The 60,948-nt window shown below is 36.4% G+C and overlaps 4 protein-coding genes and 2 pseudogenes across 12 annotated transcripts; 2 read left to right on the forward strand and 4 right to left on the reverse strand.

Annotated features, from left to right (window-relative positions):
* Positions 1-2,064: 2,064 nt before the first annotated feature.
* Positions 2,065-3,791, reverse strand: LOC106373672. Its single transcript, XM_013813814.1, has 5 exons — positions 3,372-3,791; positions 2,965-3,251; positions 2,843-2,873; positions 2,767-2,781; positions 2,065-2,679 (listed from the first exon to the last, which is right to left on the reverse strand). Exons 1-5 carry the CDS (start codon positions 3,789-3,791, stop codon positions 2,065-2,067), a joined length of 1,368 nt encoding a protein of 455 aa, XP_013669268.1.
* A 7,283-nt stretch (positions 3,792-11,074) lies between these two features.
* LOC125579934 lies at positions 11,075-12,028 on the reverse strand (annotated as a pseudogene).
* Positions 12,029-34,177: 22,149 nt separating this feature from the next.
* Positions 34,178-38,902, forward strand: LOC106376683 (mechanosensitive ion channel protein 3, chloroplastic-like). Of its 7 annotated transcripts, none has more exons than XM_048745856.1 (14): positions 34,178-34,407; positions 34,540-34,661; positions 34,739-34,798; positions 35,136-35,293; positions 35,512-35,635; positions 35,734-35,831; positions 35,900-36,013; positions 36,278-36,338; positions 36,796-36,945; positions 37,026-37,136; positions 37,290-37,457; positions 37,552-37,665; positions 37,749-37,805; positions 38,071-38,902. In XM_048745856.1, the coding sequence occupies exons 2-14, from the start codon at positions 34,593-34,595 to the stop codon at positions 38,515-38,517; spliced, it is 1,731 nt and encodes a 576-aa protein (XP_048601813.1). In that variant the 5' UTR covers positions 34,178-34,407; positions 34,540-34,592; the 3' UTR covers positions 38,518-38,902. The 7 variants fall into 7 exon arrangements, with proteins under 7 accessions (XP_048601813.1, XP_013672243.1, XP_048601814.1 ...); XM_013816789.3 differs by having other exon boundaries at positions 34,180-34,407; positions 35,509-35,635; positions 35,731-35,831; XM_022694923.2 differs by having other exon boundaries at positions 34,186-34,403; positions 35,362-35,635.
* Positions 38,903-42,677: 3,775 nt separating this feature from the next.
* Positions 42,678-44,218, reverse strand: LOC111207796. The gene is made up of 5 exons (XM_048743845.1): positions 43,885-44,218; positions 43,673-43,761; positions 43,272-43,580; positions 42,971-43,138; positions 42,678-42,893 (listed from the first exon to the last, which is right to left on the reverse strand). The coding sequence occupies exons 1-5, from the start codon at positions 44,216-44,218 to the stop codon at positions 42,678-42,680; spliced, it is 1,116 nt and encodes a 371-aa protein (XP_048599802.1).
* Positions 44,219-46,573: 2,355 nt separating this feature from the next.
* Positions 46,574-53,111, reverse strand: LOC106375155 (annotated as a pseudogene).
* Positions 53,112-57,492: 4,381 nt separating this feature from the next.
* Positions 57,493-59,583, forward strand: LOC106376685 (beta carbonic anhydrase 6, mitochondrial). Of its 3 annotated transcripts, none has more exons than XM_013816792.3 (10): positions 57,493-57,789; positions 57,872-57,939; positions 58,026-58,090; positions 58,235-58,366; positions 58,465-58,513; positions 58,593-58,706; positions 58,802-58,855; positions 58,926-59,014; positions 59,101-59,203; positions 59,294-59,583. In XM_013816792.3, the coding sequence occupies exons 1-10, from the start codon at positions 57,774-57,776 to the stop codon at positions 59,480-59,482; spliced, it is 879 nt and encodes a 292-aa protein (XP_013672246.1). In that variant the 5' UTR covers positions 57,493-57,773; the 3' UTR covers positions 59,483-59,583. The 3 variants fall into 3 exon arrangements, with proteins under 3 accessions (XP_013672246.1, XP_022550642.1, XP_013672245.1); XM_022694921.2 differs by having other exon boundaries at positions 57,549-57,789; positions 59,080-59,203; XM_013816791.3 differs by having other exon boundaries at positions 57,551-57,789; positions 59,086-59,203.
* Positions 59,584-60,948: the final 1,365 nt, after the last annotated feature.

Here is a 60,948-nt window from a genome sequence, read left to right on the forward strand (position 1 = left end):
GCTTATCAAGATGCCATGCAATTTTCATTCCAATGGCTTGGCCAAGTGTGGTAACAGATGTCGTAGGCCTCCAGATAGGTGCTTCTTCATTTGTAACCGACTTAACTAAAATAGCACCAGCATGCATACCAAGTGGAATTCATCCAATTTTGTATGTTGGTTCAGATGAGCAGAATTCTCCTTCTCCGATGACAACATCATCAACTGAACACCAGTCTAAAATCTGAAACCTAGGTCCTTTGCTAAGATCACTGACCTCAGAATTGGAGACACCATCAAGATGATTCTGAGAGAAAAAGAGAAGGAAAAAGTTAAACAGTAATGATTATAACATTAACTTCCTAACTTATAAAGCCAAAATTGATGTTAACTTACACTTTTTGATGCAGTTAATCCACGAACTGCGTCCTGCAAACCACGAACTGTATCCTGCAATTCAGCATGTTTAGCTTCAAGCATCAGTACATGTGAGTCTCTGGCCTGCATGAATGCTATCTTCGTAGCAGTTATTCCTCTGCCCATTCCTCTAATCCTTCCTAGTTTATCTTTTCCTAGGACCTGACTCACAGCATCGTCGTTAACACTCGTACTGGCAGTTGATTCCATTGCACTATCAATCGTTTTGATTTTTTGCTGATTTCAAAGAATAAGACAGTAATAGCATAAGACACTAAAGGTTCAGACAACAAGAAGAATAATTCACTAAAAGATTTAGAATGTTTACAATAGTATCTTCAAGCTCAGGCCTCACAGGTATCCCATCTGAATGTGTATGTCCTGCTATCCGTACCTTACTCCTAGTCACTTTTGTGGGGTCTGAACTGTTTTTCTTCTACAATTGACAAAAGGATATTACATTATTACAAGTTCCCGGAAAGTAGAATTAACAGAATCATACCATTTCATGAGCCAAGCGAACCATTCCCTTGCGACTAGTGGTGTGAGGAATCTGCTTTCTCCTCAATTCCTTGAATTTGTCACTTTGGACCTTCAAATAAAACCAAACAGTAAGATTAGAATTCTCCATATACAAACATCTTTTTAGAAATTTGTTCAACCTAAACAACCTTAAATTCTTTGTCTTTCTTCATCTTCACCCAATTCATCTAAGCTGACGCTGATTGAACATTTCTTGGTTTTAAGCTAATAAGTTGTTCCATACTCCCTACAGCTCGCACATTACTAACAAGGCTGGACTTTGAAGACCTCCATATACACCCCATCTGCTTTAACACGGCTTCCTTTTGCCACTGTTCTGTCAGTTTGAACCTCGCCTACAAAAGTTTCAGAACTTAACACAATGGTATAAGTTATGTAAAGAGTTCTTTTACTATTTTCAGTTGAGAAAAAATACCTGAATTTCCTCCCACATTGTATCCTTTGTCTGTTCATCAATGTGTCTCCAATCTCCAAGAAGGACTGGTACATGCTCTCTCACAAGAGGACCAAGAAATGAAGAAAGTGTTACTAATCCGTCCCCTACATGTTCACCGAGACCTATAAATTCAACTTCAACCTTGTCTTCAATGTTTTTAGCCACTTTAATCATCCTAGTGCGCCCTCTTCGTCTCTTTGTCTTGGTCTCTGGGTGCTCACCTTGGACTGGTTCAGTTGGATGCTGCGTATCATCTGCGTATCCTTTTTCTAGTTCTTCTCCTGCGTCTTCTGGTGATTCTCCTTCGTTTTCTGGATCTTCTCTATCTTTTTCTAGGGGTTCTCCTTCGTTTTCTTGTTCTTCTCCTGCGTCTTCTAGTGATTCTCCTTCGTTTTCTTTCTCTGAATTATGTTCAGTAGGATGTTCTTCCAATGCAGATTCCTGAGTACCAATCTGCATATCAGTTGCTGTTTCTTCTGCTGTTTGACCAGTAAGCCTCCTACGTCTTTTTTGAGTGTTCAATGGCTTAACACTCGCATCTTCGCCTTTTTGGCGCTTACTGCAACGTATAGCTGCATCAGCTCTCGGCTTCATAATGTTTCACCTGAAACTATTGTAAACAATCAGAAACTATAATCCTAACTACCTAATAATTCTAACTACCTAATTAACCTAACGACCTAGCCCAATTATTCAAGTACTAGGACCCCATCACAATCAGCCCTAACGCAGAAACTATCATCATCAGAAGATTCATTCCCCAAATCATCATTGTCTTCGATGGATATTGGCGCAACTACGAACTCTTCTTCGGTTTCTAACTCATGATACCCTCTTGGCGGTGCCCTCATAACAACACTCCAATTTGATGAGTCATTTTCTTTGGAGTAAAACACTTGTTTTACTTGAGAAGGCATAATGTATGGATATTGGAGAAATGCTGCTTGGTTAACGCTGAAGTTCACAAGCATAAAGCCATCTTCTTCCTTGAGAACATTCCCTTTGTTGGCCCACTTACACTTGAATAATGGAACCTGGAACATGTGGTAGTCCAACAATATTATCTCTTGTATCACTCCAAAGTAGGAAACTACATCTGACACGTGATTGGTATCTTTCACACTTGATCTACACATAGAAAAAGCTTCATATGCTACTCCACTGTTCTGAGTCTTCCGCTTTAAGCATTCGGTGTGAAAACGATGTCCATTGATGCTATAGCCATTATAGTTTTGAGCATTATGTCTTGGACCAAATGCTAACCATCTTAGCTTGGTCGAATGCTCTTTTGAATTAATAGGGATCTGATATAAAAAAAAAACATTAGACTAACGTTTTAATTTCAATACTGAGTAAAAGAGAAAGAGATGTATAGAGAACTTTGTAAATACCTTTTCTTTTAGCCACTGTGAAAACCATTCACCATGTAACTTTCCACAAAAGAGTTTGATTCCTTCTGCAACGGACGTCCTTATCTTGTAAATCTTCAAGATGCATTCTGATTTAGAAATCCAAAGAGTTAGAATTATTAACTAACAACCAACAATCATATATTAAATAAGAATTATTAACTAAAAATAATAACTTACTCGACATATGGATTTACAACTGCCGTGTTCATTAACACATATCTGTGAGCAATGTCAAGCTCTTTATCAGATAGTGTAACTTCTGCAGCCTTATGAATTGGGCGCCCTTCAAGTATATGCTCATCCAAATCAACATCTTCATTACGATTTGCAGACTCTAGAACTGGTACAGATGTTTTGAGAAACTCCAAGCAAAAAGCAATACATTCAGCTGCCAAGTAACCCTCTGCCATACATGCTTCTGGCCTTGCGAAGTTCTTAACATACGATTTCAGTGTTTTCATGTACTTAAGTGTCCATCATAAACAAACTTTTTCAGATATTTGCTTATAACAAATATAACAACAAAATAGACAAACCAAAATAACTATGTACCTTTCAAATGGATGCATCCATCTAAAGTGTACCGGGCCACCCAAACGAGCTTCTCTAGCTAGATGTATAGGGAGATGGAACATTATATCAAAATGAGATGGAGAAAAAAACCTCTCCATTTGGCACATTGTCTCCACAAGCTCAGACTCCATTGTTATTAGCTTCTCTGGGTCAATTACACGCTGACATAGTCTACTGAAGAAGTTGCATAATCTAGTAACTGCAGTCCTAGGTCCTTTTGGCAGGAACCCTCTCAATGCAACTGGTAACAAGTTCTGCAGAAGAACATGATGAGCATGAAACTTCAGACCACCAATCAGAGGAGGATCAAGTGAGACACAGTTTGCAATGTTCGCACAGTAGCCATCTGGTCCTTTGAATTCAGATAATCTCTTGCAGAATCTCTTCTTCTCTTCCTTGCTTAGCCAATAAGCAACTGGGGGTAAATACATTTTCTTCCCACGTAGTTGAGTGTGTAAGTTACTTCGAATCCCTATGTCCTCCAAATCTTGTCGTGCTTTCACACCATCTTTGACTTAACATTGTGCATTAAAAGGGAAAGAATGGCATCAAAGACATTCTTTTCTACATGCATTACGTCGATGTTGTGACGCACCAGCATATCCTAACTCAACATAGAGCAACAAAAATTGGTTAGAAAATGATAAGCATTTTAAAATTTCCTTTATACATTTTTATTTTGATAGAGTACTACTAACCTTCCAGTAAGGTAAATCAAATAGAATAGAACGTTTCTTCCACCTCCATTGATCAAAGTCTTCTTCATATCTTCATGGGTAAGCTCCTCAACATCACACAAACCTGATCTTTTCCTTTTACTTTTCTTCTCCAAAGGTTTCCCAAACTCATTCTTATAATCCTTAAACAGCTCAAATATTTCAGCTCCTGTTTGAATTCTATTAGCAGTCCCTTCCTCCATAGTGTTGTCAAACCAAACTCTTCGGCGTCGGTAAGGATGACCAGGCCTGAGTCGTTTCCTATTTCCCAAATAGACGTACTTGCGACTAAACTTCAACCACCTACAAGGTGTATCCTTCCCACATACATTACATCCTTGTTTCCCTTTTACTTTGCAACCTGTCAAGGTCCCAAAAACTGGATAGTCGCTGATAGTCCACAATAGTATAGCCTTAAGTGTGAAATTCTCCTTGGATAATGCGTCATATATCTGGATACCTTCATTCCACAAATCATTCTGATCATCAATCAAAGGAGCAAGATAAACATCGATGTTGTTACTTGGTGCAGTTGGTTCATGTATCAGAAGGGTTACCATTATGTTCTCTGACTTCATACACATCGTGGGAGGCATAGTGTAGTTCACTAACAAGACTGGCCAGGTGCTATACTTGGTATTTTGGATATAAAAAAGGTTCATCCCATCTGTAGATATACCAAGTCTTAGGTTTCTTGGTTCAGGTGCGAAAAGTTGCCATCTAGCATTGACCTGAGCCCATGTCAATGAGTCAACCGGGTGTCTCATTGTTCCATCTTCAGAAGCGTTACTGAAATGCCATTGCAAATTCTTAGACATCATCTCTGATCTAAACATCCTCTTGAATATTTCTTTTATAGGGAAATACCTGAGTATCTTTGCTGGAATCCCATTCTTTGTCTCACCAGAATGCTTATCAACCTCCCATCTTGAAGCCCCACATCTTGGGCAGCTACTCATCTCCTCGTACTCTTTCCGGTAAAGAATGCAGTCATTCTTACACGCATGGATGACATCATATCCAAAACCAAATATCTTCAAGAACTTCTTTACCTCAGATGTTGATGTTGGAAGCACATTACCGTTGGGAAGCATGTCATGAACCATACTTAAAAGCTGATCAAAGTAATTCTCAGAAATCGCACTCTTAACTTTGATGCGGTAGAGACCCATAATTGCTGCAACTTTGGTGTAGTTTTTGCATTCCGGGTATAGAGGAGTCTGCATCCTCTAATTTCTTCTTAAACTGAAGTTCTTCTTCAATTCCAACAACTTCAGGCTGTTCTCCATCCATATTCGAAGATTCTGAATTGTCTTCATTGTCAAAGAAGGCAGATCTAAACAACTCATATGTTTCTAACTCAGGACGTTGATCATCAACTGTTTTCTCAGTCCTCATCTCTCCATGGATACTCCAACAAGCATTTCTCTTGTACTTGTGATCCATTCCTTTAATTACCAAATGATCCAGTACTGTGCTTATGGTTTGATGACACACGTTCCGACAATCGATACAAGGACAGAACATCTGCAGAGGATTCCCCAATCTCTTTGCCGATGCATACACAAAAGCATGTGCACCTTCCTCATACTCAGTGCATGCCCTGTAAATTTATAAAACGATTAACGTTTGATTAGCACAGAAAGTTGTAGTCAAGTTCAAGATTTTGAGAGAATGTTGTAGACAAGTTCATACCTCGGAAGCCAAACCCATGACATCCATTACAAGAACACCGTAACAGCTCCCAGACCAATCAGAAAGTATTGAAATTAGTCACAGAAATAGTGAAACAAAATTAACAAACAATAAGCCACAAATTGAAACAGAAACAAACAATAACCCCCCAATTATAGTTTCTAAACCCTAAATCTACAATGAAATCGATAAGCCAGAGACAAATACAAACCTTCAATCGAACACTTTCTTCGCGTACTTGATAAATCTAGGTTTTGATCTTCGGCGGATTTTGAAATTCTTGTCGATTACAAATAGAGCAGATCGAAATGGATCAAAAGTAGAGAAACAATGAACCAATTAAGAAATCTCTTCTCGTTTTCACCCCAACAATTTTCTCGATAAAGTTCTTGAAACTCGAGAAAGAACAATTTCTCTAAGTGAGATGAGAGGGAGAGTAAAAATTTCACTAAGTGTTAAGCGGGTCAATTTTTTTATTTGCGCTTCCAATTTTTCTACGCGTCACCATTTTTTTTAAAGACGACCTATTCGTAGAGTTTCCCAAAAATGAAACGCTATTAAAAACTTAAACATAACACAACATAAATAAACGCTATAATGCACTGCTATAAATACCTCAATTTCCTGTAGTGAAGTATGATCCACAAGATTAATGAGATTCTCTACAGTAAGTGAATGATTAAGAAGCTGATTTTGAAATTTCGGTAGTGGTGACCTCGGGCGATGAGCAGGAACCCAAGGATCACTCCAAACTGAAATGGACCGATCTGTACCCACTATTTTGATTATCCCTTTAGTAACCAGAGATCGAGCTGAAACCATACTTTCCATCCATAATATGGCAAATATGATTTAATTGGATCCAAAGGATTGGATTCCTATAATATATTCCCTTAAAAACTCTAGCAAATAGAGAATCATGCTTCTCGATTAGGCGCCAAAGTTGCTAAGCCAATAAAGCCATATTAAAATATTATAATATATTAAATATTGTAATATATTAATATATCTAATAATAGACATAACCAGTCGTTTCTATCTAGGCATTCCAGAGAGTCTGGGAGGGTCCAAAATCCAAATTTTTGGTTTTTTTTTAATGAAAGAGTTAATACTAAAGTTAATGGGTGGATGGTTTGGTATCTCATGAAAGGAGGAAAAGAGGTTTTACATAAATCAGTGGCATCTGTAGTGCCTAACCATGTTATGTCATGCTACCGACTACCCAAGACGGTGACAAGAAAGAGGAATAGTGCAATTGCCCACTTTTGGTGGAGTAGTAGTGGAAATGTAAAAGACCTTCATTGGTATTCATGAGATAAAATATTTTATTTTATTATGAATTATTTTATTTTTTTCTACTATGAAATTCATTTTTACTTTAATTTCAAGTGAAAAATGAATACATCAAAATTTAGAGAGTTCATGATACTTACAAAATTGTCTGTGCAATTGTTACACCCCAACCGTCCACGGCTAATGGGCCACCCACGTCTGCTCTCTCGGCATGTGGAGCCCATCCCATCCGATGGTCGGTTCATTAATTTTTTCAAGGCTCTAGAGTCTTGTCTACTGGCCCTGCAATCACCACATGACCTTTCTCCGTGTTTTGGTCTCACTCGCACGGTATCGCGAATCACTTCCCGATAAGTCACCCATCATTTACTACTCCGGCCCAAGCACGCTTAACTCTGAGTTCTAAATGGATGTGTGACAGAAAAGGTAAGTCAACTTTGGTGACATGAGTATCCAAATCAATCATCTTAAGCCTTTTCATATATCAGATTTTGGGATGTTACAATAATATTCATCCATTCAATAACCCATCTCATTAAACTGGGTTACTCTAAAAACCTCTACACTAAACACAATTTCAGATCTCAAGTACTATCCTCTTATTATTGAACTTTTCCTCTTTGTTAAAACTCATTTTCGTTTTCATGTCTCAAACTTAAGTTTCGAACTCTTTAAGGCCTTGATTGGCAGAGCATTAGTAGAAGGAGTAGCAGTAAGCAGTAGAAGCAATATGATTTCTAAATTGTACTGCACTTATATGATGGGTAAAACTGTAACATTTAAAATATAACATTACTAAAATATACATAATAATAATTAAAACAACTAATGAAAAACAAAGAAAAAAATCACGTAAACACTTTCTCAACCACTATAAAATTCATACAAAACAAGGTTAGCTAAAAAATTATTGAGCAGCCCAAATACTTTATGCAATGGAGTTACAGACTCCTGTCATGTAAACATCTACTGTGGATTCATAACGAGTGACTTCAATTTCAGGTACATCTAGTGGATTTGGCGGATTCAATTCTTGTTCTTCCATTCCTTCATCTTCATCAAAATCATCATCTTTTGTGGCTGACTCACATATAAAATTATGAAGCGCCATCGTCGCAACAACAATTTTGAATTGTGATTGTATATTATATTGTGCCCTCTTTTTTTTCAGAAATCGCCATTTTGCCTTCCACACACCAAAGTAAGTCCAATCACCGAACATATAAACAAATTGTGTTTGTTAAACCACTCACTTGCACTATTAGGTGTTCTATCACCCCACCGATGTAGGTGATATCTAGTTCTACGGTATGGTGCTAAATAACATTTTCTGTTTGGATATTCAGAATCAACAACAAAATATTTTCCTTCAGGAGGTGTCAGAAAAATGTGTCATTTGCGCACAATAAGTAAGAACTTTGGTATCATGCGCTCTACTAGGAGTTCCAATGTGTTCATATATGAACTTCATATCCAAATTGCAAATCGCGAGCATGTTCATCGAAGCGAATAGCATTCTCACATTCCAAAATCTCTATTTTGGTCACTTTTAACCCTTACCGACCCATGAGTACCATCATGAGCTCCGATACAACCACAAAAATGAGGCTAATAACTCTTATTAGAAGAAAAAACGATTGTTAGTCTGCTGAAATTCATCATGACCAGGCTTTAAAGTATCCTTGGACAGAAGAAGTACAATATCTAGTACCTCCATAAAATTTCTATTCACAGTTTCTTGGCACGCTGAAAGTTTTTAGCAATTTCTCGTTGTACTTCATCATGTCGAAGTGTTTTGCGAAACATTGCTACTGCTTCTTCTAATGAACACTCACATGACTGCTTAAGTTGATAATTATCCCTCAAAGTAGCACATAAACGTATGAAAGTGTCGTGCTTCATTTGCAATGTTTCATAGGTCTCTATGCCAGAACCATTAATCATTTGCATTGTATGATGCAATCCACGACTTCGGTCTATTCTCATCAATTGTCTATCACCGTATGGATCAAGTTGTTCGCTTTCGACCAATAAATTAATTATTTCAAATACATTTTTGCTAAATTCTATGGCAACTTTCTGCAAAACAAATAATATATATAAGTGAAATTATGATACACGTTAATAAAGGTTGACCACATGTAATCAAGAGAACAATAGAGTTGACTAAACTCACATAAATTAAAACATATTTTTACAAAAGAATAAAGCCATGTAGATAAAAAAACACCAGTCCAAAAAATATAAAATATAAAATTTGACGACAACTGTGGCTCTTTCTAGATATTTTATTTTTTTGTTGCTAATTCGGTAACATCATAAAAATTTGATGACCACTGTCGTTGCTGGCTAAATAGTATAGCTCGCTTTCATGATCTAGCGTTGACATCTTCAGTAATTTCTCGTGCATATAGAAGTATTAAATGGGTTGAAAGAGTCAAATGTTTTTCGACCTGCTGACCAAAACCTCTCTTGATTTTCTAAAGTACATGTGATACGATCCCAATGATCTGAGTTGGGTCTTTTCCGAGAAGATATCGATCTGGAAGGTTTTTCTTCATGTGCTCTTTTGGAACCATGTGGTTTGTGAGTCTTTTGACTATCTGCTTGGAACCATGTGGTTTGTGAGTCTTTTGACTATCTGCTGCTGCATGCCTATTTGCTGGAGGTGATATCTCATCAGCTTCATCTTCTTGGGATTCTATTTTTGAGGAAGTTGGCTCAGTCCTTCTTGATGATGCCAACCTTCACTGACAAAGATTGTAACTTTATGGTTTAAAGAATTAAACAGTGGAATATCACGTAAAGGATGAACACAATTTTTTGTAAATTCTGGACACATCTACAAACAAATTAAAATTATAAATTGAAGAAAAAATTATAAAGTGATAAAAGATTTATTTACACATTAGCTTGTTGAAAAGTATCTTAATCAACTGATCCCACCAATCCGTGCTCATATCAATCTAACCAAATTTAGTGAACTCAACCCTGTCGCATTTTTTGTTACACATTTATATATATATCATACTGCTTTCGTAAATGTTCAAGACAACTTTTAATTTCACCCCAAGGTTAGTCAAAACAAAAATTCTTAGAAAATCATGCTCGAATGTTTTGTCTTCCTATCTCATTAAAACGTTCATTTCCAATATCCTTTATCTTTTTCACCATTAGCTAATACTAACATCTCATGACTCATTTCATGTGTCCAAAACAATTTTGGCTAACAATCAAAAGAAACAAATAAATATATAAAATTATAAACAATACAAACCCAAACAAAGTAATTTTAATTATTGTTTTTATGTATTCATACCTTGATCGTTGGTTGGGTAAGATCTTGCGGACTCGGCATTTTTTTTTATTTTTGATAAAATACACAAATACTAGAATATATAAGTATGCATTTTAAAATATAGAAAAAAAGAAAGAAAAAATGAGGGATTCATTTAGAAAACCATTATACAGAGCCTAGACCATGAAACAACATGTACGTATAGTAACTTTAAAATACAACATGTGTATATTTATACGTTATAAAAGTAATATATGTGCACAACACTAAAATTATAAACATTATTCTACAGTATAAAAAAATTCCACACCTATACAAGTGTTGAAAAACAAAAATTCAAGTGTAGCTTTCAACAAGATAAAAACACACACACCTTGCTTTCAATTGCTGACGGTTTTTTTTTGTGGAAGACAAAACTTTTTTTTTTGAAGTACATGTGATATGATCCCACACATTTTTCACCTCCTACAGAAGTTTTGTTTAATACAATTCAACACCATATCCCACCATTTTAATTCATTTTTAGTTTAATAACTACATATTAATAATAATTTGGATGTAATTAACTTAAATAATTAATTTTTAATTTATATTCATAAATAATTAGTTTAAAAATAATACTAAAATAAATATCATTAAAACAAATTACTTTACGAAAATTCATATTTACACACAACACAAATACATAAAACAACAAATAAAAACATATAACTTAATGGTACAATTGACTCAATTTAAACAAGAAAACTCTTATCACACACAGAAATTTAAAGTTTTTGTAACCTTGGAACATTCCAAATTTTGCCCATATGTGTTTGACGAGATCTGCTTGTAATTCGTGATGTACATTTGAATCACGTAATTCAGATCTAGTACGCACATCATTTGCAAATACGGGTAACACCTCAGTTAAAAATGGATGTGGTGTTTTAGAACTACTTGCCTCAAATTGATCATAATCGGTCAAATTTTGAGTATATGTATCTCGTTCATCCTCAACAATCATATTATGCAATACGATACATGACCACATGATTATAGCCAAATCGGATAAGTCCTACATGCGAACTGGTTCACAAATGATTTTGAATTGAGCGTGTAACACTCCAAATGAACGTTTGATGTCCTTTCGACATTCTTCTTGATGTTTTGCAAATAACTTATATGGGTTCACTTTGAGGAAGTCAGATTGATTTAATGAAAGTTGGATAGAAAGGATAGATACCATCAACAAAATAATATACCTTATCGTACGGGCGTTGATTGACGAAAAAGTTCACTTTTGGTGTATTTCCTTGTTCAACATCATTAAACATCGGCTAATGATCTAGAATGTTTTATCGTTTAGTGTGCATGGACATCCGAAAAATGCATGCCAAATCCATATATCATAAGATGCAACAGCTTCAAGAATAACAATGGTGGTTCCCTTATCTCCCCTTGTAAATTCATCTTCCCACACCATTGGACAATTTTTCTATTCCCAATGCATGCAATCAATACTTTCGATCAGTCCTGAAAACCCTCGCATTTCACTAACATGCAAAGTTATTTGCAAGTCATCTTGAGTTGGAGCTCTGAGATAGACTTGCTCATACAATTGCATGACCCCTTTAAAGAATCGACGCAAACACTTGAACAATGTAGTACTTCCAATTTTGTTATATTCGCGACCGCATCGTCAACAACACCATATCTTAACATTCACATTGAACTAGTGCATTATGCTAGTGGAGATATGTCTTCTTTATTTTCTTCGTAAACTTGTTGGATGAAGTAGTTGTCTCTGCTTGATAGGTCCCCAACGATCTGGAGAAAAACATGTTTTCACATCCGAAATCGCTGACGAAACATTGCTTTATCGTATGTAGGTTGATTGACAAAATAGTCATCGATCATCCTTTGATTTGCTGCTACATGATCTCTCTTGAAATATTTTCTTTTGTTAAGAGATGCATGTTCTTCCTAAATATTTTTTTCTGCGCTCTCTAAATCGGTTTACAATATACCTCTCTTCGATCTCACACTGCTTTTTGCAGGCTTCAATATCAGAATGATCCATTGACTTTTTAGTAAGATGAGATTTGTGTTATTGGTTATGTAGAAAAATGAGTTTTCATTTATAAGAAATTGCATGGTTGAAATTTATGGAATACAAACAAACATTAGAATGACATAAATAATAGATAATGATTGGATACTCTTACAAAATCTGAAAGTCACGAATTAAATACAAACAAAAGTATGAAACTTGAAAAGAACATACACATTATTAAAGTATAAAGAGACATTACTCATTGATTTGCACAAATGGTCACGGATTGGATCAATATACTTATTAAAGTATAAAGAAACAAAATATATGATTAAAGCGAAAAAAACAAAAAAACATATTATTAAAGCATAAAAATCAGACAGACATTATTAACGCATAAAACAAAAAGAAACAAACACATTATTAAACATCTTGGGTCTACTAATTTCCAAATAAATCATGGGTCAACTTCTCTAACAACTCTTTGCTTCGGTCATCGAGATGTTCTTTTCACTTAACTTCAAAACATCTTTATTTTTTTGATTGAGTCCTTTCATTCATTAGTTGGTTCGCTTCCTCTTGCCTTATAGCTATTTTTTCAGTCGTTCCAACTATTGCTCCTTGAATTGTTTGAATTCTTTCAATTCTTCGTCGACCGATTCCAAGGATGCGGCTTTACTTTGTTTTTTTACCTTGTTTAGAAAATCCAGGAAATTCAATTGTTATAACATTTAGAATATTTACATTACCCATGAAAGTAGAATAATAAGTAGGTGGGGGAAATAAATATGGCATCACTGATCCATAGTATGGACAATAGTTTGTAACATATAAAACCATAGAAAAATTTAGTGGAAAACTAAAATTTGGTACATTTTGGGTTTGGTTGAAAGATTGATTTTGAAACTGGTAATTGTTGTGATTTTGATAATTGGAAGGATAATTTGTGGAGTTTTGAGTATTCAAATGATTATTGTTTTGATCCATTTTTGACACAAAAGAGAATAATAGCAATATTATTGTCAAAAACGGATTTTGTTTTCTATGTCCAAACTAAATGAACCAAGTATCTATTTATAGAGTATGAAAAGTGTTCAATTTTGATATAATTTATTTTATAAAATTATACTATTTGATATAAGATAATTGATCTCAAAATTTTGGATGAGATAAATTTTTTATAAAATCTGAACAGCTAATAGTGTGGTGACACTTGCACCAATTGGTTATTTTGTTTTTTAAGCAAAAAACAATTTCGAGAACTTCAATCATTTTGTGTGGCTGAGAATGAGCCAAAACAACTATGTAGATCCCACATTTTTTTTTTCTCAACCGGTTGAATAAATTCAACTAGATTTTATCCGTGTCACTTTTCCTCAATTATTCAACATCCTCAATGTCGCTATTCAACAATTGAAATTATTTTTCAACAAGGCCATTGCTTGTAGTCTAAGTGGTTGATTGGGAATGACTATAGGTGCTTTGCACAACCATTTTTGTTTTAAAAGCATTTTTATAAAGTAATCATGTTTTACCTTTTGAAAAATAAATTTACAGCAAAACAAATTAGAAAAAGAAATATGTTACCTCTCAAAATCAAATTTTCTATATTTCGTTTAATTAGTGCTTTGAAATAAATTCAGAACAAAAAAATTAAAGTCAAAGCAAAAAAATCCACAACCTATTTTCTAAAACAAAAACTAAAGTAACAACACCAACAATCAATCCCTAACTCTCTTTATGAAACTAGGAATAACTAGCATAAACGAAGAAAAAAGAGAGTAAATTTCTCGTAAACTCCTCAGATCTTAATTTCAATTTGGTAAAGAGTGATGTTCCTTTTTGTCGTGTCACTTAAAGTCGATTTTGGGAGGGTCGTGTCTCGTATCTCTATATAATATATAAATATTTTATTCGACGTTAATTGTGGCAAAAAATACAATTAAGAAAAAAAGGACGCGAAAGAAGAAAACAAACCACATTACAAAAATGACTTTTCGATAAGAAGAAATAGAGAAGACAAACTCTTGTGAAAAAAACTTTGAATTCTCGTGAAAAAAAAGCAAACGCGAATTCTTCATATAGTTTCACTTGCATCTGAATTTGACACTTTACCTCGTTGCCAGCGTCATTGTTTAACTTAGTCAACTCGTCTTCGAGAGCTTGAAAACAACATATTCGAACGGGAAAGCTATCATTATGGAGAAGAGAGCATAGGATTTGTAAATGTAGTTAACAATTTTCATATGAAACAAACTGTAATCATTTATTTTCACATTAAATTTTTTGCATACTTAGTATCACCTTCCTTACTCGCCGGTCTCCCTATATGACAAACACACTTTTTGGCATGCCATAGTGTGTGTCCGCCATGTAAAATAGCTAATCGCGTTCTTTTTTGTGGTGCTTCATATCAGTGTAGTAAGGATTCATCATTTTCAAGTGTCTTGAGAGAAGTAGGTGAATCAGAAAAGAGAAGGAGATTCACGATATCGTGCGAGTGAGGCCAAAGCACGGGGAAAGCTCAAGTGATTGCATGATCAGTAAACATGACTTAGGGATGGGTTGCGGGTCAAACTCACCTCGCTTGACCTGCCAACCCGCGGGCTGAGTGATTTTTTTGACTCAAAAAATTTGACCCGCTTGACCAACAAGAAGAAAATATGAAATCCGCACCGCCCCGCCTAAACCCGCGGGTGATCCGCTAGACCCGCGGATAATATCAATAATAATAAAAATTATTAATTTCAAATCACTCGATCCACACCTGCCCCGCGGCGGGTCAAACGGGGCGAAGCCCGCGGATAATGAGTCAAATTCCTAGTACTAACATGACTAATGGTCGGGGAATGGGGACCACTGACCCAGAGAGCAGGCTTGGGAGGCCCATTAGCCGTAACAGTCAGGGAATTATAGTTTCATTAAACCTTGAGAAATAGTAGAGTCTTGGTTCTCAGTTCTTCAGACCTTGCATCTGCACCATTCGGAGGGCTTTAGGCATATCAAATGCAATAATAAACAACCTTAATACCACTTTGGAGGAAAAGCTTCAAGAATGTCTACTGTGAAGTTCATTTATAAGGTTAGCTCATTATTAATATTCTGTTAGGAAATTTTAGAGATTATGGAAGAGTAGAAACATTTTGATATTTCAAAAAAAACAATACTCCTTGGAGAAAGCTAATACAACAGCTCGGGCGCTGATGTAAAAGAATGGGTTGATAATAATTCTCATCAACATAATTCAATATATAATTAAACACATGCGATTGCAGAAAGCCAACAAAAGATTTGGAAAAGACCACTGGATGGATGGATGAAATGCAACGTCGATGGACAATCACTCATAATTTGGAACCAAGTAAAGTGTTGGAGGCGGATTTCACCCGCTCCTTACCTGGTCCAAGAACCCATATCAAATTCCTACAGACCTACTAGAAAAAATAGGCCCAAATTAGTCCAAGACCCATGTCGAGCTCAGTGAAAGGCCCATGCCGAGTTGACATAATCAAAGCATAGTGTAACGGATGTCAAAATAGATAAAGTGAACAACTGCAAGGTTTGATCCCATTCTAGGTACGTAGACAATCCATTCTTGGCACAACTATAATAAAATAAAAATTATGTCTGTTGCAAAAAAAAAGAACTTTAGCTCTAACTAATAAACAAGCTATTTGAACAAACAAGCTTCATACAACCTACGGATCAAGCCATACAAAATCCTATGCTCACCAATCTCCTTAGCTCTCATCACTCACAAATATTGAACATTTACAAGCCCCTTGGCTTAGAGCTCATCAGCTCTTTACATCGGCGCCCTAGGCGACTATTGATCTAATGTGTGCATCGCCCATAGGTGCCTTCGTGATACGATACCTTTGTTATGAGAAGCATCATTTAGACCACTCATTGCACCCCGCGTGAGCTTAAACTAGTAGGACCTTCGTCCGCAAGCACTTGAGATAGACGGACACAACCAAGCATCATAATAACGCTCACGTAGGTATATGATAAGTCGTATCGCTCACAATAGGGTAAGCCAAACCACATTTTTCACCTAACTTAACCCGGAAGTAAGCCATGTCTTCCTGCATTTGGCGTTGTAAATATATATACTTTCGAAAAGACTTGGTAAAAACGTGAAAACCCAAAACATGTAAAAGTAAAAGCATTGAGAAACAATTTATTCGGATAAAAACCCTCATGGGCATGTACTTGGATAAAAATCCTCAGGGCACTTCGAATATACCAAATAAACTAAAAAAAGCCACACAAAGCTTATTCCCAAGCTAAATCTAACGCAGACGAGGTAGCAACAGAAGCGTCTGTGGCAGAGTGATAGGTATCATAAGGCTTACGTGAGGAAGAAGAATAATAGAGTTGAGAAACAGAGTAAGAATGACGTGGCTGGAGACGTTGGATTGCAAGTTAAATGAAGAAGAAAACCTGCGGATGGAGAAAGAGTCTTTGCCATTATGAGTCATCGTCTCTTTACTAATAGTTTGTTGTTCATTCTGTTGAGATTATGTTTTGATGTTGATTGTTTAGACGCTATGAGTCTATCTCTCTCGTTCGCCATGAGAACGATGATTCAAGCTGGATTCGCCATGAGAGTCTAGTTTGTTTCATACTCAAAGTTTTGTTCATTTCTATTGAAATTACAAGTGAAGTTTACAAGAGTTCTTAGAGTTTCGCATATCTAAACTCTATCAGTGGTGCGGTGAAAAGTTCAAAGCAACGCGACGATGTCAACGAATTCGACTCTTGTTCAGCCTCGATTTCAAGATGATTATGACGAATTTGATACACGAGCTAGAGCAGAATTAAATTTTGCGATTGGAGGTTTGACGAGGCTAAACGAGGCGAACGATGCGAAGATGGAAGATATCAAAGCGATCAGTACTCATTTATCTTCAATCGAATCGTCGATGGAGACGATGAGATCTGAATTTCGAGTATCTATGGCGTCGATTAGCTATGACTTCAGATCGTTTATGACGATGGTGGGAAAACAGCCAGCGGCAGAGGTTGAAGCTCATCTAGCTCGATTTTCACAACCAGAATCCTCGCAAGATCAAGATCAGGTACATACTACTCCATTGGAATGAAACCAGGGTTTTCCGCTAGGATATCGATCTGTGAGTATGAATATTGCGAGTAGAGATAAAATGTTGAAGAAGATTGAGCTACCGAATTTTGATGGAAGTTGAGCGTATGAGTGGATTGTTGATGTGGAGAATTATTTTACTCTGGGGCAATACGAAGATAGAGAGAAGATCGATGTATTATCGTTATGCCTACAAGGTCAAATGAAAAGATGGTTTGCGTGGGTGATGAAACGAGGAGGTTCCGTTGGCTGGGATGACTTTAAGGACAGAGTGATGTTGCGTTTTGCTAAGTCAATAGAGGATGAGCCAGCTACGAGATTTTTTGCTCTGCGACAAACAGGTTATGTGACTGATTATGTATCAGAGTTCAAAGATTTATCAGCTCAGGTTCCTGGTTTAGCGGATCATTTATTGGAGATAATTTTTTACTTGGGATTGAATAGAGAGATGAAAGAAGTTATCAGGATGAAAGATCCTCAAGGTCTTCTGAATTGTATTGCAGCAGTTTTGAAGATGGATACAAGTATGTTTTGTGAAGTGGTCAGTTCAGCACCAAAGAAAGGAACGGAGAAACATTATACCAAGAGTTCCAACTATAACAAGGCTCCATATACAAGCACGACGACTGTGATGCATGATACGAATCGAATGGAAGCGAGTGGGAGTAAACAGGTAGTTGTATCAAAGCCGCAGACGCATAGAGCAAGACAACAATACTCTGATGCGGAGTTGGATGCATTGAGAAGAGATAGGTTGTGTTTCAAGTGTAAAGCGCCGTGGTCTCGTACACATGACTGTCCGTTGAAGGAACTATGTATCATCACAGTGGTTAAAGGATTGGAAATGGAAGTGTTGGATCAAGAAGAAGATCAGTTCTGTTTCGCCGAAACCAACGAACAGCAAGAGTTAATGACTCTATCATATAACTATTTTCTTGGGATTGAATCTCCAAAAACAATGAAGATGAGAGGGAGAATCAATCAGAAGGAGATAAGTGTCATGCTTGATAGCGGAGCATCCCACAACTTTATTTCACCATCCATTTTGGAAAAGCTACATTTGAAAGTTTCTGCAGCTTGTAGCTTGGATGTGTTGTTAGGGAATGGAGTTAATGTGGAGGCTTTTGGAGTTTGCCGAGTAGTACAATTCGTTCTCAATAATACAAACTTCACATCTGACTTTATCTCCTCAGAACTGGGAAGTGTGGATGTTATATTAGGTGTGCAATGGCTGGAAACGTTAGGCGGATGTGAAGTTGACTGGAAGCATCAGGAACTCACATTTGTCTATCAAGGGATGAGGGTCACGTTGTTAGGAGATCCGGAGTTGCATAGCATGCCTCTCTCCCTCAGGTCATTGCCTCCTAACTGTAGTGGTGGACACATTGGTAGAGAAGTGCAGTTGTTCACAGCTGCAGCAACATCACCAGTACCAGAAATTGAAGAAAAACTCCAGACATGGTTAAACAGATATGAAGATATTTTTGCAATGCCTGAAGGCTTACCAACTCTCATGGGAAAGGAGTATTCTATCACTTTGGTTCCTGGAGTATCTGAAGTATCTTTTCATCCATATAGATACCCTCACACAAGGAAAGAAGTAATGGAGCAAACAGTCAGTGAGATGTTAACTTCTGGGATTATACGACCAAGTGTAAGCACCTTCTCGAGTCCAGTACTACTAGTCAAAAAGAAGGATGGAGGGTTTCACTTTGTCTGGACTATAGAGCTTTAAATAGATCAGCGGTCCCTGATAAGTATCCAATTCCAGTAATTGACCAGCTTTTGGATGAACTTAATGGTGCAAAGGTGTTTTCAAAACTTGATTTGCGGTCAGGGTATCACCAAATAAGAATGCGTGAAGAAGACATAGAGAAAACAGCTTTCAGAACAGTGGAGGGTCATTACAAATTCTTGGTTATACCATTTGGGCTAACCAATGCTCCTGCCACTTTCCAAGCTCTCATGAATAAAATCTTCAAGCCACTCTTACGAGAGTTTGTTTTGGTCTTCTTTGACGATATTCTTGTGTATAGCAAGACTGTGGAGCTTCATTTTCAGCATTTGGAAAAGGTGTTACATGTCTTAAGAGAACATAAACTCTTCGTGAACCGTAAGAAGTGTACTTTTGGCGTGAAGCAAGTAGAGTATTTGGGTCATATAATCTCTCAAGCGGGTGTGGGAACAGATGGTCAAAAAACCGAAGCTATGAGGAATTGGTCGAGTCCTAAAACAGTCAAGCAGTTGAGAGGATTGATACCACTCAAATTACCCTAAGGAGTGAATTACTCTCTTAAATAAGAGGTTGAATTGTAGTACTTAGGGATCGAATCCACAAGGAGCTAGGGAACCTATTAAATCTAGTTAAATTATTAATTCTAAGTGTTTGTTGTTTTATGGTTTAAATGTAAATAGCAATCCTAATTGAGTAGGTCTACTGCTCGACTAACAAGATGAATGGGGGTGTAACTTATTGGAAAGGTATTAGATGCAGGGTTTCTATTCAGGTGTTGGAGATTATAATCCTATAAATGCCTATCAGTTGCATGCATGATATATTAGAGCTCAATCCCTTGAACACAGTGATCAGCGATGGCAATGTTTCACTGGTTAACTAACTAGATCTTGGATCTCAACTGTCGTCTGTTGATCACAAGAAAGTGTCGATCGATGGTCCTATAGGGATATCGATCAATACACCTTTCACAAATATCGATCGATACACCTTTCACAAATATCGATCGATACACCTTTCACAAATATCGTTCTATTGTCAGAAGACAATATCGATCGATGCTTCTAGTTAAGCCCTAGGCGCAGGTTGATAATGCTCACTAGCTTTCTAGTTCAGCGGTAGCCTTTTTCTAGAAATCCTATATGACAGATTAGTTTCAGGACTGGATGGTCAAGGATGCTTGACTCATGCAGATTCCTAGGTTCAATATTCTAGTTAGCTAAGCTAGAACAAGCATTAAAAACAATCAATCAATGAATACCACAACTTAGCAATCTATAGTTGGGGCTAATCCCTCTAACCTATTTGAACCATGAATCTAACAAGTAAACTACTCAGACATAGCTAAGCAATTCATGACACAAAATATAGAATAAAACTGCATGGAATAGAATAGATGAATCAATGGAGTTCCAATCACAAATCTCTCTATGATCTTCTCTCCTAAGAATACAATGGTGGCTGAAAAACTCTATAGAAAAACTGTGTGTAAAAAAACTCTCTTGCCTCCTAACGCTTCGGCAAGTATATAACTATTAAGTGAATAACTCGTTAGGGGTAATCTTGTAATTTGGTGAAATCTTGGGTTTAAAGTCGGCTGAAACAAAGTCGCGCTTCCACGTCTCGACATCGATCGATGGTACAGGATGTACATCGATCGATCATAATCTTCAATCGTCGAGGCTTCTCTTCGGTAACGATCGACGGCACTGGATGTGCATCGATCGATTGTTTGTTCTTTGTATCGACCTTTATTGGTCAGCTCGGATGAAAACTCTTTTAAGCTCCTAAATGCTCCATAATCATCACTTTACTCCAAGATACTTCTGAAACTGAAAACATACCTAATAGGACATAATATATAGTATATAGATAGTAAAATACTTATATACCATGGGTAAAAATTGGTCAAATCGATGGTATATCAACTGCCCCAGACTTACCCTTTTGCTTGTCCTCAAGCAAAACAAACAGGCAGTCTCTCTGAAAGAGGTTTAAAAACAGCAGGGACTTATAGATATAAAACATAGAAATCATCACCTCTACAATTTCGCAAACCACATCTAAAAAGTCCTAATCACAAAAGCACATTATGCAATATCCTAGCTTAGCAACCAAATTCAACTAGTCTACAACTCAACAAATCCTGTCTGACATTCCCCTCTACTAACCTCATTTCTTAGCATAAATATAAAAGTGCATGCTTTACCTTGGGAGTATCGATCACAGGATGCAAGGGTTTTCAGACAAGTATCTGGAACTGCAGGTAAAAGTTAGTTCCTAATTTTTCTCTCTCTAATTTCTCTCTTGAGTCAAAGTCTGCTTCCATTGCAGGATCAGTGACCAAGATTGGACAGGCTTCCATGAATCAAGTCTTAATGGTGGTTGCCACCAAGTCATGTTCACTTCTTTTTGACCTATATCCAAGAATTTTTTGTGAAGCGAGCCTTGAAGATTGCCGCCTCCAAGTCCCGTTCGAATTCTTTTATTGGAATCTTTATGAAGCAAGCCTTAATAGTTTTAGCCACCAAGCCTTGTTCAGATTCCACCTAACTAAGTCCTAAGTCCTATTTAAATAATAATTTTCGGATTTTTTTTTTATAACTAACTAACTACTCTAGGGTCGAAATAGAAAGAGCAAATGTGATAAATGAAATCTACACAAGGCATTACCTTCCAGACTTGTCTGAAGAATCCGATCTCATGTATACCAAGCCCCAAGATAAGCGATTGTGTCAGGTTTAGTATTGGATGTCAGCTTTGGTTCCTTCAAACAATCAAGGCAAGTGTGTATAGTTGACAGGTTGATCCACTTTAGCATCTTAGTACTGTCTGCAATCAGTAAATCTAGAATGGTGCTAAAGAGTGGTTAGATATCCAAGTATAAATAAGGTCATAGTCCCTTTCACATAGCTAAGCATAATTTATTAAAATCTTTTTTTTTTATAAGAATCAGAATAAACTATATCGGTAAACCTCCCCCCAGACTTAAATTACACTGTCCTAGTGTAACATAGTCAGAGTTACGGTGGAAATAAATCATAAGTACAAATGTAACAAGTTAGGAAGATAAACCTGACTGGAGTGGGAATCGATCGATGCGCATAGGTATGCATCGATCGTCGTGTGTGAGTGTGTGTCGATCGATGTCGACGTCTCGTCCACGGTCGATATGTTGGTAGTCTTCCTACTTGGATCTTGCAATAAATCTGAAAGAATGAAAACGAAAGTAAATACCAGTAACTAAGAAAACCAATTAAAATTACCTAATAGTGGGTTACCTCCCACTCAGCGCTTTGTTATAGTCATATATCTTGACTTTGGAGGTATGTGGCTAGTTGGTGGAAAAACAGTTACTTGTTGGGAAACAAGCATCCACCTCATCTCTGCATATTCTGGACCAAGCTGCAATGAAATTTCTTGTGGCCTCATCGTTTATGGTCCATCTCTCATCCATCTTTTGTACTGCATTTGAGATGTTCTGTAGCCTTTCTAGGATGTCTTCAATGCTGAACTGATACCATCCTATCTTTCTGTAGGCGTATTCTGATAGCTCGTTCAGTTGTTCCTGCATTGACTCCATGTTGTTCGGTATCAGCTGCTCGTCGTCTGGTGTAGACGCGGTATCGATCGATGCCACCAAGTGTCTATCGATCGTTGCTGGTGCTTTACTATCGATCTATTTGGAGTGTGCTCTGTCGATCGATGCTGAAATCTGGTGTTGAGATGCAAGTTGCCTCTAAATGGCTTTGGCTTCCTTTTATAGCCATTTTGCTTAGCTACCTAGTCCATTGAGTTTGACGTCGAATGGAAAATATATGTCATCACATCGCTTCTCAAGTCGTTCCTCCAAGGTGTCTATAGCTATGTAAAGCTTTGATGTGATCTGATCAACTTATGCTGCTGTGTAGGGAAGATGTTCTGTAGGTTTCTTGCTGTCGAGCGATGTCCTGCGGAACCTATCGATCGATATTGAACCTTTTTCCTGAAAATCATGTTGATCATTAAGCTTACCAATGTCCCTCTAGACGTTCATCATTTGTGTAGACAAGGTGTCCAAGTAGCGCATGATAGGTGAGGTGAAACGATCGTGCATATCCTCATAATATTTTAACCTATCCTCCATGGCTGCGAACCTTGAGTCGATCGATGTGATGTTGCAGATATCGATCGATGTGGCTGGTTGTGGAGCATTCATGCGAATGGTGTCCAGCTCTTGCTGTAGCAGATCAATTTTCATGCTCAACCATTCCACGTTGTTGTTGAGAGGGTTGTATACGTCATTAATCCTCGTGTTGATGTATGCGATCTTCCATTCATCCTTCTTCTCTGCCATACTTTCCGGTTCTGCAGGAATCTGGGATGTCTGTGGCTTGACGTCGATCGATGTTGCTTTGTTGGCGTCGATCGATGGTGATGTCGTCAGCTTCCTTCTCAAGGTTGTGCTGGATACTCTCAATCTATGTCTTCATCTCTGCCATACTTCTGAAAAGCTCATTGTAACCTCTGTCCAAAGGTTGATAGGTGTCATCTACCAATGTCTTGAGTTCATCTCCTAGCTTTTCCTGAGCTCCACAAAGACCAGTCACCATCTCATTGATCTCATCCTTGGTGTAGATCTCTGGTGCCAGTTTTGTAGGTGTGAAGGAAGTGGCATATTCTGGAAGACATATGTGACTCTCTTCAAATAGGGATGCTCTCTCCAGAATCTTTCTGATGTTGTCCTTAGTAACAGGGATCATCTCACCAGCTACGCTTCTTGCATATCCAGACTCATCTCTGTAGACACCATATTCGTCCTTCTGTTCTCATCTGAACTTTCTGGCTCCATAGCTGTCATAAGCGCGATGTCCACATTCGTAATGTCTATCGATCGATGGTGAAGGTTCCGTATCGAGCGACGTTGGTATTACCCTGTCGAGCGATGTAGAAGCAACCTTGTCGATCGATGCTTGGCCAACAGGTCTGCACATTTGGTGTGAACCAATTCCTGTTGTGTTGGCCCTTGGATTTTCGTCTGGAACAGCTGGATTGTTGTCTGGAATGCTGTGTTTCTGCATAAACGAGTTGTCTGCTCCATTGACCACTTGAAGAATATCTGCTATGTCCTCTCTGGATACTTGTAGAATCCTTCCATCCATAGCTCTTGCATGGCCATCTGAGTCCCTGAAAATACCAAATTCATCAGGAGTTATAAAATCATCATCAATGCTCATATTCTTTTTAGGAAATAGAGAATTAGGGTTTCTGGATTGAATGCTCTTTCTGGATGTTCCTTCTGATTTATTTGTGGGAGCATTCATCTTTTCTGCTTCTGTTTTGTGAGAAGTATTCTGGGGTGCAAAACTCCTTATATAGGTATTGGTAAACCTATTTGGAATTGGAATATTCCCTTTTTCCTTTTCGAAGGTGGCGGCCTTGATATCGATCGATGCAGAAGATCGTTTTGCTGGATGAGGGTGGGTATCGGCCGATGCTGAGTATACGCTGTCGATCGTTGGTGGAGGCGTGTTGTTGAAGGAGTGAATTGAATATCTTTCATCCTGCATTGCAATCTCTGTAGCTCTTTCCTTCTAGTAATCCTCATCATACTCCTCAGTAGGATCCTCAATGGATGAAAGAATCACAGTCTCCACTGCAAAACTTTCATGGAATCCACTATCTGCCCAACTGCCTATTCAATAGACATCACGTCCTCTATTGTTGGGTTATTGAAAGACAAAGTTTGGATAGTACTGATCTGGTAATGTGGATTGGTCTACCGGTTGCTTCCCGTCGAGCGACGTGGGATAGCGTTCATCGGTCGTCGGTGACTCATTGGAATCGATTGATGTGACAGTGTGAGTGTCGATCGATTCTGAGTACTCGGTTTCGTACTCTGCTCCACAATGGCATGATGCAATGTAGCCAAGATCATTTCCAAGCTCCACGACGTTGACATGTTGTCTCACAACTCGAACTAGGTCATAGTGGACGTCTGGATCTATCAGTGCCAGACACAATCTGTTGGTGTTCATGTCACATACAGCTCCTACTGTAGCTAGGAAAGCTCTTCCAAGCAGAAGTGAAGAGTTCCAGTTAAGCTTGATGTCCAGGACATGAAAATCTACTGGGACAAGGGCATTACCAATCTGTACCTCAAGGTCTCTTATGATGCCTCCTGAGCTCCTTCCTGAAAGATCCACGAAGGTGAATGATTCTGATGAGGGCTCTATTTTCAGACCCAGCTGGTCTGCCATAACCTTAGGTAGTATACTGACTGATGCTCCTGTGTCACAAAGTGCATGGGGAAATTCAATACCCTTTGCCAAACATGGTATTGCCAACTTCCCAGGATCACTCTTCTTCTTCAATGCGATCCTTAGTTTCATCCTTTCCCTGATGTAATGAAACATTCTCCTAATGTCCTCCTCAGTCTCCTTAGTTTCTCTGAAGAACATCCACAACCGGTGTGTGTAGTAAACTTCATCAAAATGTTTCTCCAATGGGATTCTGAGGACTCTCTTAGTGAAACCATCCATCTCCTTCTCATTAGCTTCCATCTTACGGTTCTTAGGAATCTTCTCCTTCCTTTTCCTTAACCTTCTTCCTTCAGTTGCCTCATCGACTTGCATAGGCTCTGGTGTAGTGTCTAAAGGGTTGGTTGTAGGTTCTGGTGGGTTTGCTAAAGGTTTAGGTGGTGGTCTGAGTGCGTTGATTCGGTTACGATCAATAGATGGTAATCACACTCGGTATGTGAGAGGTGCACGTCGATCGATGGGAGGTGAGGGGGTCGATCGATATCGGTCTCTCTTTGTCGATCGATGGCTGGCTCATGGGGTCGATCGATTTTGACGTAGAAAGGGGAGGGTGGGTGAGGATGTTTTTTTGCGAATTCCTCATGAGTCATGATTCGAACTGCGCTACACACCGCAGCCGATTCAACAGATGCCATCGATCAATTTTTAGAGTATTCTATCGATCGATCTTCGTCATGGTCTGTCGATCGATGTGCATCCATTGACATCGGTCGACACCATTGTGATCCGTCGAAGCTCATGGAGCTTTCAACTTCGAAATCTCCTTCTCCAAGCTTCTCATGCTTCACCACCTGCCAGAAATCATCATCTAGGATGTCATTCACGTGGTGCTTTGCTTTCCCAACTCCTACCTCTCTAGCCAAGGCTTCTTGCTTCTTTACAGTGTCTCCAGTCTGAGCCACTTGCATTTCAAGCTTCCTTACTTGAGTCCCTAAGGTCTCAATTCTTGTGTTCAGACTGTTGTAGGCTGAATCTATCTTCCCATTGAAATCCACAGTGAGTTGTTTCTGTCCTTCCAGAACTCTGTCAAGCATTGCTTCAATCTTGCTTTCCTGAGTCTGTGGTGGAGGATTCTGGTAGTATGAGTTTCCATAGCCTCTCCTGTTGTTGCTGAAAGGTTTCTCGAACTGTGAACTCTGGTTACTCCTCTGACCATTGCCATAGAAGTTTATGTTTCCACCCTGGTTTCCAGACCTCTGAAATCTAGTACCTCTAATTTAGTTCACATATTCTTCTCCTTCATTGTTTACAGTCTCTGCTTCTTCAGCTGAGCAGACCTGCTTCCTAAGAAGCTCATGAACTACATCTAACTTTGCTCTAACTTCGTCCATCTGCCCCTTCCTTAGGGATGCAACAGACTTATTCCTTTCAAAGTAAGTGTTCTTGGTGTTGCTGCTGTTTGCTAGATTTTCAGTCAGTCTCATAGCTTCCACCGGATTCCTGGTGTTGAAGTTTCCCTCACTAGCTGTATCAAGAGCCATCTGATACCTCAAGGCGATACCTCTGAAGAAAGTGCTCAGTAGTTGCACTTCATTGGATCCGTGGTGTGGACAGTCTCGCCGGAAGAACTTGAATCTGATCCACGCATCTTTGAATGACTCTCCAGTCTCCTGCGTGAATGTGGCGATTTTTCTCCTCAAGTCTTCAGCGCGTGCCTCATCGAAGAAGTGTCGCAAGAAAGCATTCTTGATGTCGGCCCAGGATATTAGAGATCATGTGGGTAGCTGCTTAAGCCAGTGCATCGCTTCTCCAGTCAGAGTATACTTGAAGAGCTTGCACAATAGGTAGTCCTCAGGGACTCCATCCATACGATAAGCAGCGATAAGATCCCCGAACCTCTCCAGATGGTCCATAGGATGCTCGTGCGGTAACCCAGAGTAGGGTAGCTGCGACACGAGTGTGTAGTACTGAGGCTTCAGCTCGAAGTTCTGCTTCGAATCTCTGGAAGTCGAATAGCTGATATGTTGGCGTAGTACTCGTCTGGACTATTGTAGTCAGCCAGTGCCTTTGGTGGAGCAGCCTCTTCTACAGGTTGAGCAGCTTCTGTAGCATCAGCATCAAGGATTACATTCCCCTGAGCGTCTAGTTTCTGACCTGTTGCATTACGCAGATGACCATCCTGGTCATACAGGTTTCCATTCTCATTCTGTCTGAGAATAACAATTGCGACCATGTTTCGCGACTGAGGATCGATCGATGTAAGCAGTGTAGTATCGATCAACGTCGAACGATGTGGATCGGTCGACGATGAAGGTCATGTATCAGTCGACGGTTGGGTACGAGAATCAGTCGACGTGAAAACTGCTGCGTCGAGCGATGTGGAACGTTGGTCTTTGCGGATCGAACGTTCCAAGTGAGCAGGATCTTCTGAGAATAGCAGGTGTGTTTCCTTGTTGCTTCTGGTACTGCTGGGCATGTACCTGAACGTTTCAGCGGTAACCTCTTTCTAGCAATCCTAGTATGACAGATTAGTTTCAGGACTGCATGGTCAAGGATGCTTGACTCACGCAGATTCTTAGGTTCAATATTCTAGTTAGCTAATCTAGAACAAGCATTAAGAACAATCAATCAATGAATACCACAACTTAGCAATCTATAGTTGGGGCTAATCCATCTAACCTATTTGAACCCTGAATCTAACAAGTAAACTACTCAGACATAGCTAAGCAATTCGTGACACAAAATATAGAATAAAACTGCATGGAATAGAATAGATGAATCAAAGGAGTTCCAATCACAAATCTCTCTATGATCTTCTCTCCTAAGAATACAATGGTGGCTGAAAAACTCTGTAGAAAAATTGTGTATAAAAAAACTCTCTTGCCTCCTAACACTTAGGCAAGTATATAACTATTAGGTGAAAAACTCGTTAGGGGTAATCTTGTAATTTGGTGAAGTCTTGGGTTTAAAGTCGGCTGAAACCAAGTCGCGCTTCCGCGTCTCGACATCGATCGATGGTACATAATGTACATCGATCGATCATAATCTTCAATCGTCGAGGCTTCTCTTCAGTATCGATCGACGGCACTTAATGTGCATCGATCGATTGTTTGTTCTTCGTATCGACCTCTATTGGTCAGCTCGGATGAAATCTCTTTTAAGCTCCTAAATGCTCTATAATCATCACTTTACTCCAAGATACTTCTGAACCTGAAAACATACCTAATAGGACAGAATATATAGTATATAGATAGTAAAATACTCATATACCATGGGTAAAAATGGGTTAAATCCATGGTATATCAAGGATTCTTGGGGTTTACAGGGTATTACAGGAGGTTTGTGAAAGACTGTGGAGTAATTGCGAGACCTTTAACGTCCTTATTGAATAGAGACCAGTTTGAGTGGGCAGATGAGGCTCAAGGTTCATTTGAGGCATTGAAGGCAGCTATGACTACGGCTCATTTTTTAGCGTTACCAAACTTTACAAAAGTCTTTGTGGTGGAGACTGATGCTTCAGGGATTGGCGTAGGAGCAGTGTTAATGCAAGACAAGAAACCTTTAGCATTCTTTAGTCATACATTGACAAAACGGGAAAGACATAAGCCTGCTTATGACAGGGAGTTGATGGCTGTAGTGATGGCAGTGAGGAAGTGGAAACATTATTTGCTTGGACGAAAGTTTCAGGTGCATACGGATCAGAGGAGTATTAAATACTTACTGGAGCAGAAAGAGGTAAACATGGAGTATCAGCGATGGTTAACAAGGTTGCTTGGATTTGATTTTGAGATTTTCTATAAACATGGGTGTGAAAATAAAGCAGCTGATGGTCTATCTCGTTGAATGCACTCGTCGTCATTGTTTGCAGTAACCGTTCCTATAGTGTTACAGTGGGAAGATTTATATAAGGAGATTACAGAGAGTGGACCGATATAGTTAGTGATTCATAAGTTATTGAGTAAAGAGCTAGTATCTACGAAGCTAATAGTGATAGATGGGAAGCTTTGGTCTAAGCAACGGCTAGTCATACCAAAGACTTCGAGGTTTATTCCTTTAATACTAAATGAGTGTCATGACAGTAAATCTGGTGGTCATTCGGGAGTAGTGAAGACATTACAACGAGTTCAGCGTTCATTTACATGGAAGGGTTTGTGGAAGCAGATAAAGGAGTATGTTGCGGAGTGTTCAGTTTGTCAAACTCACAAACACTCGACGTTATCACCTGCAGGATTGTTTCAACCATTACCTATTCCGGCGAGGATTTGGGAAGATATAAACATAGTTTTTTTTAGGGTCTTCTGATGTCAAATGGAGTGAATGTGGTGTTGGTTGTTGTCGACATGTTAAGTAAGTCAGCACACTTTCTTGGCTTGAAACACCATTTACAGCGGCAGATATGGTAAATAAGTTTGTAATGGAGATAGTTCGTTTACACGGTTACCCTCACAGCATTGTATCTGACCGCGATCGTATCTTTTTGAGCCAGTTCTGGAAGGAGTGTTTTAAACTGGCAGGGACACATTTGAAGTTTAGTACTGCCTTTCATCCTTACACCGATGGGCAGTCAGAAGTTTTAAACCGTTGCTTAGAGACGTTCCAGCTTTGTTGGGATATGAAGACAGGTCTACTAACAACTTTGAGTTGGAGGAGTCGTTAAAACAGAGAGATGCAGTATGGAATGTTATAAAGAAAAGTTTGGTCAGGGCGCAGGAGTTGATGAAAGACCAAGCTGATAATCATACGAGAGGTGTTGAGTTATCGGTGGGAGATATGGTGTATTTGAAGCTACGTCCATATTGACAACACTCGGTGGTGAAGAGATTCTGTCAGAAGTTAGCTGCTAAATTCTACGGACCGTATATGGTACTGAACGGATTGGTAAAGCGGCTTACAAGTTGTTGTTACCAGCGGAATCGAAAATTCATCCAGTCGTTCACATATCCCAAATTAAGAAGGCGTTGGGAGAGAGTACTCAAGTGCAACAACTACCACCAGTTTGTTTGGGTGAGGTGGCTGGTGAATTGGTTCCGGACGAGGTGTTAGCGAAACAATATAATATGAAGGGAGAGCTGGAACTTCTTGTTCATTGGAGGGATTCAACAGAGGTGGATGATTCTTGGATGCCTTCGTGAGAGTTTGTAGCATGTTTTCCATCATACAAGCTTGAGGGCAAGCTTGGTTTACATGGGTGAGGTATTGATAGGTATCATAAGGCTTACATGAGGAAGAATAATAATAGAGTTGAGAAATAGAGTAAGGATGACGTGGCAGGAGACGTTGGATTGCAAGTTAAATGAAGAAGGAAACCTGCAGATGGAGAAAGAGTCTTTGCCGTTATGAGTCATCGTCTCTTTACTAATAGTTTGTTGTTCATTCTGTTGAAATTATGCTTTGATGTTGATTGTTTAGACGCTATGAGTCTATCTCTCTCGTTCGCCATGAGAAAGATGATTCAAGCTGGATTCGCCATGAGAGTCTAGTTTGTTTCATACTCAAAGCTTTATTCATTTCTATTGGAATTACAAGTGAAGTTTACAAGAGTTCTTAGAGTTTCGCATATCTAAACTCTATCACAGAGATAGAAGGAAGATTCAAGCCAAACTAGTTGATAACCAGTGGCTCTCTAGCAACCGTTGCGTCCGGCATCTCCATATCAGCAAGAGGGTCCTCAGCTCGATTTTCACTTGGCTGACCAAAGGTCCCCACTTCGCCAAATCCACCCCGGACTTCACCATCATGAGAAGATACCAGCCCGGGAACAAATGTCAGCTGACGGTTACTACAGTTAGAGTCATCAGAAATGGGGGAAACCTTAGATCTCTATCCGGATCGAGACGAATAACTTCCATATCATCCATATCCGCCTGAAAATTCTTATGAGCTTCCACCCATATCTTTCGATCATCCTCAAGACCTATAATCCCCCTCCTCAAGATTGGTCCGAGCGACTGTCTGGGACATCAGCAAGACATTCTGTTGGACACCCTCAGAGTCAGTCGAAGCTTGTGTGATCAAGTCGATACACAATTTATACTTCGCAGCCACCACCTTATGAGCTCCCTTTTCATATTTCTGAACCTCATTAGCCCTTAGCGCAGACAATCTACAAAGCTCCTCTTCATGAGTCTTTTGTGCTAGCCCGAGCTGATTGTCAAGCTTTTCTTTCTCTCGGCATGCATCTTCTAGATTTTTTATGAGGTAACGAAGACCAAGCTCCGAATTCTCGAGCTCCTTGGTCTTCTCATCCTTGGTCTTCTTGATGACCTCCAGTTCCTTGAGCTTAGCCTCCAAAGCAGTGTTTCGAGCACAAGCTTCCTGGTTCCTGGCCTGCTATGCCACATCCTTAAATTGCAGGGCTTCCTTCTCAGCGACGACCACCTTACCCCGATCTTCTCAGATCTTGTATTCATAGAAAGCTCGATTGCTGTTCACCAAGCCCATATGCTTTGACCAAACAAAAAAAAGGCCAGTCACGAAAACACAAAAATGCATCATTGAGACAAAAATAAATAAGTCGGTAAGATAGTTATCAAGGCATTAGATAGGCAGACGCCTCCATAGATCTCATTTCTGGCAAACATCTGTTCCCGAAAACTAAGATCACCAACAAGACATATCTCACGATGGAGGCATACAAAAGTCTTCCCATCATAAGCAAGAGGAGTGCTGCCTATAAACGCGAAAGAGAAAGCATACTCGCCCTTCTTATTTTTAAATATGTGTCTCCTTTCTCTTTTAAGACACAAGCAGAGCTAGTTTTGGCATGTGCTGGATTGCATAACTTTTTACGTAAAGAGTATCGATCAGATATTTTTCCAGAAGAAGTGATCAATGAAAACAGTGAAGAAGAAGAAGAAAATGGAGAAGTAGGCACTGAAGAAGTAGGTATTCTTGAATCTCAACAACGAGAGTATGCTAATAACTGGAGAAACATGATAGCTTCCAATATGTGGACTGATGCAGTAGGAAATGGAAGTAGCGGTGATGGTGAGACAAATTATTTTTGTTTCGCGTTCTTTGTTTTCTTATGATAATAATCAGTCTTGTTTTCATTAAATTTTTTTGATATTTTTGAAACACCATTCTAGTTATTGAATCAAACGTTTGATATCATGTGCGTTTGGTTTCTTCACTATTATTGAATCAAATGGTTGTTTTATCAAATACGAAACAGAAAAATATATAATGAATTACAGATCATGTGAGTTTGGTTTCTTCGTCATTGTTGAGTTTGGTTTGTGTGTTCACGTAGACAAAATATGCAGTACATATAGGTTTTATTATCACACAGATTTCAAAATCTTATGAGTATAGATGATATTTTCAAAGTATATTCTTATGAGTAAAAATACAAAGAATTCAACTTCCAATAAAAATAGAATTTAATAGAGTAGTAAAATCAACAATAACTAAACTTTATGAATAACAAACAGTTTGAATGGAATTTAAAAGTCTTCAAAAGGGGTGTCAATTCGGGCTGGCCCGGCCCGAACCCGCTAAGCCCAAAAATATTTGAGCCCGGCCCGGCCCGGAAATATTTTGGGCCTAGAATTCAAAGCCTCTAGGGCTTTTCGTTTTTTTTTGGACTTTTCGAAAAATAATTTATCATTGTCACTTCCATCGTTTTAATACATGTGAATTTTTATTAAAAAAAAAATAGTTTCATTTTTTGTTTTAAAATATAAAATGAGTATAAACTTTTCTTTTTATCAAAAATGTTTTACTTTTTCGTATGCTTTAAAAACATATTATAAACAAACTAAATTTAATAAGATTTAAATAATCAAATATAAATTTAAGCTAAGTAGGGGTTATTGGTTGTTGTATATTAATGGATTTGAAAATCTGAACTAAATCTAGTGTTATTGGTTCTGTGATTTTCAAATCTGTATTAAAATCATGTGTTATTGGTTTAATGATTCATAAATTATGTATCAAATCAAGTGTTATTCAATCGTACGGATTTACTAATATATTTGATTTTATAATGGATTTGAATGAATTTGTTTGGACATTTTAGTTAAAAATACAAAGACTCAAATCCGAGAGAAAACCTCCGGATTTACATATTTTACTTGGATTTATAAATACTATATGGATTTCTAAATCAATCAAAATATATAAACCAATAACACCTCCTAAACATATAAGAAAACAAATTTATGATAAACATGGTCAAACGTTTCATACTTTGTATATTGAAAAAACATGTTGTACATGAAAGAAGAAAGTACATTTGCAAAATTTAAAATGTGACACTTGTAATGATAAACAATAAAATAATTAACAACTTTTATATTTGCTTTATTAGAGTTTGGATAAAAATATCAAAATAATATGTCAATACTAATAATTGTTTGGATTGCAATAACGATAATATTTAAAATAAAGTATAAAATTTCGTGTTTTCGGACCGGTCTTAGTCCAAACGGGCTTATGCCCAAAATATCCAAAGTCCAAATGGACTTAGCCCGAAAGACTCAATTTTTTTGGGTTTATAAAACTAAGCTCAAGCCCAATAATTTTTAGGGCTCGAAGGGAGGCTACGGATTTCGGCCATAATTGATATGTATATATTCAAACCAATAACAATGCATTTTGGTAAGATTTTTAAAATCCATAAACGATGGATTGTCAAAATTTTATAATTCTTTCAGGGACAATAGGAATTATCCTCTCTTGAAAAAAAAGAAAGTTCATCATCGTTTGCCACAATGGGCGTATATTAGAGAGAGAGATCGAGGTGTCAACTACTGGCGCACGTTAGATAGATGAATGTCTTGTAGTTTTTTATTCAGGAGAAAGTAATAATCAAGACGAAGAAGAAGTTCACCCTATCTCCTATCTCCTATCTCCTATCTCTTTCATCTTCTCCGATCTCGTCGTTTGCTTCCGATCTCTTTGGATTCCTCTTTTCCGTACGTCGTAGGTATCTTCCGCGATATGATTTTGTGTTTCGATTTAGCGAGAAACTAGAAAGATTCCAAGGAGTAATCTGAGATTGGCTTTGATTAGTTCAATAAGTATGCTGCATGAAGTTAGAATTATGCTATTTGTGCAGGTTGCTCGGCTAATTGATTTGTACACATAGGGTCATTGTTATCTTCGCTTGTGATGATGATGCGGACTGTCTCTCTACCACTCTCTCATCATAAGATCCATCAAGCTTCTGGATACCATAATGTGCCTACTTGTGTCAATTATCACTTACTTAATTCCCGCGTTTTGATATCTACTTACAATTTTTCTGTTTCCTGCAGAGTATTGCTTGTAAAAATCGTGTGTATTTAACACAGACACGTCTTTCATCATTTTCCACGGTATCATCTCTGCTCATACCATGCATTGTTTTTATGGTTGGTTCTGTGTCCATCTGTTAGTGCTTTTATTTGATTTTCTTCAACTATTGTTGTAGGTGTTATGAGGAGGAACTTTACCACTTTTTCTTATTAGTAACTTCCGTAGAAATGCTTGTGTGTCTGTTTCTATTGTATTTAACTTTGGTTGTGTCCGATCAATAAGTATAGCTCTCAGTTTAAAATAGATTTTCATCTGAGGGTCCCTTGCCAAGTGTTTTCTATCTATATGGATTCTTTTACTTGTATAACCTTCACGTGGGCTTCTATGAATTCTATGTTTCCTTTCCTCTTGTCTTAGAGACGAGACGTTTGGAGTCTTCAGCTTTTCGAGACCTTGCGTGGGTTCAAAGCCCCTGTATCATCTTGTAGTAATGCATTCGTTTGCCGAGCAGCTCTCTTTCCAGGGGGTGGAAGCCACGGCCCCATTGTTAAATCAACTGCACTAGTACTCACAAGGTTATATGCCTGAACCTTTACTCATTTATACTGTTAAGTGGCGGCTGATGTCGGTCTACTTTCCAAAGTGTGCACACGCATCACATGTTCTTGCTTACAACCCAAAAGATCTCATATTTGAATAAGGGGAGTAGGATATACATTCCGTGTTTGGTCTGTCTTTCAAATACATTTTCTATATAATGCCATCTTACCTCAAATTTCGTCATTGATAGTAGGGCATGTGATGCTTTACATGGAAATCCTCATTTAATGAAACTACTTTCAGCAGTTGCGATTCTTGCATTTGGTACATGGGGAATTAGGCCCCTCATGGGCTTAACCAGAGCTACCTTGTTTGAGGTGAGATGTCTTCTCTTTTATGTATTCCTTCCCTTTTTCGCTTCTTAGAGTACTTGGTATACTTTAATTCTTAGTGGACGCAATTTTGATTCCAGAAGGGAAATGATGCAAATTCACAAAAGAGCAGCACACAATACATTGTTGTGTCATATCTTCAGCCTTTGCTGCTTTGGAGTGGAGCACTCCTTTTCTGCAGGTCGACAATATTTTTGTTTCTTAACTATTATATATTTTTACTAAAGCCAATATGGAATTGTCTTTCAGAACATTGGACCCAGTAGTATTGTCTTCAAGTGCCAGCCAAGCTGTTAAAACTCGCTTTCTTAGCTTTGCGCAGTCCATGTCAACAGTGTTGGCATTTGCCTGCTGTTTATCAAGGTGAGAAGTTTCTGAATACTGCTAGTCTACTTTTATAAGAACACTGCTATGTTGAGCTTCACTATTCAAGTACTTGCTTCAGAATAGATGTCTTCAAAAGACCTAAATGATCTTTATGCAGTTTCAGCATTAGGTTCTTTCAATCAGTTGGAAATAGTGCAGTATATTTTGTTTCGGTCCTTGTATATCTATCATACCTTAGCTTTATTGAGTTTGAAATGTAAATTTAGTTTCTGAGCATGTTATACAATGTCTTTTCTGTAGCCTACTTCAGCAGGTGCAGAAATTTTTTATGGAGACAAATAATCCAGCCGATACCAGAAATGTATGTCTCCCCTATGCTTAAACGGACTTGAACACTTCTTATTTTTTTTGTATCGATGACTTTTTTTCTGTTGATGGTTATTGGCCCTCGTAAGATGCGATATGATACACTTCAGCTGTAGGGCTTAGTTTTCCTTAGTAGCTACCTCTTAGGAAGAGTTAAATATGTTATTGTATCACGTCTAATCTTTCCATTAATGAAAGGGATAAATACTATATATGAACTGTATGTCAGATCGCGATTCTCATGAAAAATAAGCATTTTATCCCTCCGAACTTGTATTTTTTTTTTGTGAATTTGCATTCGTTTATTTTAGGTGTTCTGAAAGAATAAACTCCTTTCACATCGATATTAAAAAACTCAGTTGGCTGATGCACAAGTTGTACTTGAGATTGGATGTCTTTTAGCTAATTTCGTTTATTCGGAAGTACGTTTATCTGTTTTTTTGTTATGCCAGATGGGTTTCAGTTTTGCTGGGAAAGCTGTTTACACTGCTGCGTGGGTCGCTGCTGCTTCATTGTTTATGGAGCTTTTGGGTTTCTCTACCCAAAAATGGCTAACAGCTGGAGGTCTGGGGACAGTACTGCTTACTCTCGCTGGTCGTGAGGCAAGATCCATTTTTGTGCAATACTTTGGCATACTAAATCTAATAACAGTGGGACAATAATACCTTTTGTGGCAGTGCAGATACTTACTAACTTTCTTTCAAGCATTATGATTCATGCTACACGGCCCTTTGTTCTGAATGAGTGGATCCAGACCAAGATAGGAGGCTATGAAGTTTCTGGCACAGTAGAGGTCTGTTAAGTTGTCAATATATCTTAGCCATCACAGGCTGCCTTAGATTGATTTTCTTAATTGATAATCACGCCACTTGCTTCAAAGTTCAAACAGTCGTCTGTTTTTTATATGACTTTTGTTCCATGGAAATTTACTTTGCTTCATTATCAGCACGTTGGCTGGTGGTCACCTACGATTATCAGAGGTGATGACCGTGAAGCGGTTCATATTCCTAACCACCAGTTCAGTGTTAACATTGTGAGGAATCTAACTCAAAGGACACATTGGCGCATCAAAACACATCTTGCCATCAGCCATCTTGATGTCAGCAAAACTAATGTAAGAAAATATTCTTGTTTACACATTCTTTTATCCCTGCACTTGTAGAGTAGCTAATGCGACAAGTGGATGTATTATTTTTTAACTTTTACAGAGTATTGTGGCTGATATGCGCAAGGTGTTGTCCAAAAATCCTCAAATCGAGCAACAAAAAATACACAGAAGAGTCTTTTTGGAGGATGTAGATCCAGAGAACCAAGCCCTTAGGGTAAGACGATGCCCTTCTGTCAACATCTAATATATCTGTTTCGCTTTAATCAGATTTAACATCCATATCTAATTCTGTTGTAGATTCTCATATCCTGTTTTGTGAAGACTTCACGTTTTGAAGAGTACCTTTGTGTTAAGGTATGTAAAACTTAACTAGATAGACCTTTTCATAACCTTAATGTATGTCATCTAAACTGTGCACTTCAACTAAGAATTGTATGCAATTTGGTGCATGTCATACCCGCATGCGTGTACAACATCACTTAATTAGTTCCCCAGACATGGTTTTGTGTAATGCGTCAGTGCATGTGTTTCTGAGCATATGTGCCTGTGTCACATGTGTTTTGTGTCTGTGTGTGTAACTTATGTGTCATTGTTGAATATTATGAACTTTTTTAAACAGGAAGAAGTTCTCTTGGACCTTCTTAGAGTTATCAGGCATCATGGCGCACGTCTAGCAACCCCAATTCGCACAGTTCAGAGGATGCGTAATGAGACTGAGGTAGACAGTGCAGGATTTTCAGACATAGTTTTCAATCAAGCGGCTATGAACCGTCGACTCATGTTGATTGAGCCATCCTACAAAATCAATGGCGATGATAATGCCAAGTCCTCCCGTCCTAAGTCATCAGAGCAGAAAGGTGAAGAAAAAGACCCTGAAGGAGAAGCAACAGACTCCAAGGCTGAAACAGAAAACAACGGATCAAACACTAAAAAGGAGAAACCGAAAGTAAGTATTGATTCCAACTCTAGTACAGGCAATAAAGGTCTGAGAACCGCATCATCGGACCAGCCTGTAGAACACAAATCAGAAGAGAAGAAGAAAGAGAGTGCAAGAGAACGTTTCTGATGGCGAAGGTGCAAGAGAGCAGACACTGAAACCAAAAGCAAGACAAGGGACCGAAAAGAGCAAGGGAGATGAGAATGCTAGAGATGTTCGTGGATCTGGTACAAGTTCTTCGTTAGAGGAAAATATTGTTCTCGGTGTTGCTTTGGATGGCTCAAAACGTACACTCCCGATTGATGAAGAACTCGAGGCATCTAGTTCGTTAATGGAGTCCTAAGAACTTGGTGTTGGATCAGAATTAGTGAATGAAAAGAGGTATAAATAAAATAGTGTTCCAAGCAATTTAGTACATTTGTATAAAGTAACAATTGGAAATGAAGAAATGAGCCATTTCATCTGTGTAAATTATATCAGTGACTCAAACTCTAAAGGTAATTTGTTTTGGATAGTTTGAAGTTCCTTTGTGCTTTGAAAATTCATCAGGATCAAATTTATCAAACAAAACAAAGTAATAAAAGGAGGATATAAGCATTAGATAGAGTGTCCAGTAAGCGAAAATAATCGGCCAATGAGAAACTATATTTTTGCCATGTCACCTCCTCTATTTGTTTTTACGAAATGATCCTTTAACTTTTTATTTAAACAATTATAATCGAAAATATAATAGTTTGTAAAGAAATATTTAGTATAAATAATATCATAATTTTATTAAATACTAAAATAAATTGGGTTGGTTTTCAACTTTCACAAATAAAAAATATTATTTGTAAACTTAGAGAGAGAAAATAGAAAAATACATCGGAGACAAATCCATTTCTACTATGAAATTCCTCTATTTTAGAGAAAAAAATAGAGGAATACATTGGAGATAATCTAAGGCATGGCCGACGTAAATGATCGACGTTGAGATTTCAGCTTTTATGATTCTTACTATTCTAATGTTTCAATATAATTTGAATATTCTCTTTGCTTTATAATATAATGGTTTAAAAGTATTATTTGTTTCACTATATAAATTGTTTTTATATATCAATGTAACTTTATACTTATTGGATATTGTGTGGCCAATTAAATTATGTAAATTACCGTGTAATTGATTAAATTTATATATTAAATGACAGTTTTCTAAAGTAATAACGTTTAAATATTACAGATTTTAATTAAAACTGGAGGATATAAGCCTCAGATAGAGTGTCCACGTAGGCGAAAATAATCGGCCAATGAGAAACTATATTTTTGTCATGTCACCTCCTCTATTTGTTTTTACAAAATGATCCTTTAACTTTTTACTTAAACATTTATAACCAAAAATATTTTTTTAGTGAAATATATTATTTATATAAATATAATTATATTTTTTATTTACATAATAGTTTGTAAAGAAATATTTAGTGTAAGTAATATCATAATTTTATAAAATACTAAAATAAATTGGGCTGGTTTTTAACTTTCACAAATAAAAAATATTATTTGTAAACTTGGAAAAGAATATATCAAGAATATTCTTTTTTAGGAGAGAAGATAGAAAAATACATCGGAGACAAATTCATCTATATTATGAAATTCCTCTATTTTAGAGAAAAAATAGAAGAATACATTGGAGATGGTTTAAGGCATGGCCGACGTAAATGATCGACGTTGAGATTTCAGTTTTTCTGATTCTTACTATTCTAATATTTCAATATAATTTGAATATTCCTTTTGTTTTATAATATAATGGTTTAAAAGTATTTTTTGTTTCACTATATAAATTATTTTTATATTTCAATGTAACTTTATATTTATTGGGTATTGTGTGGCCAGTTAAATTATTTAAATTACTGTGTAATTAATTAAATTTATATATTAAATGACAGTTTTCTAAAGTAATAACTTTTAAATATTACATATTTTAATTAAAAATGATTACATTTTGAAACAGATAGAGTAATCTATAAACTAACTCTATATAGATATGAGGACAAAATTGTAAAGTGGTCTCACCTTGAATTTCTCTCATTCTGTGCATTCCTAATTGGAAGGAAATAATCAACATCTAATATTATGTTGCTCTCAGTATATTAGAAATGGTCGAACCGTAAACCAATTAAGGATGATGTAAGGAAGACATAAAGATGTACTTCCAGTTATCACAAATATAGAATCAATTGACAACGACTTAATTATGTCCAGCGTATGACAACATAGAAGAGTTTCCATACCTTCTAATATTATAATATCTCACTATATTAGTGGCTAAATCAGTTTTCTCTATCACAAATACTCACTCCATTCTTGGAGTTTAAGTTTTTCTATCTGATGATATTAGTAGTTTGATCCAAAAAAAAACGGGCGAACTGTACATTGTAATTGGAGAAAGAAAACAAACAAAAATCGACTGAAAACTTTTAAGGCATATGAAACAAAAATTGAAAATAGCAATTCTATGCAATTAAAGAATAAGACAATAAAATTGTAAAAATACAAAATAAAACAAAAAATATACACAGAAAAAAAGATTTAGTAAAATAAAATCATAATATAATTTTCATAATTGATAGTGCTCAGTTACACTAAAAAGTCTAAATTTACAACATACACAGATTTATTTACATCTTTAAACCTATTATCTAATTAAAATGATTCTAAAAAAAGTGCCAACATGAAGAGGTAGAAAATATACAATAAAATATAATAAATAACGTTAAAAATACATTATCACTGATCACTAAAAAATCATGTTAGTAGTAATAAAATGAAATGACAACACATTTATTTAAACCATAGAACATCACGCAACAAGGTGTTATTAAATATACAAACTACAAATTAAATATGCTCAACGTAAACACACGTAAAAATGAGACATCATATTTGAATATATTTAAATAAATAATTTTAAATATATTATATTCTTGATAATTTTAAAATTACTTAAAAAGAAACTAAATTATTAAAAAATTAATATACAAATAAAACTAAAGCAATATTTTGTAACGTCAAAATAATAAATGAATAAAAAATATATTATGTTAATAAAATAGATTTTAGATTTTAAAGACTTCTAATTCATGTAATATTACAAAATTCAAAATTTGTTTATTACAATTAATATTTTACCATTAGATATATTAAAATAATATTCTAGATCGATATTCAATTGTTAGTTTTCAACTATTACACGTAAAAAAATATTATTAAGTACACTTTTTTTTTTGAAAGGGGGGTTTTATATTTTAAGTAGGTTATTGGAGTACTTTTTTTCGTGAATTTATTCGAGATGAGATTCCGATATTTTAAACTAAGATAATTTATGTTCTATACATAATTATATATTTTTTACATAACTCTAAAATCTCGGACTTAATTCTTCATATTTTATTAGTTAATTGTGTTACATATAATAGAAATACTTACTTCAAACTAAAAATATAAAAAAAATCAAATTTAAAAATTAGTTATATATAATTTAATAAACAAAAATTCACATACAAATAAAAATGATAAATGTAACAAATTTAAATATATTATCCGCGGAGAAATGATCTAGTTTCATTAATAGAAGACTATTTAATTCCAAGGGGAACACTTCCACTACAAGAAAACATATTTTTTACGAGGGCGGTATTCGTTGTAAATTCGTCGTAATAGGGGCTTTACGACGAATTAATATCGATACGCGTTTCGTTGTTAAACGCTCGTCGTAACGGAGGTTTCGTCGTAAAGTCCTAGTTACGTTTACGAGGAAGTCAATTCCTCGTAAAGCGGAAGGAAACTATTCGTCGTAATGCCCTCGTAAACGACGATGTAAATACCTCGTAATAGTTCGTTGTAAAAGCCACGTAAGGCTTCCACGTAAAGTCGATGTAAATTTTACGAGGACTTTACAACGACTTCATGTAAATTCCTCGTAAACGTTACGAGGACTTAACGTGGAATTTTACAACGAATTTACATCTCCATATTTAAAATATTAATTAATTATAATAATTATATAAATTTTATAAAACAATAATTTTAAAATTTAAAATATTTGAAATAAAATTAAATATGAAACCAAATAATTTTTTTTTTAAAACTATAAATTCATTAATTAAATAGAATTTAAATTTTTTATACAAAACAAAAGAAATTAAAAAAGGAAACTAAAGGCCAACATCATGGTCATCGAAGTAGTTGGCTGAGGGGTTCGGGTCTGTAGACGTTCCTGCTTCGGGATCCGGCTGGCTCATCCCGAGAGCTGCTCATCTCTCCGCCAAAGCTCTCTGCAAAGTTGGATTTCCCACCGCCATCACATCCAGCAAACCCTCGAGAGAGTCCAAACGCTGCTGCTGGGTATCCATGCGAGCCTGCATCCGGTCGTTGTCATGGTCCCGTCTCGAATAGTATGACGAAGTCGCCCTTGCAACTTCGTTAACGGAACCTATTCCAACCGTCCTTCCCTTCTTTCTAGGAGCCACCTATATGTATATATATAAAACCGTATTTAGAGTTAATAATAAAATAAAGAAAAAAAATTAAAATTATTAAATTTTACCTCCTCGAAGATCCGGTCGACCTCTACGGTTGACAACTTGACGGGTAATCCATCTGCAGACTGTTGGGTAAGTTGCGTCTCTTGCTCTTCAACCCGAGATGCCACAGCGTTGAAGAGTTTCTCGGATGCAGGATCCACAAAAACCCCATCTGGTGAGGCGTGAGTCATCTTGAATAAGTCCGAGAGAGATGGCAAAACTCCCGTCTTCTCCAACTAATAAACAACAATAATAAATAAATTAAATATAATTAATAAATACAAGTTTAAAATAATGAAAATTATAAATTTAAATAAAACTTACAGCTTCGAGACGAATTTCGGCATGGGGTTTTTGGCCGGATCTATGAACCATGGGCAAATGGCCATCTTTATCCCTCGTTCTTCGGGAAGCGGAGCAGGAGTTGGCTTTGCGGATGGAGCTGGGTTCGTTCCAATAGGTGATGAGGCCATCCCATGCTTCCTTTGTGACCCCGCTCGGCTTCCCCTCATAGCCGTAAATCTCCCACTTGTCCTTCCAATCGGAGACGGTGTTGCAAAGACGAGTTTTCGCCTTTGCAATAAATTCGCTCTTCACCCTCTCGGTGATTCCTACGGACCAGTTCCACCTTTGCTGAAAAAACAAACATTTTAAAAGATTAGAAAAAAAAAATAATAATTATTTAATTAACAATATAAATATTAATAATATGTAAATATAATTACCGCAAAACATTTAAACCACGTCGTCTTGACGTGATCGGGAGTCATGGTCCAGTTGGGATAAGGGCCATCATAATATCCCTTCATCGTCTCTGAAACGCTCCGGCTAACACGGTTGTTAGCCCCAAACCTGCAAATATAACAAATTTGTTAAAAAAATTGATCAAAGATTTTAAATTTAAAATTAATAATTTTATGTACTTACCAATAAGTACCCGGGGGTCTATCGGGGTCCAGAACGTGTAAACCCTCTCGTCCGGGCTGGGCAAGCAAATCCTCGACGGTGTATCTTGCGAATGGTGCATGAGCTGGCACCCGCAAATCGGGATGAACTGCAGCCGGTGGGGCAGGCTGATCCGGGGCGACAGGTGGAGCTCGTGGGGGAGGCATCTGAGATGGAAGAGGAGGAGGGGTCGAAGGAACTCTCCGAGATGTGTGAGAGTCTGGAACTGTCCCGGAAGAAGACGATGGACCGCTAGAGGAAGATCCATCGCCAAACAAATCCGCATACGTAGGTGCAGGAGCTGCTGGTCTCGGTCTAGGAGCCATCTAGAAAATTTAAAAAAATTAAATTAATATATATCCTAAACGAATTGTTTAAAATAATTTTCTAAACTAATCATCTAAACTAATTCCGTTAACTAATCACCTAAACTAATTCCCTAAACTAATCACCTAAACTAACAACCTAAACTATAAAAAAAAAAAAAAAAGATAGAGAGAGAAAGTTACCTTAGAGGGGGAGAGGAGTTAGGGAGGAAGATACGAGCAGTGCTCGTATCTTCGACTTCTCCCATATATATAAAAACGGTTTCCTCGTAACTTCCTCGTAACATTACGACGAAGTTACCAGACCCGTGTTTTTCCATTTACGACGAAGTTACCAGGCCCGTGTTTTTCGATTTACGACGAAATTACGTCGAAACATTGGTTTACGACGAATTTACAAGGCCCACGTTTACGACGAAGTTACCAGGCCCGCGTTTTTCCATTTACGACGAAATTACGTCGAAAAATCGGTTTACGACGATTTTACAACGCTTAACCCTAAACACCGAGAATGAAATCCCTAAACCCCAAAGTCACATATCATCTAACATCATATCTCTTCTTCTCTACTACTTTGTGCTCTTTCTCCAACTTAAACTCTAAAATCCTAAAACTCCAAATAATTTTTTTAAAATTAACACAAATACATATTATATAAAACAACATTTGTTACACATACATTAGGATGGTAAAAAAACAATATTTCTTTAAACATACATTACAATAGAGAAATACAACATCAGAGACATATATTACATCACTCTAAATCGTTTTCGTTCTCATCAATATTACATCACTCTAAATCGTTTTCGTTCTCATCACTACCATTACAATCATCATCGTCGCTTCTCTCGAACTCGTCTTCACGTGCTTCATCTGTCGCATCTTCGGGAATATCTTCATATTGAAAGTTTTGCGGGTCGATCAAAAGGATTTCATCAGTTGGTTGTTCTGGTACCTCAACTTCATTGATAGCGTCTTCTTCTTGCAAGGGCGGTTCTTCTCCAGCGACAATGCGTCCACGAGGTGTAATTTTGATAGCAGCTAACCAGTTTATCCCGGAAGTTCGAAGCCGAGGATAAGGAAGGAAGCTTACTTGCTCGGCTTGTGAAGCTAAAATGAAAGGCTCAAATTTGTTGTATCTTCTCCCAAAATTGACATCCACAACACCAAATTTGTTATACCGAATCCCTCGGTTCACAACAGGATCGAACCATTCACATTTGAAGAGGACGCATTTTAGCTTCAATAACCCCGGAAATTCCACTTCAATAATCTCCTGCAAGATCCCGTAAAAGTCCGTTTCACCTTTCACACATATTCCGTAGTTACTCGTTGCCCGATGTCTCCCATACTCGTATGTGTGAAAGGTAAATCCTCGTGTGAAATACATAGGTGATGTGGTGACCTTTGCAACTGGACCTTGAACCAATTCGTGAAACCATACAACGAATTTACGACGAAATTAGGTAAGTTAAAGCACATTGAATACACGTTTTCACCTAAATATAACGGTAACATGATTCGTTGTAATGTCGATGTAAAGTTTACTTTTCGACGTACTTGCGTCGTAATATTACATGGCGTTTACGATGAAATTTGGTTTCGTTGGTTTCGTCGTAATTGCGTTGTTAAGCCACCAGTTACTATTTCTAAGACGACGATAAGGAACCTGTGTCGTTCGTCTGTCTGCCAATTCAGTGGAATGACAAGGAGAAAGTGGACGGAAGTGCAGCTGGTTTGTACTTGAGAGGAACCTTTGACGATGGTTGGAGGTTCCTTTCAAGTATAAACCAACTGCACTTCCGTCCACTTCTCCTTGTCGCTCCACTGAATTGGCAGACAGACGAATGACTCATGTTCCTTATCGTCATCTTCGAAATAGTAATTGGTGGCTGAATGAGGAACATAGTCTAAACGCCATCAGGTTCGAGAGGAAGAGAGTTGTGTGTTGTGAAGAAGAGAGTTGTGGGAAATGACATATATATATAGAGAAATATAACAATGATTTACAAGAAAAGTTTTACATGGATTTTACATGGAACATTTACAACGACTTTACAACGAATTTAGGTAAGTTAAAGCACATTGAATGCACGTTTTCACCTTTATATAACGGTAACATGATTCGTTGTAATGTCGATGTAACGTTTACAACTATTTCGCATTCCACGTACTTTCGTCGTAAACTTACATTGACTTTACGACGAAATCCTTTCGTCGTAAATTACCATGGAGTTTACGACGAAATAATGTCTCGTCGTAATTGCGTTGTAAAGCCCATGTAAAGTTACGAGGAAATAATTTCGTCGTAAACCGCCGTTGTTACTGCTACGTTTTCTTGTAGTGTTCAAAGAAAATATACCATATAGTGCATTGCAAACTTTGAATTTAGAGATACCAAATGAAATAACATGACATGTAGTTTGTAAATACAAAACAAAACACACCAAATCAAACACATTTTAAACACCTGATAAAAGCATCAACAAGACGAAACCATGCTCGGCGCTGATATGAATCAAAGCAAAGAAACAAAATAAATGTGATCCACGTTACGCCATAGGTGGCTGCAACGCTCAGTAGAAACTCTCTAAATCAATTCATGTTTCGTCATCTCCGCCTTGAAAATCAGGTTCCTCAAAAATGACAGATTTGTTATCATCACAACTTTTTTTTATGTCTGATCCACAAAGATGAGGATTAGCAATATAGATGGATTCATCCAATGTAGAAAGTTTTCCTTGACTTGGAAGTTGGAATGGAGCCTGATAGGTTGTTGTATGACGCATTGAATACAACCCTGTTGTGTAACTTTCCTAGATCTTGAAGTATTGGTCCCCACAACATGTTAAAAGAAAGATCAAGGCTCTCTATATCGGTTAAATTGGAGAAGCTCTCAGGTGTTAGACCTAAAAAGGAATTGCGAGACAAATTCAAAGAACATACTCTCTGAAGATTTCCTAGTTCACCCGGGACAAATCCATTCCAAACATAAAGTCAAAACTTCTTTCACCGTAAGACTCATATCTACTCTTTGAAGCAAATTCGAATATGAACTTCAAATTGCTATCATATGCCGGATCAAACTCAAGTTGTATATCCAGGGACCCTGAATACACTCCCAATTCATTATCCAAGCCAAGGCCAAAGGATGATGATCATTATCATGACTTGAACCCCTTCCAAATGATATGTTGTTGAGACATGAAGGTATAGATCGATTCAATTTTGTGTTGGCAAGATCCAAAATCTTGATGCTACTTAGACTGCATAGATTCTGAGGAATATGACCCCTTAATCTGTTATTCCTCAACAGAAGAACACGACCACTCGGTTCTGTCATCTCTTCCTCTCGATCATTTAGCAACCTATGATGAGTCTCTTCGCTCGCTGTCCTCTGTCGGTGAGTGGTGGTCTAGATCTCTTTGGTGTCTGGTGTGATAGTGTTTCTTGTTTTTGGTTCTTCCATTTTATTTAGGGTTCTTCCATTTTATTTAGGGTTCTTGCTGTCACAGTGGCTTCGGTGGTTTTCTTGTTCTAGTGGTTGCATGTTCATTGGTGGCAGAGAGTGCCGTCGAATAGCAGTTAAGATTTCAAGGGCACTTTCAGTTCGAGTCATTTTGTGGGTTTTCTATTTTTTGGGCCCATTAGAGGTTTGATGATCCTTGTATTTTTTTCTTGCTTTTCTTGTAAAAAATACCAAAAATATTTAGGTGAATTAGCGAGATATACATAATGAGTTGTAAAATTGAGAAAGTAACTATGTAAGGATTTTATTAGGATCTGTCAATTTGACGCAATAATGGACAAGAAACTCTTTTTCCGCGTGTGGCTGTGCTTTTAACGCGGTTTGCACAACTGGTAAATTATACTATACTATATATATTAAACAAATAATATATACAATTCCGTTCATATAAATATCATTGCAACAAACATAATACATATTCATGCACAGTACCACTTACATTTCTATTCTATGCTTCTATAATAGAATGAAATACAACAAAGCAATACATCATAATGTTAATATTTTTAAGTTGGAAAATAATTTGGGGAAGGCACGAAGTAGAAGTTTCCGACAATGATGACCCTTTGCTACACTGGAGAGAGAGAGAGATAGAGAGAGAGAGAGAGGAAAACATAATAAATAGTTCATTTCAATGTTAATCGTTGTTTTTCAGAAGTGAATGATAACAATCACTAGACGAAGGAGAAGGTCCGATTTGTGGAGAAGATAGTGTCCTTGTCACTGGTGACATTGTCAATATAGTTGCAGGATGAGTAAAAGAAACCACCATAGGAGGTGGAAGAGAAGAAAATGCATACTATAATGTGATCATTTTACAATATATTAACACTGTTCATCTTCTCCAAATCTAAGTCTCATCTTCATTGTCGTTTAATGAATCATCAAATCATTAACCAGCAACATGCTCACGTGATTCACCTTAAGATCTAGATCCATTAACATTGACATCAATATTGCCACAGATCTTCTTCGCAACACCGTCTGGCAAATTTCATTATGTTTCGACTTTCCCTTTCTCATATCAATTAATTGTGTATTCTTCTACATCTATTCATCACGTCTACCCGTTTTTTTTAAGCTTCACACAGATTCAGTCACTTGCCGACGGACATCGTTGTATTCACAAGAGTAATTTACGGTTTGAAGTTTTGATCATCATAGAAGGGTATTTTTGTCTGGTTCTCTGTTAATATGTAGTATACCATAGCCATAAGGTTGATATTGTTACTTTGTGAATTATATTTTTTTGTATAGTTATAGGATTCAATTTCCCAAAATATTTTAATATAAAGGCTTTTAAAAAAGTTGGTGACACAGAAATGTATAGAGATAGAACCGAAACTATCCGTATGGCTCGGGATTATCATTCCAAATAGTGCATAACAAACTTTGAACTTCCAAAAAAATTTCAAACCAAAAGAACATTACATGTAGTCAACATACCAGTAAAAATACACCAAATTAAACACATTTGAAACAATTTATAAAAGCATCAACAAGGCGAAACCATGCTCGGCGCCAAGATGAATCAAAGCAAAGAAACACAATAAATGTCACCAATATCACACTGTAGCTAGCTCCAAGGCTCCAGTAGAACATCTCCATATCAATTGCGACACCACCATCTTTTCTTCGATAGTTTGTTTCCTTTTCACCGGTAGTATTGTTATCATCACAACTTCTATTTACAGGTGATCCACAGAGAAAAGGATTACCAATGTAATTTGTTTCATCCAAAGTTAAAAATTTTCCTTGACTTGGAATAGAACCTGACAAGTTATTGTGTGACACATTGAATATAACCAAATAATCCAACTTGGTTAGATTATGTGGTATTGATCCGTTCAATACGTTGGAAGAAAGATCAATGCTCTCTATATCTGTTAGATTAGAGAAGCTTTCAGGTACTAAACCTGACAAGGAATTATAAGACAGATTCAAAGCACGCATTTTCTGAAGATCTCCTAGCTCTCGTGGGATTTCACCCCTAAGTTCATTATCCGAAAAATCCAGTCCAAATATGAAGTCAAAACTTTCTCCAGTGTAAGAGTCATATCTTCTCTTTGATGTAAATTCCACTGAAAAATCCAAGTAGCCTGAGTAATCTAGATAAAACTCAAGTGGTAAATCCAGGAACCTAGAAACAAAGGACATAGAATACGCCTCCAAGTCATTATCGCCACCAGCAATGCCAAATGAATCACCATGATTAGGATCTATCTCATAGTCTAAGCTCCGTCCAAATGATACATTGTTAAGACATGAAGGTATAGACCCATTCAATTTGTTGTTAGAAAGATCCAAAACCTTGATGCTCTTCAGGTCACAAAGACTAGTAGGAATATGACCAGTTAATGTGTTACCGCTCAGCAAAAGATAAAGAATATATCTATTGCTGACAAAATGTGGGATCGTCCCGGATAACTTGTTATTACGCAGGTCAAGGAGCATGACATTTTCTAGCAATGTACTTGGAACCGGCCCACGAAACTCATTGTCGTGCAAGTACAACAGACCCATATGCCTCCCACTAAAGTTGGAAGGCAAGCTCCCCGAAAACTTGTTTCTAGAGAGGTCCAGAAGTTTGAAGGGTATGTTAAAGAGTGAACTTGGTATTGTACCTTTAAGAACTGAAACAGAAAAATACATGAAATGGAAGCCTCCAAACCAGCTTGGGATGACACCTTGTAAAAGATTATTTGACAAGTCGAAATAGACTAGACCCGTTGAATTAAGCAGCCCATCTCCAATTCCGGTGAATTGATTGTTATCTGCAATCAAAACCATCAAAGACTCCAACTTTGCTGGTTGTGAGAAAATTTGACCAGTAAAACTATTGTATGAAAGTTTCCAAGTAAACAGCTTGTAACAACTAGTAAGAAGTTTCATTGGTAGAGTACTCCCGGAGAAATTATTATGAGATCTTTTTCATCTCACCAAACGAAGATGGCAGATTCCCTTGAAACCCATTATTGGAAAGATTCATGTGTCTTATATTTGCAAGGACTTGTCTGATATTCTCTGGAAGCCCTTGATCAAACTTATTGGATGATACATCCAAAATCTGCATACTGTGATTAAGTAGTAGTCTTGGCAACTGAAGCATGGTGAAAGAGTTATTCTGTAAAGGCAAAACCTGAAGTCTTGGATAGTTCTCCAGAAACCAAGATGGAGATATTCCGGTCAACTTGTTGTTGGAAAGATTGATCAGACGCAAATCTTTTTGGTGTTGAAGAAATCTAGGAACTGTTTCCAAGTTACAATACTGTAACTCGATGACACTCAACTGAAATCTCGGTTGCAATGGTATTTTATTTTCTATCTGCAGAAAACTAGTTCTTGATGAAAGTTTGAACACCTTGAGTTTCGAGAGGTTAGTTATTAACTCCACCGAGAAAACACCCTCAAACTCATTATCTGAGAAAGATAAGTACTGAAGAGAAGTGAGATTGCTGATAAGATATGGACTCGTCCCACTGAATTTTTTTGAAGATATATCAAGAACTTCGAGTTTAGTTAAGCTACTAAAACACTGAGGAAGTCTACCAATAACCTCGTTTCGACTCAAATCAAGCTCCCGTAAAATTTTCAATTGACAAAGTCCTACAATAATATGAAAGACACCTCATTCAGTAGTAGACTCCCAAACAGCTCATAACAACAAATATATTTAATCTTGTAAATAAAAGCTTAAAAGTTTGATTTCTTTTTAAATACCTTGCTCTTCCAATGTTCCAGAAAATTTGTTATCGCTTAAATCCAAAGCTTGAGCTTATGCAAATCCGCAAAACCTACGATAAGACAAAAATGAGCAGAGTTTGAAAATTGTTTGTTTCCAAAATATCTTTGTCGTTCCGTGAAGAGAATGAGAGGTAATTAAAAAAATTGTTAACTTTACCTGGCAAAGGGCCACTAAGCATGTTCCCGCTTACATCTAGCAGTTCTAGATTTTTCAAATCTTTTAGTTCTGCAACACAGGTGGCCACAAAAAAAAAAAGAAGATTAATAAATGAAACTATGTTTGACGACTGATAATATCCATCTATATGTTTCGCCATTAGTAAAAACAAGAACTGGGCGTACCTTTTATCGGAAAAAGACCTTTCATATTATTACCATGAAGAATCAAAGTTTTAAGCGGTGAAGCAGCATTCAGAATGGGTAAGACATTGTTATTGACGAAGTTGTGACTTAGATCAAGGATCTCAAGCTTTTTCAATTTCCCAAGGCTTTTATAACCTACAAAACAAAACCCAATAAAATTTTGAAATGTGTAGATGGAAAGTTAGCCACAGAGATGAAAAAAAATGAATCCAAAGATATACCATGGATATTATCGAACCAGCAGCCTGTATAGTTGAAATAATCTAAGTTTAGTGTCTTTAGTTCACCAAAAGGATAGAGCAATGAAATATTTAGCAGGGGACGAACGGTGTATGTAGAATTCAAGAAGAGGCCAACCACACTTCCAGTTGTAAAATTACACTTGACTCTTTCCCATTGGCAGCAGTCGCTGTCCGTGTCATTAGGCTAATCATACGGAAACTCGGAGTTGACATAGGCATTCAGCTCTAACAATCCCTTCCTTTCCTTCTCGAGGCAACTTCTATATCCATGCATCTGTAGGGAAACTACAATAACCCATGTTATGAAGAAAAATCGAGGTACAAAGAACACCAACATGTTTGTGAGAATATAAAAAACATGGGAAAGAGTTTGTAGTTCTACAACACATGAGAACTCCTTTAGATTATATCAATCTTCAAGTCATTTGACTTGACATGGTAAGGATATTGATGAATGATGACATAATGAGTGGGAAATCAACACGAATAAATATTGAGTATCTTTGTTATTTAGTTAGATCGTTATATCCAAGGAGGTTTTGGCGGAAGACTTTGACTTCTCCCCCCTTTTATATATAGGTTTAAGGGTACACATGATTATGTTTGGAAGAGTTGTACAAACAAAAGGTTATAGTTATGTTACTTATGTACAAAAAGGTATTTTTGGAGACTGATGATGTGGAAATCTGCTTTGTATATGAGTTTTACGAATCAAAATTCGCGCAGGTACTCAATTTTCTAAAATTCAAACATATATGTGTATATATACGGAACCCTGACATCTGCGATGATACTACCATGACGTCGACCTATGGTGCAAAGAAAACCTGCGGTACGGACAACATCAGAGCCTGCGCTGACGTGACATCCAATAATTCAAAAACATTTAGAAATGTTGGATGGAACCGAAACTTTCAGCTATACACCAAAATCTTTTATTTCTAACTGATCCAACACAGACTTGGGAAATTATTGCCCCTTTAAATACTTATGATGATGAAAGGCTCCAAGCACATTCATGCTCTCCTTCCACTTAAGGCTGGCTCCAGACAACATCAATATTTTTCAAACTTTTCTGACAAAATGAAGGAAAAGACACTGCTAAAAGGGAAAATGGGTTAAGTCAACAAACATTATATTCGATTAAAGACAAAGAATCAATCTAAGATGTAGAATTTCAAAGAATCTTGCTAATAATAAAGTCTCTGAATGATGGCAAAGTGATTGAGGGTTTTTGCAATTATAACTGCACCTTTGTGAAAAGATTGTCTATGTATAATTATTAGGCATGGGCATTTCAGGTATCGGTTCAGTTTGGTTCGGGTATTTTGGGTATCGGATAGTTCGGGTAGGGGACTAGAAGATCCATTTACAATCTGACCTATTTTTGGTTCGGTTCGGTTCGGCTCGGATAATAAAACTAGGAACCGCAAAATAACCCGAAAAATTGGTTCTCATTTGGTTCTGGTTCGGGTAGTTCTGGTAATTCAGATAAATTATTGGTTATTTAGGATAAAAAATCAAATAATTAGGATTCTGATAAAACTATTTGAATACTTTCAAATAGTTTCAGATACTTTCGGATAGTGCGGATACTTTATAATAATTTAGTTATTTTCAAATAATTTTGGATAATTTTAATAGATTTTTAAATTATAAATATATATTTAGTTATGTTATATGTATATGTAATTAATATTTTATATATTCGGGTATCTGTTCGGTTCTCGGTTTATTTTGGTTATATCAGTTATAGAAATATAGGAACCATTCGGGTATTTGAGGGTTTCGGTCCGGTTCCAGTTTCAGGTATTTCAATTCGGTTTTGGTTCGGTTCTTCGGTTCCGGTTTTTTGCCTAGGCCTAACTATTATAATAAAGATTAGGCCATTTATATTTCATTTTAGAGGTGATTTGAGTTTATCTTCATCTCCAATGTATATATCTATATTTTCCTTTAAAATATAGATCTCTATAATAGAGCTGGTTTGCTCCAATGTATGACTCTATAAAGAATTCCTCTATTTTAGAGAAACATATAGAGGAATGCTATTTTTTTGTCTTTATATTTAGTGATGGTAATAACATTTTTCTATATTTTCATTTATAAATAGGGAAACTCTATTATAGAGGTGATTATAGATGTGCACATTGGAGCAAATCTACTTCTATAATAAATATTCTCTATTTTAGAAGTAGATATTCTGAGTGATACAAGGTTGGAACGACGAGATATGTGGACAACACATCAAGGTGATGATGGAATGACAACACAAAGTGATGACACTGGATGATAATCCAGAACGACCGCCGGATGACGACATTGGAGAGACGGCACATGATGATGACGCTGAATTGCGATGTTAGCGAGACGAAGCAGAATGATAATATGAGAGTAACACCTGACAGAGACACCAGTTATGCTGCCACAATAACAATTTTGGAATCTGACGTCAGACTGACGCCATCAGAATAATAACGATGGATGGTGAATCCGGATTGATGCTGCCTGGGATAAAACTGCTGGATAGCAACGCCGTCAAAGTGACGATGCCAGCATAACGGCGCGTCTCGCCGGAGGCACATGGCGGTGCATCTCGTCGGAGGTACATGGTGGCGCATCTCGCCAGAGGCACATGACGGCTAGGCTCATGACCTTCTACATCTCCTGATGAGACTTCTATAAAATTACATTCTACTTCTCTCTTTAAAAAGTGTTTCTATTTCAATGAAGTGACTATATTTGTAGAGAAAGTGATGGATTATTCATTCTAACTCTTTCCAGTAAAACATACCTTTCATCATGTAAAACCACATCTGGCTTCTAAGCCAAAGGAAGTTCTTACTGCTTGATTATTAACAGGTCTAAGCCAATCAATCCGTTTAAGGTCTTATTCTTTAAAACACTCAGTTCAGTCATTCTATTATTCATTGTTTAGAATCTATATGAATAATTTAGATAGATAGGATAAACTGATTTCTTTATTTATAAAACAAAATATTCAATACAATTGTTGAGCTTGCATAATAAGCTACTATAATGTTTGATCGTAAACTAGTCTATCACCCTACCCATCTTCCTTGGCTTTGAGTTTTCACGGTCAAGACAATTCTTTCCCACAATCACCTTTGGTTCCTGAAACCAACAAAATCATAAGCAATCTAACGATAACTTAGTGAGTTTGGTTTCTATCATGCATCTTACATTCAGATTCTTTCTAAGTCTAACATGAGTTTCCCATTTATAAATATTAACTTTCTCAGTCACTTATTCAAGTCAGATATGTTAAGTTTTCATATCTAGATCAACTCGCCTGACCACTGAACAAACGAGTCACTCATAAATTGATTAATCCAATCGACCATGATCTGTGATCTAACGTGTCCAGCCCTTATGCCATGGATCCCTTGACCGGACCAGATTACTGCCATGGTCCATTACTCGTCCCTAAGGCTAACTCCATTGATCGTGATGCAGAGGAAAAGAACTAAACAATCAAGTTAGAGAGGAACATGTAACGGCTTTCAACCGCTCAACCCTAGAACCGATTTGATCGATCCACTCTATTGCCGATGGCATAGACGGTTAACCCACTCACCTTAGACGTGTACTTAGGAGTGCCCACATCCTTCCTTTTATCCTTTGGATCCATGTTCAGATTGCTCTTCAAACAACCGTTGTCAATTTTTTTTCTTGGTGTGACTCTAATCAGTTCTTCCCCTTTTCACGACAAATTTTCTCTTATGTTTTGCATTCCTTTCTGACTTTTTGGGTGTTTTCCTACGAATTATGTGTCCAAAATCGCATCGAAAGCTTTGTATTTATAGAGAAAAATCGTCCAACTACCTCCTAGGCGAAACACTTGTCCATACGCGCCTCTTTGGACAAAAACTGCCCCAACCGCTTAGCACTCTTGCCACATGTGTTAAGGCTTTGTCGTCTGAGTACGGACCGATTATAATCAAACCATGCTCGACCATTGGTCCATAATTGCCCCGAACACTCTTCTTAACTGAGTTGAGCTTCCGCCAGCTGGTAGCTAAGCTCAGACTATCAGCTGATCCAGCTGACCTAATTTAATTGAGCTCGGACATAGATTCTTTCTAGATCGGCCAATTAGTCTCACTATTTCTTTAGCTCGATCCAGCTCTATTTCTTCAGTTTCCTTTGTTTTCTTGTTTTAGTCTCAAACATGACTCAAAATAAATCCAATATTCAGACCATGAAGCACTTACCTTTGTGTTTTGCAATTGGCTTTTGTGTTCCCCCGTCTCATGGTATGTCCCAGTGATCCTATCTAGGATCGGGGACATGACAAATTTCCTCTAAACTATAAATCAACTGTTTTTCTTTAAACCCCAAAAACTTAATAAATTATATTAATTTACATATTTTAAAATTTTCATATTTAAATAATTTATATCAGTTTTAATTAAATGAGTTTTTAATTAAAATTTTAAATTGTAAGATAAAATTATAGATTGGATTGCAAATGGAACATATCGAGTAGACTTTTTATATGTGTCAGAATTTTCAAAGTTAAAATTATAAAAATAATTTTCTGATTTTTGTCTGCTAATTTTTGTGAAATAGTGAAGAAAATGTATACTGATGCATTTCAAAATTAATTTTTAGATACATTTTTTTTTTTGAAAATCCTCCATATTTTGAAGCCTAATATAATGTCATTAAATTTATAGAAAAAGTAAAGTAATTTTAGGGAATTGGTTGCATATTTTAAAGTGATTCCTAAAATACAATAAACTTTTGAAAATAATTTTGACATGCATAATGTAATTTTAAATCCTAATTATATGGTTAGAATATATATATATATATATATATATATGTGCATGATATATTAAATATTTATGAAATATTTCGAGGTCTAAAAGGTGTTTTTAAAGTTTTTTTAAAATATGTTAATTTTACGAATAATTTACATACCTATAGGAAATGGTTCTTAAAACTTTGTTCTGAAAATTATTTAAAAAAATAAGAGTTTAAAATTAGAAAAAAAATATATGTTTTGATTTTAGTCGAAAAATTATTTTATACTAAACTGGTTATTCATTAAAATAATTTATATTTATTAATGAATGAAATTTTCTAGTTTCTATTTATGTGGATTATTTTATTGACAAAATTTTGTTCAGAATCTATTGAAAAAAAGAAGATTATACAATAATGAGTTTTATTTAAAATTTGAAAAATTCAACTTAGAATTTGGTGAGTTTGTCCATCTTCCACAAATTCATATTTAACCTTCTTATCACTGGCGTACACTTGTCAAACCAGAATAAATATTATTCATTTTCACAAAAAATGAATAAGAATGGATTATTGGCAAGTGGATATGACATGTGCCAAGGCAATGAGACGTATCCCGTGCGTAACTTTCCTTCTTCCCTGGATAAGCATTTGCCACCTCTTTCGCCTTGTTCCTCTTTACTTTGCTCTTCTTGAATTCATAGATAAATTTTAAACTACTTTTTACTACTGATTAGTTAGTTTCTTTCTTTTCTTCTTCGATAATAATACTAATCCGAAAGAGGAATCATTTTTGCACTATTGAAAAATAATAAATAATACACAAACAAAATATATAAAATATACTATTAATAGTAAGATCAAAGACCATTGAAAAAAAAACAGAAAAGACAGTTCCACAAAAATGGCGTTAACACTATGTGAGTCTTCTGATCAAAAGCTGATCAAAGTTTATCAGCTGAACTAATTTCCTAAACGTCATCGTTGTGTTTCCATGTTCAGGTGGAAGAGCTCGTCGCTTAGTCTCTGTCTCTGCAACATCAGTATATAGCAATGGTCGTCTTCAAAGAGTGAGTCCCACACCTTGATCTTCATATTCTCAATTACATAACTTCCAACCTAAGTTTATATTTTTATTTAAAACTACTTGTTGAAGCTGCAACAAACCGGATGGAATCGGTTTCAGCTTGGTGAAGCAAAAGCAATAAGATTATTACCAAGGTGATAAGTTAGAGTTTTGTCTTTGTTCTTCAAATTTGCGTTTCTATAAAGTTAGAATCTTTGAAATTTAAAATTCTTTCAAAAAAAAAAAAAGAAATAAAGGGAATCAAATAATAAAGACAGAAATTACTTTTTGTATGGTAGGAGGACGAATATGGTTCAAGAATTAGGAAGTAGAGAAGAATTTATGCAAGAAAACAGAGATACTGAGACAAGTTATGATTTTCTGGGTGAGATGAGACAGAGGTTTCTTAGATTCAAGAGACAAAAGTATTTGTAAGTATAGAAACTCACTTTCTTGATCATCTATCTTTTTTTTTTCTCTGTTTTTCTTTGATTCTTTTTAAATTGATGAATGAAATCCATAAAATCAGACCACAGATAGAAAAGTTTCAAGCTTTGGCCGTAGCTCAATCACCAAAGGTGAGTGAGACTCAACAGAATTATTCAGGTTTATTCAATTAATTGGTAAAGAAATTACTGACAAAGAAAAAGAAAACAGGTTATGGTGATAGGATGTGCAGATTCAAGGGTGTGTCCTTCTTATGTACTAGGATTTCAACCTGGTGAAGCTTTTACTATCCGAAATGTTGCCAATCTCATCACGCCCATTCAGGTGTATAAGAGTTACTCATTTTTCTACTTACAGTTTTTCTTACATCAAGATAACCTCTAAAACCCTTTTTTTGTTTTCCTCTTTTTGATTGAAAGAATGGGCCAACAGAAACCAACTCAGCTCTTGAATTTGCAGTCACTACTCTTCAGGTAAGTTTAAACACATACATAGTGAACATTGCAGCGAAAGAATGTATATACTCATGTTGTTTCTGCATAGGTTGAGAACATTATAGTAATGGGTCATAGCAATTGTGGAGGAATCGCAGCGCTTATGAACCATCAAAACCATCTAGAACAACCGTCTAGGTATAGATATATATATCTACATTAATGTTTTTTTCTCAACAAATCTTCAAATTGCTTTATTGTAGCAACAGCTTTTGTGTGTATAGTTTGGTAGAGAGATGGGTCATGAATGGAAAAGCCGCCAAGTTAAGAACACAAGAAGCTTCATCACACTTAAGTTTTGATGAACAGTGCAGAAACTGTGAGAAGGTATCAAATTTCCAAACATCTTCTCTCTGTTACTTCAGGGTCTCCTTGTACCTGAATCTGATTTATGTGTGCATGTTGTGTTTGGAGCAGGAATCTATAAAGGATTCCGTGATGAATTTGATAACCTATCCATGGATAAGAGATAGAGTAAAGAGTGGTGAAGTCAAGATTCATGGATGTTATTACAATTTGTCAGATTGTAGTCTTGAGAAGTGGAGGCTCAGTTCAGACAAGAATAGCAATGAATTCTATGTTTCAGACAAAGAGATATGGAACTGAGAAAATGTACAACAACTATCAGTTCTAACGTCCAAATGTGCCTTTGTATATGTAAACCTTATGCAATCCTTACTAATAATAAAAGTGACATTTTAAGGCTCCATAGAACGTCCACATCAGCAAAAAAACTTCTCCCAAAAGATGACACGTGGTACAAAATATAGTTTTACATTTTAATATTACTAATTTTCGAAAATTATAAATAATATGTAAACATACAGCATAAAAATGGAAAATCTACATTAAACATACGTAAAATTACCATTTTTCACTTTAAAAAAAGACGGCTTATCTCCATAATGTAACATTACCGTTTTATAAAAAAAAACAAAAAAACAATATATATAATTTCGAAAATCTATACTAATAAAAGGGACCTTTTGAGGCTCCGTAGAGCGTCCACATCAGCAAAAAAAACTTCTCCCGAAAGATGACACGTGGCATAAATATAGTTTTACATTTTAATATTACTAATTTTTGAAAATTATAAATAATATGTAAACATACAGCATAAAAAATGGAAAAACTACATTAAACATATGTAAAATTACAATTTTTTCACTTAAGAAAAGACGGTTTATCTCCATAATGTAACATTACCGTTTTATAAAAAAAAACAAAAACATTATATATAATTTCGAAAATAATAAATATATGTAAACATACAACATAAAAAATGGAAATACTACATTAAACATATGTAAGATTACCATTTTACATTTTTATTTTTAAAAAATAATACGTAAACATACAACATAAAAAATGGAAAAACTACTTTAAACATATGTAAGATTACCATTTTTCACTAAAAAAAAGACGGCTTATCTCCATAATGTAACATTACTATTTTGTAAAAAAAAACACTGTATATAATTTCGAAAATAATAAATAATATGTAAACATACAACATAAAAATGGAAATACTACATTAAACATATGTAAGATTACCATTTTACATAAAAATAACAATAATAACATACAACATAAAAAAATGGAAAAACTATATTAAACATATGTAAGATTACCATTTTTCACTAAAAAAACGGCTTATCTCCATAATGTAACATTACAATTTTATAAAAAAAGAAAAAAACATAAATATAACTATTTGACTATTTGTCCAAGTTCTTCTATTAAACATTGCCGTTTTACATTAAAAATGGAAAAATAAAACATTAAGATTTAAACATCTATCTTAAAATATAAAATATAGATATTAACTAAATATAAAGTATAAGAAAGAGAAATACTCAATATATAGAAAAATAAATAATAAGTAAATATACTAATAAAAGTGACCTTTTGAGGCTCCGTAGAGCGTCCACATCAGCAAAAAAAACTTCTCCCGAAAGATGACACGTGGCATAAAATATAGTTTTACATTTTAATATTACTAATTTTTGAAAATTAGAAATAATATGTAAACATACAACATAAAAAATGGAAAAACTACATTAAACATATGT

This window comes from Brassica napus, chromosome C1 (assembly GCF_020379485.1).
Source record: "Brassica napus cultivar Da-Ae chromosome C1, Da-Ae, whole genome shotgun sequence".
NCBI classification, from domain to species: Eukaryota; Viridiplantae; Streptophyta; class Magnoliopsida; order Brassicales; family Brassicaceae; genus Brassica; species Brassica napus.

Coding starts and splice junctions, on each gene's coding strand:
- LOC111207796 (XM_048743845.1), bottom strand. CDS start 44,218: ATGGCTCCTAGACCGAGACCAGCAGCTCCTGCACCTACGTATGCGGAT. Junction 43,762..43,884: donor GGACCCCGATAGACCCCCGG/GTACTTATTGGT, acceptor GGAGCGTTTCAG/AGACGATGAAGGGATATTAT. Junction 42,894..42,970: donor TCGACCGGATCTTCGAGGAG/GTAAAATTTAAT, acceptor ATATACATATAG/GTGGCTCCTAGAAAGAAGGG.
- LOC106376685 (XM_022694921.2), top strand. Junction 58,856..58,925: donor TTGCAGTCACTACTCTTCAG/GTAAGTTTAAAC, acceptor GTTTCTGCATAG/GTTGAGAACATTATAGTAAT. Junction 59,204..59,293: donor AGTGCAGAAACTGTGAGAAG/GTATCAAATTTC, acceptor TGTTTGGAGCAG/GAATCTATAAAGGATTCCGT.
- LOC106373672 (XM_013813814.1), bottom strand. CDS start 3,791: ATGTATTTACCCCCAGTTGCTTATTGGCTAAGCAAGGAAGAGAAGAAG. Junction 3,252..3,371: donor AAGCTCGTTTGGGTGGCCCG/GTACACTTTAGA, acceptor TGGACACTTAAG/TACATGAAAACACTGAAATC. Junction 2,874..2,964: donor GTTGTAAATCCATATGTCGA/GTAAGTTATTAT, acceptor TTTCTAAATCAG/AATGCATCTTGAAGATTTAC.
- LOC106376683 (XM_013816789.3), top strand. CDS start 34,593: ATGATGATGCGGACTGTCTCTCTACCACTCTCTCATCATAAGATCCAT. Junction 35,294..35,508: donor ACTGCACTAGTACTCACAAG/GTTATATGCCTG, acceptor CGTCATTGATAG/TAGGGCATGTGATGCTTTAC. Junction 36,339..36,795: donor ATCCAGCCGATACCAGAAAT/GTATGTCTCCCC, acceptor TTGTTATGCCAG/ATGGGTTTCAGTTTTGCTGG.